This window comes from Pongo abelii, chromosome 5 (genome assembly GCF_028885655.2).
Source record: "Pongo abelii isolate AG06213 chromosome 5, NHGRI_mPonAbe1-v2.0_pri, whole genome shotgun sequence".
Lineage (NCBI taxonomy): Eukaryota > Metazoa > Chordata > Mammalia > Primates > Hominidae > Pongo > Pongo abelii.
Genome location: NC_071990.2, coordinates 99,719,697 through 99,780,644, shown reverse-complemented (window position 1 = coordinate 99,780,644; position 60,948 = coordinate 99,719,697). Strand labels below are relative to the sequence as shown.

At 42.1% G+C, this 60,948-nt stretch overlaps 1 protein-coding gene and 2 long non-coding RNA genes across 3 annotated transcripts; 1 reads left to right on the top strand and 2 right to left on the bottom strand.

The window, feature by feature from the left end:
- Positions 1 to 9,052: 9,052 nt before the first annotated feature.
- LOC129060001 (uncharacterized) lies at positions 9,053 to 12,389 on the bottom strand. The gene is made up of 2 exons (XR_008526303.2): positions 10,808 to 12,389; positions 9,053 to 10,078 (listed from the first exon to the last, which is right to left on the bottom strand). It is a non-coding gene; the product is annotated as an uncharacterized LOC129060001 (long non-coding RNA).
- On the top strand, positions 11,202 to 43,556 carry LOC134761539 (uncharacterized). The gene is made up of 3 exons (XR_010140307.1): positions 11,202 to 11,696; positions 11,983 to 12,155; positions 43,508 to 43,556. It is a non-coding gene; the product is annotated as an uncharacterized LOC134761539 (long non-coding RNA).
- On the bottom strand, positions 20,754 to 25,129 carry POU3F2 (POU class 3 homeobox 2). Its single transcript, XM_024248728.3, has one exon. The coding sequence runs from the start codon at positions 24,826 to 24,828 to the stop codon at positions 23,497 to 23,499; it is 1,332 nt and encodes a 443-aa protein (XP_024104496.1). The 5' UTR covers positions 24,829 to 25,129; the 3' UTR covers positions 20,754 to 23,496.
- Positions 43,557 to 60,948: the final 17,392 nt, after the last annotated feature.

The following is a 60,948-nucleotide window of genomic DNA, read 5'->3' as shown; positions in this document are numbered from 1 at the left end:
AAAATATGATTGGTTCTTGTGTCATTTTATTACCAGTAGACGTACCCTAAATTATCATGTAAGATTCCAGCTTTTATGTAATCATACCTAGTGGCAGGTTCATTACATTGGACCACTTCCATCATAGAAGGGGCAGCATTTTGTTCTTTCTGGAATAAACACTTTGGATATGGATTTGCCTTCCCCGCACACAATGCTTCTGCCAAAACTACCATCTGTGGACTTACGAAATGCCTTATCTGCCATGATAGTATTCCATAAAGCATTACTTCTGATCAAACAAGGCTCATGAGATTCACTGGTCTTACCATGTTCCACACCATCCTGAAGCAGCTGGCTTGATAGAGTGGTGGAATGGCCTTTTGAAGGTCAGTTACAGTGCCAGCTAGGTGGCAATACTTTGCAGGACTGGAGCAGGGTTCTCTGGGAGGCTGGGTATGCTCTGAATCAGTGTCAATATATGGTCCTGTTTCTCCCATAGCCAGGATACACAGGTCAAGGAATCAATGGGGGGAAATGGAAGTAGCACTGCTCACTTTTACCCCTAGTGACCCAATAACAAAATTTTTGGTTTCTATGACCTTATACTCTGCTGGCCTGGAGGTCTTATTTTTAAAAGGAGAACAGCTTCCGCCAGGAGGAACAACAATTATTCCATTGAACTGGAAATCAAAACTGCCACCTGGCCCTTTGAGGTTCCTTATGCCTTTGAGTCAACAGACAAAAAGGGGTGTTGTGATGTTGGCTGGGGTGATTGATCCTGATTACCAAGGGGCAACTGGACTACTAATGGAAGTAAGGAAGCGTATGTCTGGAAGACCCCTTAGGGCTGGCTCTTAGTATTACCAGGCTCTGTGATTACGGTCAATGGAAACACAAAACAACCCAATCTAGCAGTACTACTAATATCCCAGACTTCAGGAATAAAGATTTGGGCCACCCAAGCAGGTTAAGAACTATAACCAGCTGAGATGCTTGCTGAAAGCAATGGGAATATAGAATGGGTAGTGGAATAAGGTAGTTATGAATACTAGCTATGACCACATGACCAGTTACAGAAATGAGGACTGTAACTGTCATGTCTGTTTCCTCATATTGTTTTGAATATGTGTATGTGTAGCAAATATCTGTGTTTTCTTTCCCCTGTTATCTCCCTATTATGTAATATAAGATGTATTGACTTTATTATCATAGTATTTAAGTAGTGTTAACTTTATAGCATTTAGGTTATGGGATATGGAGGAGAAGAGAAAACATCATCCAAGGACTTTGCATCCTTTTCTGAGGAAAGGCTGTATTTTTGGTTGTACATAGGGTAGTTGTATCATTTTAGGTGGAAGTATGATGATATAGTTTGGATGTCTGTCTCCACCTAAATCTCATGTTGAATTGTAATCCTCAGTGCTGGAGGTGGGGCCTGGTGGGAGGTGTTTGGGTCATGGAAGCAGATCCCTCATGGCTTGGTACTGTTTTCGTGATAGTGAGTGAGTTCTCTTGAGATCTAGTCGTTTAAAAGTATGTGGCACCTCTCCTACCCCACCTCTCTCTCTCTCTCTTGCTCCTGCTTTTGCCCTGTGAAATGCCTGCTCCTGCTTTGCCTTCCATCATGAGTAAAAGCTGCCTGAGGCCTCACCAGAAGCCAAGTGATATTAGTGCCATGCTTATACAGCCTACAGAACTGTGAGCCAGTTAAACCTCTTTTCTTTTATTCAGTCTCCGGTATTTCTTTACAGCAACACAAGAACAGCCTAATACATATGACTTTGTTATTGTCTTTATATGATGATTAAGTGTGATTCAAGGAGATGCATATGGGTGCCAACTTGGCAAGGAGTGGACTTGTGATGGTTAATTTCATCTGTCAACTTGGCTGGACCATAGGATGCCCAGATAATTAGTCAAACATTATTCTGGGTGTTTCTGTGAGGGTATTTTGGATGAGAGTAACATTTAAATTGGTGGACTTTGTGTAAAGCAGATTGCCCTCCATAATGTGGGTGGGCCTCATTTAATCATTTGAAGACCTGCAGAGACCAAAAAGACTGCCCTCCCTAATGCAAGAAAGAATTTCTCCATCAGCCTGCCTTTGGACTTCACTGCGACTTTGACTCTTCCTGGTTCTACCAGACTGCCTTCACATGCAAATTGGAACACTGGCTCTCCAAACTGCTGGCCTTCAGACTGGAACTTCAGAGCATCAGCTCTCCTGGGTCTTCAGCCCACCAACCTTCTCTGAAGATTTTGTACTTGCCAGCCTTCATAATCACAGGAGCCAATTCCTATAATAAATCTCTTTCTCTGTATATACACATTCTATTGGTTCTGAATAACTAATATTCTTCCCAATAAAGCAAAAAATGCTAGTGACCTACAAATTATATACAGGAAAAGAAAGATATTTTATTAGCTGGATTCAAACACTTTACAGGTACTAAAGTCCATGACTCAGAGCTAACAGAAGTTTGCATTATATACACTTTATCTGAGAGATCTAGTCATTCATTGGATGTTAAGTGTGTAGACTTTTCTATTACCATGCTCTTGCCTACCTTATAAACGTCTACTTAATCTTTTTAATAAACACCATTTTTGTAGGACTTTTGCTTAAGAATATTTAAGTTAAATATTTTATCACTGCATTTTAAAAAACTCTGTAAGCTAATATAACACTGATAGACAAATCTACTTTCGACTCTCATTTATTACTAATAATGGTAATTTAGTTTCTTTTTTTATAAAATGTTTTTGATGCATTCAGCACTACCTAATATATGTAAGCTGAATACAAGCTAGGAAGCAAAATAAAAATTACATTAAATATCTTGCTACTGCATTCATTAAGTCAATTATATATGATCCTGGGCTACAGAAAAAAATTACAAAATTATGGAATATGTTTTGAAAATAATCTCAGAAACTTTTGTGAGATATTGAGGCTCTGTAGAACAGTTTACAAAACAAAATGCAAGAAATTATGTATAGCATTCGTAGGCTTCTTATAAGAAGAAAAGCAATTTTTGAAGTTCCTTCAAGGACAAAAGATAATGGATGTTTTTATAGTTTGCATCTGGACTAACTCTATTAGCATCATTAGTGGTAATGTATTCCAGAAGCCATTTAATGTAATTATGCAGATAATATTTTTTCATTAAGAATGTTGTGGAATTTCAAATAACATTTTTAAGATGAAATATTTTAATATTTTAAGAACAGTTTTCTCAAAAGATCTATTACCTATACAGAAAGAAATAGGAAAACTGTAGGTTAAGAGACTACTAAAAATCTTCACTTTTGTAACTCACCTACGTATTGGTACAACCAATAAGTTGCTAAGTCAAGATAGAAAGGAAAAAGTTCCTTTACTTTTATGTCTTAGCCTAGAGAAGTTTAAAATATAAGCATTATCATATTAAAAGTATGTTAATTATCATGGACATGATTCTTAATTCCTTTTTTTTTTTTTTTTTTCCCTATTCAGCCACCTTTTAACCTTTCTTGAACTCTATCCTTTCTTTGGAAAAACACCCCTCTCAGACTCTCAGGACATGTGGTTTGGGTGGGCTATTTCCTTGGTTTTAAAGATTGATAGATGATGTGGAAACTGGGCAATCAAAGCACCTCCCCACTTCCACACTCCACGCCCACGTGCTTGCATGCGCACGTGCACACACACACACACTCAAAAAGTTTTCTGGGCCTTGGGTGGCTGGGACTTCTGGTAGTACCAAATAGATGCCTAACATACTACCAAGCTTTCTAGACATCAGAATGAGTTCACATGCCAGGAAAGGAAGAGAGCCAGACTCAGTTCTGATAATCTAATTTGTCCTCATGGATAGAGCCACTGCAGAAGTTGCATGATCTAATAAATCTTCTTTGTTTGAGTTTTTCGTTTGTTAAGCCTATTTAGTTTCAGTTGTTTGCAAATGAAAGAGTCCTAATAGTCATACAGTACTATTTTTAAAAAATACATTCTTATAAGCAACTCTTTTTCCTACCCATTTCTTAAAAAGGACAATACCCCTTTGTCATTTCCAGTTGTTCCCCACATCCTACTTCTTCCTACTTCTTCCTGCTATCATCCTACTTCTTCCTGCTAAATATCACTTTCTCACATTAATAAACTGTAGAATTGTTTTCTTATATTACCCCTCCTAGGTTTGAGTTCTTTTCCAACTAAGAATTTAAATTGAGTCAGCTTGCACACCTAATATTCACCTGCCTCTGTTCTTCTAGAGGTTGGTATGAATTTATGGACTTGGATTATAAATTCCTTATGGCAATTACAAGTAAGATTGATATTTGAGTAGTTCAGGGTTCCCTACACACTTAGAAATAAGTGTCAAGCAGTATCATTTGGACTGGTTAGTTGAAAATTGTATCTAGTGTAAAGTCCTTCACTCACATTTGACATACCTCAGAGGATTGTAAGTTGGGCAGGAATGGCACCTCAAGAACCTTTAAATGTTGAGTTTTACTATGATGCAGAACAGGTAAGATTTTTTTCTTTGTGAAAATTTTCCTATAACTTGACCTCACAGTGTAAGTATGCTAAACTTAAAACAAACCCATTCTCATATCACTCTTTCAGTTATTTATTGCTGCATTGTAACCCTTCAAAATGTATGTCTTGAAGCAATAATGATTATTTCTCATGATTCTGTGGACTGTTTGGGCAATTCTTCTGTTCTCTGGAAGTGTGTATGTGTTTGTGTTGTGTTGGCACGTATTATGTACCTGAGCTCACTTGGGGCTTCATTCAGCTAGCTGATTGGCTGGGCTTAGGGTCAGCTGGGTTGTTTGCTGGGTACCTCGTTTCTCTCTTCTCTCAGCACTTCCAAGACTGTAAAAATGGAAGTTACAAGATCTCTTAAAACTTAGCTTTGCAAGCCATCTAGGGCCATTTCTAAAACTGCATTTTTTTTTATCAAAACAAGAATCAGCCCAGCTTAGTTAGGGTTGGTGATGGTGGGAATAACTTTACCACTTGATGAGAGATGTGGCAAAATCCCATTGTAGAAAGTGTGCAGGATGGAGGCTTTTGTGACCATCTTTGGAAACAATGTACCACACTTATTTTTATTTATAATTGGAGGAAAAACTATTATACCTTTTTTATTTCTGAATCCTTTTGATGCATACAGCAGAATTCTTCCTGAATCATTTGATACTCATAAAAGTATCCAAAATGAAAAATAATGTTTTTCATTCAGAAGTAAATATTTCTGAAGTGGAAATTATTAGAACATGCAGTTATTTATAAGTCACACGTATGCTGGGATATTTTCTTTTTCTTATATACACAATTGAGCTGATAATCTGTAAAACATATAAGCCTTGCTCTTATTTAAAAAGGCAAAACATAAATATTGTTATCACTATCCATTCTGTCTTTTACTTTTCTCTGTAGCGTTTCAATTTTTTGAAAACATAAATGGTTTGGAAGGGCCATACAGGCCTTTAAACCAAAGTATTGCATTATGTAAGTCTGGAAAGTGCAGCAGTATATGCAAGATGCTTGTCTTTTGCATTTGAGATATTTTTAAATGTTCTATGAAGTGTGATTTATTCAAAAGTTTTACATAATTTATATAGTTTTAAAACAAAAACTCTCAAGAATACAAATATGTGTGTGAAAATATAAAGACATTCATAGAAATGGTAAATACCAAATTCAGCATGGTGGATACCTCAGGTGAAGAAGAGAGGAAAAGGTGATCAAGCAGCTGTAACTCAGGGGAAGTAACATGTTGGCAATACTTTATTTCTTAAACTGTGTGATAGCTGTGCAGGTAATTGTTAAATTTTTCTTTATATCTTTCTATGGAAAATACTGCAAAATTATAAAGAGAATTTTATATTTTATATTTGTCATCTAATTAAGATGCCATTCAGATCTATGCTACATGAAGTTCTTTCAGAAATAAACTTTTTTATTGGTTTCTAAAATGTTGCCTCACTATAGAGATAATTCTGAAAATTTAGCCTCCCATGCAGTACCATTTCATAATAGCTTTTTCCTTTTCTTTCCGATTTGAGAGACCATGCTAATAACAGCAGAGAGGCAGGGCATCCTGCAATTTTTCCCACTCCATACATACACCTTCTAACTCAGAGCGAATAGCCTCTCTAGTCCACTTATTGCATCTGAGAGGTTATGGTACATTTTGTGAAATATACGGGGGTATATGTGGGAGTAGTATGTCTGCATCTGAAAAAATGCTAGCAAAATGACTCCGAAAACTTTAATTCCCTTAACAAATTAGAGCAAAATTTTATTCTGACAAATGTTACATAAAATAATTTCTTATTTTTTCCCAGTAGCCTAAAAATTTTATTTTTATTTTTATTTTTTATTTTTTGAGATGGAGTCTCACTCTGTTGCCCAGGCTGGAGTGCAGTGGCGCAATGTCTGCTCACTGCAAGCTCTGCCTCTTGGGTTCACGCCATTCTCCTGCCTCAACCTCCCAAGTAGCTGGGACTACAGGCATCTGCCACCACGCCCAGCTAATTTTTTGTATTTTAAGTAGAGATGGGGTTTCACTGTGTTAGCCAGGATGGTCTCGATCTCCTGACCTTGTGATCCACCCACCTAGGCCTCCCAAAGTGCTGGGATTACAGGCGTGAGCTACCGCGCCTGGCCAAAAATTTTAATTTCTAACTAACATTTTCAGGTGAAAAGTTTTTTTAAAAAAAATCTGAATGCTATGTAGGGAGCTTCCAAGAAAAAGAAATTAATGACCTCTGGTTAGGTTTAAATAAGAAGTGGAAAATAGAACTAACTTAGGTTGACTACCTATGGCATAGGGAAGAAGAAGAGAAATTATGTGGAAGTCAGTTCATGCTCTGTTTTTATTTTTCCCCTAGCTTTATTAAGGTATAATTAACAAATAAAAACTGTGTATATTTATGGTATATAACATTTTGATATATGTATATTTTATGACATGATTACATCAAGCTAATTAATATATCATCCATCGGGAGGCCAAGGTGGGCAGATCACGAGGTCAGGAGATCGAGACCATCTTGGCTAACACGGTGAAACCCCTATCTACTAAAAATACAAAAAAAAAATTAGCCGGGCGTGGTGGCGGGCGCCTGTAGTCCCAGCTACTAGGGAGGCTGAGGCAAGAGAATGGCGTGAACCCAGGAGGCGGAGCTTGTAGTGAGCCGAGATTGCGCCACTGCACTCCAGCCTGGGCGACAGAGTGAGACTCCATCTCAAAAATAAATAAAAATAAAATAAAATAAAATAAAATAAATATAAATATATATATTCCATCACTTCATATAGTTGTTTATTGAGGTGAGTATATTTAAGATCTAATCTATTAGAAATTTTCAAGAATACAATACATTGTTATTAACTATATTCATCATGATAAACAATAGATCTCTGTAACTTAGTCACCCTGTCTAACTGAAACTCTACCCTTTAACCAACATTTCCCCACCCCCACCTCCAGCCCCTGGCCATTCCTATTTTACTCTCTGTTCTATGTGTTCAAATTTTTTAGATTCCCCATGTATGTGAGATCACGTAGTATTGTCTTTTGGTGCTTTACTTATGTCACTTAACATAATGTTCTCTACATTCACCCATGTTGTCACAAATGACAGGATTTTCTTCTTTTTTAAGGCTTCATAGTATTCGTTTCTGTGTGTATGTGTGTGTGTGTGTGTTAATTATTCCTTTATCCATTCATCCATTGATGGACACTTAGATTGATTCCATATCTTGGCTATTGTAAATCATGCAGCAATGAACATGGGAGTGCAATTATCTCTTTGACATACTGATTTTATTTCCTTTGAATATATATCTAGAAGTGGAATTGCTGGATCATAGGGTAGTTCTATTCCTTTAGTTTTTTGAAGAGACTCCATACTGTTTCCCATAATAGCTGTACTAATTTAATTTCCCACCAATAATGGACAAGGGTTCTCGTTTCTTCACATCCTCTCCAAAACTTATTTTTTCTCTTTTTTATAGTAACCATTCTAATAGGTGTGAGGTGATATCTCCTTGTGGCTTTAATTTGCATTTTCTCCGATGATTAATGATGTTGAGCTTTTTTTTCATACACATGTTGACCATTTATATGTCTTCTTTTGAGAAATGTCTATTCAGGTCCTCTGACCATTAAAAAAAATAGTCTATTTGTTTTCTTGCGACTGAATTGAGCTTCTTATATAATTTGGATATTAACCCTTTATCAGAGGTATGGTTTGCCAATATTGTCTGTTCACTCTGTTGATTGTTTCGTTTGCTGTGGAAAGCTTTTTAAGTTTGATGCAATCCCATTTGTCTGTTTTTGCTTTCCTGCTTGAGTTTTATGGTCAAATCCAAGAAAATCATTCTCCAGACCAACGTCAAGGAGCTTTCACTCTATTTGTTCTTCTAGTAGTTTTACAGTTTCAGGTCTTACATTTAATTCTTTAATCTATTTTGAGTTGATTTTTGTATATAGCATGAGATACAGGTCCAATTTCATTTTTCTATGGGTAGATATACAGCTGTCCCAACATAATTTATTGAAGAGACTATCCTTTCCCCACTGTGTGTTCTTGGCACCTTTGTGAAAGATCAATTGACTGTAAATGCATGGATTTACATCTGGGCTCTCCATTCTGTTCTATTGGTCTATGTGTCTGTTTTTATGCCAGTACTACACTGTTTTGATTAGTTAAGCTTAGCAACATACTTTGAAATCAGGTAGTGTGATGCCTCTAGCTTTGTTGTTTCTGCTCAAGATTACTTTAGCTATTCAGGCTCTTTAGTGGTTCCATACAAATTTTAGAATTGTTTTTTTTCTATTTCTTTGAAAAATATCATTGGAATTTTGATAGGGATTGCATTGAATCTGTCGATCATTTGGGGTCGTATGGACATTTTAACAAATATCAATTCTTCCAATCCATGAACACAGGATATATTTCAATTTATTTGTGTCTTCAATTTCTTTCGTCAAGGTTTTATAGTTTTCACTGTACATCTTTCACCTCCTTGATTAAGTTTATTCCTAAATATTTTATTTTTTGGTTGCTATTATAAATGGGATTGATTTCTTCATTTCTTTCTCAGATTTTTTTTTGTTAGTGTATAGAAATGCTACTGATTTTTTGTATGTTGGTTTATATTCTATAACTTTATTGAATTCATGTATTGGTTCTAAAAGTTTTTTGATGTAGTCTTTGGGGTTTTCTATATGTAAGATCATGTCACATGCAGAGACAATTTTATTTCTTCCATTCCAATTTGAATCCTTTTACTTCTTTTTCTTGCTTAAATGCTCTGGCTAAAACTTACAATACTATATTGAATGAAAGTGGTGAGAGTGGGCACTTTAGTCTTGTTCTTTATCTAAGAGGAAAAGTTTTCCATTTTTCATATACTCTGTATTTAAAACCAGGCAATCTCAGTTAGTTTACACTATATTCAAGAGAATATTGACATATTTGTATTCCACTGGCCCCTATTCAAATTGCCTTCCTTTTTCCTAACTCAAATCAATACAGTATACCACTCCCATCTTTTAAAGTCTAGGAAACCTTAGAAAGGGGTTTTTGTGTTTTAGGAAGTGATATTAAATATAAACAAATGTCTTTTCCCTAAACATGACCTCTCATAGTTTTAGTTGACTGAATGTGTTAAACAAGGAAAGTTTAATGTATGTCTAAATTTCTTTAAAATAGACTCCTTTCTTTAGCTGTCTTGGAAACAAATAAACATTTGGATCAAAATATGTGACAGAAGATACATGAAAAAGAAGTGATATGTCTCAAGCAGGTCTCATTCTCCAGCCTGGCTGCCGTGTTTCTATAAAAATTTCTCCACACCATGGATGGCACCTACTACAAATGAAAAATGTGAGGCCTCTGATTCATGTACATTTTTTCTTCCTTCACATTCTTGCAGTTACAGAGGTACCATTTATTAGCATGTATTAGGTTCTTAATGAAATTTCCTGAATTGAAATTAAGTTGTTTTTACTAGGGTCAGCATTAGAGGTAGTTTCAGTAAATAGTTAAATGTTGCTGGAAAACCTGCTATCCTGGTAACTTCGTGATACTCCTGGGAGGGGGTGGGGGAGATGGAGGAAGGAAAAGAGAAATAAACTAGTAAAACTAGCACATCTAAAACTGAACACAATTTCTACAATTCTCTTTTGTTCTCATCTCTCTATGCTTGTCCATTTGCTTCCCCCAAAATGTAATCATGGTCTCACCATTCTTTGTCTTTTTTTTCCCCCTACAGCCATTCAGGCACCAATCATTTGCCTATCCTTTTCAAATTTCCCTGACTGACCACTTTGAGTCAGATCTACACCAGCCACCTCCTACCTAGTTAACCTCCCTGCTTTCATCCTTACCACTTTCCAACCTATCCGATGCACTGTGCCAACCCTCTTCCTTCCAGGAGCATTATTTCCATCGGATCTCCCCCTCTACGATGGCTCTTAATTGCCTTTTGAGTCTAATTAAAACTTCTTCCAGACCCTCTACCAATTAACTCCATACACTGTTTCCCTTAGCAGCCCTCTCATGCCAGGTGCCAGCTCCTGCTCCCCGGCCCAGCCCAGCAAACCTGCTCGCCCTCTGCCTTTTCCTGCTTCCTGCCTCACATTGTGCCAGTTGCTTCCTACCCAGAGTGCCTACTCCACTTCTCTCTTCTTTCTGCCAAATCATTCTTCCTTTTTTGTTTTTGAGATTGCTAATTCACCTCCTAACTTTGATTACTCTAAGGATACTAAAGTTCTGCATTTAGGTCTGTTCTTTTGGAAATGCGTGTGTCTTCACGTACCTGCATTATCGACACCTTGCAGGGAGCAGTGCCCAGATATCCTGGTTCAGGGACTCCGGCGCTTGGCGAGAAATCCTGTTCTTTGGGGCTAGTGGCTTGGTCTTTTCCACAACCTGGTGAAAGTTCCTCTACTGCCAAGGCCTTGGCTCATGTCAGACCTGCATTCTCCTTGGATGTCCTGGTTCCTGCCTTGACTTCCCTTTCCCGCCCGTAATGTGCGCTGCCCTGGAGGTCTCAGGCAGCCACAGCCGCCCCTCTCCCCCCGACCCCATTGCGGTGGAACACCGGAAGGGTCAGGGCCCTCCAGGCGTTCGGAAGGCAACTATCTAGGAGAGAGCGGCCGGGCGCGGGCTGGGGCCGCCTGGGGAGGGGACCATAGACTGCAGGTGGCTTCCCGGCAGAGGCCGCCTCCTCGTCTTCGTGAGGCGGCTTGGCCCGGGTCCTGAAAGGTGGGGGGCTGGCGGGGGGAGCCGCCAAGCCGAGGCCCCGGTGCTCCCCGAGGCCCCACTGCTCCCCTCTGTGTAGCGGCTTCAGACCCAGACCGCCTCTCGTCACCCCCGTGACGAGAACTCCCTGAGGACACGAAGTGTTCGTTAACTCTTGACCCCAGCACAGCCCAGGAGGCCCTGCGCTGCCCACGCGGCAAGAGGGAGGCCGGGCGGGCCCAGGCGCAGCCCTCTAGCCTCCCGCAGCAAGGCCATTCCTTCGTCCCTGCTTCGGCCATCGGAGCCTGCCCGACACACACAGGAGCCCCGGCTCCCCAGACGCCAGGCCTAGCTGGGCGTCCCAGGGGCCCTCCGCGCTCACCCAAAGGGGTGCCTGGCCTAGGCCGCTGCTTCGAGTGGCGGAGGTACCCCCACATTGCGCCGGCCGAAGGGCTCCTGGGGAGGTGAGAGGACTTTCCGAGTAGAGTGGGACCCCCTAAGCCCACTCTAAGCACCCGCTTTCACCGCAGCGCCACTCCCGGCGACTCCAGGATGTCGCGGGGCGCCTGTGGGATCCACAGCGTCCTGATTTCCAAGTCCAGGGACTGGATGTGGCCCTGGGCCACTGGGGCTGTCTAGACGGGAGGCGTGTGTGGATTCGTGATAAGCTGCGGGTGATTAGTGCTGCTGCTGTTTCTTGTGTGTGCTTGGTTTTAAGTGCATGAGCCTAGTATTCTCTTCCTAATCCAGGCTGCTATAAATGACACCACAGATGGACACTATAAACGTCAGGAGTTTCGAAGATGTTGAAGAAATGGAGTGCTTTGCAAGAGTACGGGGCTAGCCATCGCATCACAGGAGCTACAGTCGCTGCAGTCACTGATGTGTGGCGCCAGGGGCCCGACTGATCGTTTCAGCTACAGGTCAGGACCTGAATATGCTAAATACAAAATGTCTCCTGAGTGGCAGCCCCAATTTAAAGCTAAGCAGAATCGGTAGTGCCTTCCCTGGATAATGCAACTGAGATGACTGTTCCTGCATTTCTCTTCCCCCACACAAATAGACATAAGGCTATACGGTTATTTTTAAGTTAGAAAACATTTCTTAAGCCCGGCACAGTGGCTCACACCTATAATCCCAGCACTTTGGGAGGCCGAGGTGGGGGAATTGCTTGAGTTTAGGAGTTCCAGACTAGACTCTGCAACAAAGTGAGACATGGTGGCGCATGCCTATAGTCCTACTAACTGTGGAGGCTGAGATGGGAAGATCCCTTGAGCTCAGGAGTTCGAGGCTGTAGTGAGCTATGATTGCACCACCGCAATTCAGTCTGGGCTATGGAGAGAGACCCTGTCTCAAAAAACAAAACAAAACAACAAACATTTCTTATTAGTCACAACAGAGGCCTCCACTGGAGTTGGCAACAGTAGTGCTTCAGGTTGGATTTGTATTAACTTATACAATGCTTTCATATACATTATTTCATCTGAGCCTTACTTCAACCCTGTTGCAAAGTTTAAAAAGGAATATTATCCACATTCTGCACATGAGAAAACTGAGATCTGAAGATGTCAACTGACTTTCCCCCGTTGCTGGTTAGTAAGCATAGAAGGATAGACAAACACATGTGTTCTGACTGCAAATCCATTGCCCAGTTCCATTAATACTACTGGGATCTGCCTGAAGTCCATGTCCTTTCTCTTCTTCTCCTTGTCGTGTTACTTGGGATAAAGGCGGAGGGAGAAAACAACATTCATGGTGCAAATGGCCCATAGTATGGGAGGACAAATGCATTGGGCTCTGAGGGAAGCAAAGTTCAGCTCCACAGGCGGAACTGATACCTTTGGTGGGAGTTTCTAGGGGAATGTTTTCCCTAGTCTGGAAAATTCTTCCATGGATGAGTTTCTGTTCAAGTGATCCACTTTTTAAAAACCTCACTTTTGAATGGTAAAACTGAACAAACCTACTATAGAGCAAGAAGTGTCTGATGAAACCTGGGCTGGGTTAAAATAGCATTTGCTGGACTCCATTTTTGCTGATTGAAGCATTGTACCTGTTATTAACCGTGGCTTCTAATCTGGTATTCTGGTCTTAATGCCTGCCAAAAGCTGAGGCTTCTTAGAGAGACTGAAGACTTATCTGCTACAGTCTCAACATGTAGGAACTGAGGAACTGGGGAAGTGATTCTTTCTTTCTACCTTTGGGAAATTTTCTGGTATAGAACGTAGTGTCTTTTCTGGCTAAACTTTTCAAATATCTACTCAGGAATTACCTAGAACTAAATGTTTAGAAACCCTTGTAGGGGTTATATGCGTAGTCGCCTTCATAAGTGCCTAGGAGGGGTTGAGGGAAAGAATGTAGAGTGAGGAAGGAGAGGAGTAAGGGGAAGGAGAATTGGATCTGAAACAAAAACAGTTGTGCTGACTGGGAGGCTGTAAAATCAAGGGTAGTTCCGAGCCGATGCCACTGTGAGGCGCCAAAGTTCTACTCGGCTAAGGCCCGCCGCCTTCTTGGGTGCGAGGACAGAAGTCCTGGAGAACAGATGCACTGAGGGAAGAGAGCGGGGAGGAAGGAGGGAAGGGAAAGGAAAGGAGGGGTGGGGCTAGGGTGTCCTTTATTCTCCAGTTAAACTCGCCTGGGAGACTTTGTTACATAACAAGTCTGTGCGTGGGGGAAAGAAGACTTTGTTAGACGGAAAGAAGGAGGGTGTGGGGAGGGGGTGAAGCTCTTAGAAAAGAAGAAAATCTCGGAATACTGAGTTGACTTGGGAGCACAAACGGTCCTCGTGGCTTCAGAGACGCTGGGGCTTATTCTCAAACTGGAGCCATCACCTTTTTAAAAGAGGGCTAGCGAGGAGGGGAGATAGGTTTGGAAAGGGTACGTTCCCCGACCCAACAGATACAAACTATAGATACAAACCATAGACCCCAACAGATGCAAACCATAGACCCCGCCCAACCTCCCGGCCCCTGGCCCCACTCGCTACCCCCTCCCATGCCTGGGGGCTGCCGCCTCCAGGAAGCCGGGCTCTTTCTCCTCCGGGTAGCCGCGGCTCCATCTGCAGCCCCCGAGGACTCCTCAGCCGGGATAAAGGGCGGCCTCCCCCGCCTGCCAGCGCCCAGGATGCTCAGCCGTCAGCTGCGGGGAGGCGCTGATTTCATTCCGGCGCGGCTTTCGCTGCGGGCGGCGAGGGGCGGAGGGGCCGGGGCCCGCGGGGCGGGGCGGGGCGGAACGGGGGAGGGAGGCGGCGGCCGCGACCTGGGGAGGCTGAGCGCCCCGGCCCCGCCAGGATTTATTACATCCCAGCCACTGGCAAAGGTTAGGAACGCGCATTTGGAGACGGGATAATCCGAGTTTAAATATTAAAAGTAAAAGCAGAATCGGTCGAATATTTACCTAGAGACTGAGCAGATCTCCCTTCGCGAGGGGAGAGGACTGCGGAGGAGCCTGGCTCCCAGGCCCGCGGCTCCTCTACCGCTGCGCTTCCCCAGTGGCATCGCCTGGGACGGCCAGGACCCACTTCTGAAGCTTCCTCAGACTGTGGTTAAGGGGGGTGGACCGCGGATCCCCTCGCTCTCCCAAGTCTATCGGAGTCTGTGGGGCTCGGTCCAGATCTTCTGCTTTGTATATTCTCCTTTTTAAGGGCCTCCCGGACCAACACAAAAGGTGGCGGAAAGTACGTTGGATCAATAGCAAAGATTGTTATTTAGATAACGAATTAATCTCCCTGTTATAATACTTTTTATAGTGAACTTTGCACCCCTTTCATAAGAAAAAGGAATTTAAAGGGAGAAGAAAGTCTCAAACAGGATTAAGGTTTTAATTACAATTCCCTATCGAAATAGTATGTTTGATGAGCTGATCTTATCAATTAATAGTAACATTAAAGCACAAGAAACAGATTCACGGAAATATGCTTAAAGGAGCCTTTAAAAAGTAATCGCACTCGGGGAACTAGCGGGGCAGGCGGCCAGCGATGCTGCGTCCGAGCAGATTTCAGATCCCCCTCTGCTCGCACTGGTCCAGAGCGGGGCGCGCATCTGGGGCGCAGGATGGGGCGGGGGCAGCGGGCACGGCGCTGGGAGACCAGGCTACTCTGGTGGGAGGGAAATAATAAATAACAGACGCCTCTTCCAAGCCGAGGCCCACATCAAAGTTGGGGCCCCACAAGGGCCGTGCAGTTCACTGCGTTTGGGTCAGCGTTATATTCCAGGGGCAAATAAAGTAATTTGAACATGCACCAACAGTTTTCCATAAAATACGAGTTAAAAGAAGTAATAGAACTAATCACTGTCTCCTCAAATCAAGTAGAAAACATTTCAATGCACTAATTAGAGTAATTAGAATAATAAGCCTCTGCCTATATGTGGTAAGACAATGTGTACAAACAACTTTATTTAATGTATACTGGTAATCAGCGATGCGTGCCTGCTTGAATGCTTAGCGCAATAAAACTACCCTCCGTCCGCCCAAACAATCAAATACAAATTAGTTTAATGATTGTGCCTGCTGAATGTTAGAAATCTACAGGCAGAGGCGAGTAAATAGAAGCATCCTTGTTTGCGTGCGACCCCGCCCGGGCTGGCCGCGGGACCGGGTGAGTGGCCGCGGGCGGGTGCGGCGGGAGCAATCCGGAGGCTCCGCCGCGCCGGCAGAGGCCAGGCCCGGCGCCAGCACAGACCTGCGCCCCGCAGGAGCCCCTGCTGCTGCCCTTGGTCGCCTTCCCACTCCTCTCCGGCCAGCTTCCCGCCTCTGCGGCCCTGCGGTGCAGTTCTGGGCCCCGAACCCGCACATCCCCAGCTCGGCCCCACCTCCTCCGAGAGGCGAAAGGCTGCTTTAGACCTCTCCCACCGCCCGTTTGCGACGCTTTTCAGAGCTGAGTGATTTCCTCTCCCGGGGCGACTCCTTCCAGGGGCCTCGGAGGGCTAAGGGGGATTTCCGCGGGTCCTGAGAGCCCCCAGTTCGCGGAGACGGACTCTAGGCCTGCAGTACTGAGGCGCGGCCCCTCACTTTCCGGGCCCTCAGCTCTGGCTTGAGATGCCGGGGTGCCCAGAGGGTCTCCCGGGCTCCCTTTTCTAGGGGACTGACTTTCCTCTGCTGGGAACTGACTTTAGGCCCAGCAGGGGAGTGGTTTCCAGGGGGTCTAAGAATTCGTTTTCCCCGTGCTTCAGCGCTTAAAGAGTAGGTTCCTCTTCATTGGAGGCAGGGAGCTGAGGTCAGAAACACCCAGAAGTTTGATGGGTGGGAGCTGAAGGAAACCTGCCTCAGAACTTTGCTCCCCAGCTCTCAGCTGTCCCCCTTCATTCTCGCAAATACCGCCCGCCCCCCTCAAAAAAGCAGGAAAAGCCCAGATTACTGTACTTCCGTGGGCAGCTGTCCCCCTTTCCTCTCTAGTCTTCCTGCACTTGTCTCATCTCTCTCTTTCTCTTGGGGCACCATCTTCCACAGTTGCCTCTCCTATGCAGGTGCAATGTCCTGGGCCCGACTCTGCAGAGTCAAGTGGAAAAGCCGGACAGGCAAAAAGCTAGGAGACTCTCCTCCGGGCCTCGAACCCTTGTCACTCCTAGGCCCACCGCACCTCTGCCCCAGCCACGCGTGCCCCCAGAGAGGCCTTGCCAACTCCTGCGTCTAGATCCCACTTTCCCGGGGCAACGGCTATACCCAAGACATCTGGACTCCTCCTAACCGCCACCTCTAGCCTCTGCTGGGGATAAACCCACCAACCGTCCCCTTTACCCCCACCCCGCTTCCTTGGGAAGCGAGAGAGTGGAACAGCTCGACGTCCGAGCTGTTGACCCTTCCCCTAGGGGTCCGGGCTTCGAAGCCTGGGGAGCCGCAGAGAATCCCTGATTTCCAGGCAGGCACTCAGGGGCTGTTGGCAGCGTCCCGAGCGAAGGCCGGGGCTGGGAGTGCAGGGAGTGCCCCGCTCCTTTCCCTCTCTCTCCTCCCCGCGCAGCCGAGCTGGGCTGTCTGGGCCTTCGCGACAGCGGCCAGGGTACCCGAGGTGGGGGGTGCGCGGCAGGGCCAAGGCACCTCTTTTGCGACTGGGCAAGGAGCAGATATTGGTCGGCAGCACACTCGCCCGCCTTGTCCAGGCGCTGCACCAATTTTGACGCAATATTTGTTAGGGGAACAACATCAACAAAAAGTTATTAATGCCAAATAATTGTCTCCAGAATCATGTGCTGTAGAACATAAAAATTCCTCTGACGAAATGAGATTTCTTAACAGGAGGAGGAAAAGAACTCCTAACACTTTCCACATAGATTTGCCTGAACCTTGAAGCCCAGTGATTTACAATGGCTAATTTGTGTTACAAACCCACAAGAAACTTTCTTTTCCCCATCCTCCTGCCAAACTCTCTGTGGCCATATTTTTTGTTGTGTGGCCTTTTTTTTCTTCTTTCCTTTTTAAACAACAAACCCAGAGGAAACACTGGTGGGAGGAAAAATATATTACCCAAATAAAAAAGGACGCGAATTCAAATTTACTCCACAGTGAGATTTCCTATTGCCGTTGCTCGACACACAGAGAGTTAATCGTATACAATTCATAACAATCAAAATCCCCTCCATATCCCTCAGATGGGGTCCTAGTGCTCCCCTGTCTTCCTAAAATTGGTGACAACTACGTCTTTGTGGGGGATTTATTTCCTTCTTTTTTTCTAGATGACAGCTCCCCATTCTGAGAGCAGAGAGCTGTTTGCCGCCAACTAGAGACCACTCCAGAGCCTAGGCTCTTCACGCACAAACCGCATATGGAAGTCCTCCCCTCCCCAAATCCCAGACAAAGAGCTATAAAAACTCAGAAAGACGTGGAAGGAATAAACTTTAGGCTATAGATGCACTTTTACTGGTGTATTAAATAACATTTCAGACCTTTTTTTTTAAAAAAAGAAATGCAACTTAATGTTACCAACAATCAGAATTCTAGGAACAATAAAAGAGGCCAGGATTGTTTTGATGGGATATTAAATTATTTCTAAAACCTCTAACAGCTAAGTCAAGCAGAGGTGTCTTTAAGATAAATGAAGGTACTATATGATGAAGTTTATTAACTTTTCTTCTTTTAAAGGAGGGAACAAATATCCCAGTTTCCCACTGAACACCAGAAAAATGTTAAAATATTCATTGTTTCCTTATCTCCTTATCAGCCAAGCAAGGCCTTAGGAAAATGAAAAAAGCCATTTTCTGGTACCCTCATGCCTGCCTGATAAGGAGGCATTAAAATAACACAGGCCCAGTTCTGAAAACCTGGGTCAGTTAATTCCATGATTTGTTAGCTGGGTGGCAGGCCCCTGCCACTTTTGCCTTGTTTCCCATCCTGAATCAAATGGTGGGAATAGGTATCAGAAGCCCTGACTCTTTCCTATGGCCATCTGCCCCCTGTTAAAAGAATATGCATCATTGAAAAGTAAACTTTCCTAAACAGGGAAAATGTTTATATAAAACTTAGTTGTACATTCCATTTAGTTATAATATTAAGATTCATAGTACTCCAAGATGCGTCTTTTTCTTTCATTTTAAATAAACACTGTCCTTTGCCCTACTCACTGAAATATACAAGCAGACCCAAAGAATCACTTTTACCTTTGACCCTCACTTCACCAGCCTTCTTTTTCTGTACAAGTTCCATTCTTTGCCTCATTTTTAAACTTGTGTTGAAATTCAATAGAATCTAGAACAGAGTTCTACAAACTGTTTGAAAATTCAACCAAGACAAATCACAGAGACTAGTGATAGAAAGATAATTTAACCTGGCTCCCCAGCACTACTCAAGCTGCCTCCAAAGTAAGGCAAGTGAAAAGCAAATGAATGCAGCATATAAACATACATGCAGGTACCAATGCACCCAAATGCCACCCCCTCCCCCATTGCTGCTGTTGCATCTCTTTATTAGTTGCTTTTGAAAAAAGAAGAAGGTAGATGAGTGTCTTTACCAAAGCCATTTCACCAGAAATTTTGCCAACCAGTGTGTGGCCTCCACTGGCAGGAGCAGGAAGGGAAGGGGAAGAGAACAGTACTTTTGTTGCTACTATCTGAAATATAAAGGCGGTTACTTCGTGGGAACCAAGAATGTTTAGGACTGCCAAACATAATATTATTTGTGGCTATTCCCTCCATCTGACCTTCACATAACTCTTTTCCACATGATCATTTCTCCCCCATATTATTACATAAATTTTAAAAGTAACATGTTTTGAAGAAACACAGGAGGTCTTTGGGATAGCTGTATTCTGCATTGTCTTAGGAGAAAGAAAGGGTTTGTTGTGACGGCTAGCCAACATCTTAGGGGCAACTGCCCCACAAATTTCTCCCAGTGGCAGTGATGGGGTTTTCCACCTTAGTGTGTAACACATTCCCCAAACCAATGTGGCAACTACTCGAGTAGCCTTAGGATCTGAACAGAAAGCATGGGTCAAAATCATGGTGTGCACGTTTAACATGTGATGGTTTCCACTCAGCAGCCCCTGTGGCTAAGAACAAAAATGCCTTCTCAAGGTCCACTAAAATGCCCTGCAGAGGGCAGATGCTGCTTGTTTTCTGCCTGCAGTGGAGGAGAATATTGACCCAGAACTCAAATCTATACCCAGCTTAAACATTTTACCCATCAGCATGTCTGTGGTCACAAAACACTTCTTCTTTCTGTCACTTCTCGTTCAGACTACTGATAAGATCATTTGGTGGAATCTGTTTGAGACCCATGTAATATTGACTAGGAGTTAGAAAAGATGATCAGATGTAATAAGCCCAAAAACTACCTTTCAAAATGGACATTTATACTTAAACCAATGTTCCAAGGAGGGCTTTAAATACATCAGCAAACTTGTAAACTGATCCAACACTGCTTGAAATTCTCACTAACCTTAAAACGGATTTTGGTACTGTTTCATCTAAGATTGTCTGAAACAATCTGTTATTAGCATCACGGCTTGAATCTCTCCCATATGTTCTTTTTTTTTCTTTACTTGCTTTAAAGCCCATTTGTATGCCTAATGAAAAATAGACACAATTGTATAAACCATTGTAAAATTCATCTTTTTATGCAAACCAAACAGGAATAATGTATAGGATCTACCTCTAATCATTTAGTAAACACACAGTAGTATACTATCAGGGTTATTCTTTGTTAAGAGATATTTGTAAATTATTAAAAATAATAATCTACTAAATCCTGCTTTTCTGTAGATCCCAAATTATTTGAGGACCTGTGGGTAGAGATTAAAGTCCACCTAGTTCCACTGATGTTCTCCAAAACAGCACAATTGAATAAGGTACAGTTAATCTGGAAAGAAGATGCAGGCATATCTGCATATGTTTAAAGGGGACAAACATCTCTTTGTAGGACCATGAAATGGCAAACAAATTGAAGCTCAAACCCAATGACCATTTCAATTTAATGCTAAAGGCATAGTGACTGAAAGATTTGGGACTGATAGTTTTTGCAAAGAAAAGTGAATTAGACCAGTAGTCTCCATTAAAAAAAAAAAAGCCTCTGAAAGTTATGAACATGAAATCTAGCGGTATATGCATAAAATTTATTCCAAAACTTTATGAAGTATAAAGGAAGGGAAGTGTTTTACACACAACTCAACTCAGTCAATTTGTCTAGGGTTTTCCCCCCTTAAAACTTGGCACTATCTTTAAAAATAAAATAAAGATATTTCAATAATTAGAACAAACTATGAAGGTATTGTGCATTTCTGTTTTATGTAGATAATAAAATATTACTTTAACATAAATATATAAGGATCTCTGCGTTTTTATTTTCCCCACAAGCACAACCAAATGTACCAAAACAAAGTATTTTTTAAGAGACTGAACAAAAAAATTACATCCCATATAGATTTTGCTCACCTATTCATTTAAAGCTACAGAAAAACAGTTTCCAGAACCTTTTTGTTTCAAAAGAAATAAATATACATTGAGGCAGGCCACTTAAAAATGATATGAAAATATTTCCCTGGGTAGCATTAAAAAAAAGAAAAATAGACAAAGAAACATTTAAACTATTTCTGCATTTCAAAAGACAGATATTAAACATATATACATAGTGGTAAGGTTCAGTGGTAACTTTCATCTTAGTAAACCTATAAGAGTCAGAGAAGCTGTAGACACATTCTCTGAACTCCAGCTTCTGACCTTACCTACTTGGTAATAAGTATCTGAAAATTCATTTCCTCCCTTTACCAGTGGCTATTTGCCCTGCTCTGGATAGCTTCACTAAAAGCCAGTCCCCATACCTCAGGAACGAGCAGCGTGATGCACCCGAAGCAGCTCCGTGCCCATCTCCTTGTGACATTCATTGGGGGAAATGAAATACAGGCAAATAAATATGCCCATTATAAGTCACCATTTATCTTGCAAAAACATGGAAAATGAAACAATCACAGGTGTTTGAAAAGACAATATAAAGCATATTTCCTAAAACCTTAAAGACTACTGAGTGCAATGCTAATCTGATGCTGAACAATAATTTTATGGTAGTGAGACTTTCATTTTTTAAAATAAAAATTTATCTAATTCCTAACTGGAAAAAAAAAAACCAAACTTTTAAGATTAATAAAAAGTGTTTTCCCTTTTAGCGCCCTTTTGTGCTGATTTTTCTTTTAAATTTTAACTGATCACAGTTTAATGGTATTTATTTTCAATACAGTTACAAATTTTTTCACCTGCACTTTCCAGTAGAGTCTTTTGTGTTTGGGGTTAACCGTTTTCCATCAAGATAAGGTCAAAAATGCACTTAAAACTATTAACAAAGGGGAGAAAGGAAGGATTGAAAATGGCATTTTTTTTTTCACTTCATTTGCCTTCCTTAGTGAAAGAGGGGGCAGAAAGCTGTCCAAGTCAAAGTGGTATATTCTGCAATAAATTACAGGAAAAGAGGGTGTGGGACCCTAAATATGACTTGATAAACAAATGAGCTAGTGAAGACAAAACCTGTCTACTGCGTGGAGATCGTCAGTGTATGCTGTGGGTATCTGTGTGCTAAAAAACACAGTCTTATGCATACACTATTAAGTTCCTGGGTCATTTTTTTATGTAAAAAAAAAGCTATTAGAGAAACAAAGTTTAACTGCTGCTGTCAGCACAAATAATTCTTCATAATTGTTACTAAAACTGAAGGTAGAGAACTATATAGGGATATCTGAAGATATATACTTCCCTAGTTCTCTTCAAAGTGCCACTTTCTTTCTGCTGGACAACTCTGGAAATATATTTAACCTCCACATTTCCTCTGAGCTCTTTCACAATGGGCCCGCCTGATAAAATGAAGCAATCAGTCACTCACTATCGATTTTTCTTTTTTCTTCCCTCCATAACCTCCCCCAGAAACACTGCCTGAAAATGAAGTTTACTTTGTGGCTGGTAACAACAACCAATGCTTATTTTTATATTCCAAACCAGATTCTTGCCTTTGATAAAGCGGGTAGACCATGCACATTTCCTGAAAGCAGAGAATTGTCTATTTTGTATGAAGCCAATCGTTTTGCTTTGGTAAGAGGAACAAATAGATGTTACACCCTCGTAAGGGGAATGTGAAGGTAACCAAAGTTCACAAACAGTACGAACAAGGGGCAACACAAGAACATTAGAAATAGAGAGTGGCCAAGAGCTGGCCTCAACTCTCTCCGATGAATAAAGCAAAGCAAAACAAAATCCCCCAAAACGGCAATTCCCAAATTAACGGTGGGGAGAAAGAGAAAATATGTTCATGAATTTGTTCATGTAAACTTCAATTTTCTTGCAGTGCAAATTTATGTGGTTAAATTTTGCCTATATCAAAGAACGTGTGTATTTTTTCCTCTTTCCTGATGGGAATCCACAATAAATAAACACAGCAGCATGTGCCAACTCCAAGCATCAGGAAGCTGCGTTTTGTGTTTATCATGGTTTGGTGGATATTTTTTCCTTTTTGGTAATTTATTTAGTTTTGCCAGGTATTTATCTCAGTGCTTGCCATCTCTCTATCTCTCTCTCTATCACACACTCTCCTCACTCTCTCCAGGAGACACTCCACTCCATTGCCTGGTTTCTCGCCTGCAAAGGTCAAAACACATCATTACACCTGCTACCTTTAAAGGATAGTCCAGTGTCTTAGTTGCTTTCCTTTTTCCTTATTTTTTTTTCTTTTTAAGGGACGGGGAAATAATAATTAAAAATAAAAGAACAATCAGAAGTTAGAGAGGGAACAAGAGGGCCGGGAAAGGGCCAAGGACTGAAGGGGAGGGGGAGCCCCGCGCTCTGCCCCTCCCCCCGCTCGAGTTCACTGGACGGGCGTCTGCACCCCGTGGTGTGGTGGAGTGTCCCTACTCCCCCCGTACACATCCTCGGCGCCCGGCAGAGTCCCTCCGGGAGGGGTCATCCTTTTCTCTTTCTGTCTCCTGTTACAAAACCAAACTCTCACCACCTCCTTCTCCAGCTGTAAGCTGTCCGCGAGGGAGGTGATCTCCTGGGCCGAGGGCTTGGGGCATTTGAGGAAATGGCTCTCCAGAGCCCCCTTGACGCTCACCTCGATGGAAGTCCGCTTTTTCCGCTTGCGCCCTTGCGCTGCGATCTTGTCTATGCTCGTGGGGCTGCCCGAGGACGAGTCCGCCTCCTCCAACCACTTGTTCAACAAAGGCTTCAGCTTGCACATGTTCTTGAAGCTCAGCTGCAGGGCCTCAAACCTGCAGATGGTGGTCTGCGAGAACACGTTGCCATACAGGGTGCCCAGAGCCAGCCCCACGTCCGCTTGGGTAAATCCCAGTTTGATCCGCCGCTGCTTGAACTGCTTGGCGAACTGCTCCAGGTCGTCCGAGGTCGGCGTGTCCTCGTCCGAGTGCGGGTCGTGGTGCGCGCCTGGGTGGCCAGGCGGACCCTGCGGGGGCGGCGGGGGCGGCGGCTGCTGGTGCGGGTGCGAGTGCGGGTGCGGGTGGTGGTCGGCATGGTGTGGCTCGTCGTGCGCGTCCCGCAGGCCGTGGTGGTGCAGCCCGGCCGGCTGCCCGCCTGCGCCCAGCATGCCGTTCACCGTGAAGCTGGGCTGCGAGTAGAGCAAGCCGCCGTTGGACGCTCCCATGGAGGGTGGGAGGTGCGCTGCAGCCGCCGCGCTCCGCCATGCCCCGGGCCCCGGGTGGTGGTTAGCGGCGTGGTGCACCAGATGCGGCGGCCGCTGTTGCTGCTGCTGCTGCTGCTGTTGCTGCTGTTGCTGCTGCTGTTGCTGTTGCTGTTGCTGGTGCTGCTGCTGCAGGGCGCCTGGCCCGTGCAGCTCGTCGCCGCGGCCGCCCTGCTGCACCACCACCGAGGGCTTGATGTCCGGCTGGCCCAGGGGGCTGGTGGACCACGGGGAGCCGTCGCCGCCGCCCCCGCCGCCGCCCCCGCCCCCCCCGCCGCCGCCGCCGCCCCCGCCGCCGCCGCCGTGGGACAGCGCGGTGATCCACTGGTGAGCGTGGCTGAGCGGGTGTCCGTTGCTCTGCAGCGCGCCGTAGTCGCCCTGCACCAGGCTCTGCGCTTCGCGGTAGCCCCCCGCGCCCTGCTGCATGCCGCCGGGCGGCTCGGCGTGCACGATGGAGGCGCTGGAGGTGAGCAGGCTGTAGTGGTTAGACGCTGCGGTCGCCATGACTCTCGGAGCCGGACTGAGCGCTCCGGTTAAAGGAGCCGCGCATTTGACAGTTACTTTTTCGCCTCGGGCTCCCTCTCCTCGCTCGCTCTTTCTCTCTCCTCTCTCTCCCACAGCGGGCAGCTCCGACGCCCGCTCCGACGCCTTCTGTTGCTGCTCCTGCTATTACTGCTGCTGCTGCCGCCGCCGCCGCCTCCCGCCCGCCCTCGCTCTCTTTCTCCTCCTCTCCCTCCTTCTCGCTCTCGCTCACTCTCTGACTAGCTCGGCGCTCCCCCCTCTCCCTGCTCTCTCCAGCTCTCTCCCGCTCTCTTGGCAGCGCCGGCTCGCAGCGGCACGCGCCTGGGCCCCGCCCCCTCCGCCCCCTCCCATTGGCTCCGCGCCCTTTGATTTACGTGGATACCGCTAGCAACCTCCCAGGCCGGCGCCACTGATTGGCGCAGAGCTACTCCCTCCCCCTCCCCCCGGGCTCAGAGTCCTCCTAGCCCTCCTCCCCGTCCCCTTCGCCTCCCGATTCAGATTCTCTCAGTTCTCACCCCCCCGCTTCTTCCTCACCCGGGGCCTCCTCCGCCCTCTCTCGGATGGGCCCCGCCCCCCATCTGTCTCCCAGGCAGAGAAGCCGGGCAGGGGGGCGGTCCCGGAGCTCTTATCGGCCACAGACACTTGGAAGACTTGGATTGGGGTGGGGGGCGGGAGGCAGTGGTGTCCACTTTCGTTTCCCAATAGGGCTTTAAGATGGGGAAACAGAGGGGGTAAGAGAAAAGCTGGGTCGCACCGAGCCAGCGGGAGTCGGATTTTTATTCACCTAGGGACACACACACAGGGTGTATCTCTTAAACCTAGAGCCAAGAGCCAGACTTGATACCCTGTTCAACTCTCCTTGCATCCCACGGTTAGAATTTCAGTGCACAAGTGTCTCTTGCTCCAGGGTGTGCGGACACTTCTGCCCAAAGCTGTTCTCCTTCCCCTCTACACCGCGGCTAGCACAGGCTCTCTTCCTTTTAGGTTCCAGGCCCAATTGTCTCCCACTCCCTTGGGGAAAGAACCCCGAGAGAGGCAGGCTCAGCCCGCGCCGCTGCTTGTAAGTCACTCCCATTAAGGCTCGGATTGCTTGCTCTGACAGCGTAGCGGTCTGAACTGAAAACAAAACAAAACTCTAAAAGTCTCTCCGTCAGATTCACACGCCGGCGCGTGCAGTTTTTGGTTTAGAAAACTAGAAGCCTGCGTGGGCTCCGTCTTGTGCGAGGCTGCCGGAGTGCTGGCGAGGGGTGTGCGGCCTCGTGTGGGCGGCGCAGTCGCCAAAGGCAGCTCCGGGAAGCCGCGCGGAGGGGCTGCGTGCGCGATTCCTTGTGCTCCTACCGCTGGTAGCTGTAACTTTTCCGTTAGCCCCTTCGGAAGGAGGAAGAGTGTGTGAAGCAAATGGGCTGATGCCAGGGGAACTTTCCTAATCAGTAACTTCTGTGGGCGCTAGCGGGTGGGGTTAGTCTATGTCTTTGGCGCTCCCTGGCTAAGCTCCCAGCTCAGCTTTCAGCAGTGAACTCCAGAGCAAGACTATGGGACCATGCACCCGCAGCGCCGCTCTACGGAGCGCGGGCGCGTCGCGCCATCAGTTCTTTAGCCGCCCAGAGCAGGTGCCGCCTGCGAGTTTCCGAGCCTGCAAGCCCGGTAGCTAGAACTCGGGCGCGGACCCAGGCTGGAGCGGCGTGACCGCCACACAGGGCCGGGTGTGTACATGGGCGCTGTAAAGCGAATCAACAGTTACTGCCGGGAAGGGAATGACAGACCCCAGGGAACCTGGATCGCGTCCCCACCTCTCACCCCTGGCTCTATCGCTGATTTTGTCGGCGGTCGTAGGCTTGAGAGGGCAGCCAAGTCAACGCTCAGAGGGAGCATTTTGGGGCCTCTGAGCATCTGAATCCAGACAGCAGACCGGAGCGGGCCAGAAAATCCATCATGACTAACAAGGAGTCATGCTCTTTGGAGAGTGGCTGAGCTGTTTATAAATCACCACGTTGAGCACCCGCCCGGGCAAGACGCTTTGGCTGAGAATTTCCACGTGTCCTGTGTTTATGAGCGTGTGTGGGGGAGAGAAATGGATAGGGGAGGAGCGAGCCCACAGGCCGCCAGCAGGACGGACCTGCACCCCCACCACGCGCGCACCCGCGCGGCGAGGCGAGGCGAGGACACACACAGCGTGTCGCTCCGTCCCAGCGCAAGCGCGGGGCCACTCTGGCCGCGCGCCTGGGGGCTGCTAGGAATCCCATAACTTTGTCTAGCTAGGAAAAAATGAAAAAGTCCGAGCCTCAGCGCGCAGACTCAGCGACTGGTGCCCGCGGCTCCTCAACCGCGAGCCAAGGGGCTGGGTGGCAGGCAGAACCACCTTCTCCCGGCTCGGCCCTGCGTCCCCTGTGCTAGGCGCGTGATTTTCCCTGGGCCTTGGGGAGCGCACAGACAGCCCACCAGCCGCATCTTCTCCTGACATGTAGTGCCTTTCTTTTCCCGGACCTGGGAGCTCAGAGCTCCCACGGACAGAAGAATCCAGCCCTGGGGAAGGGCCGCGTTCGAGTGCTAAGCAGCTCATACTTCTCCCCCACCTTTCTGGGGCAGGTGTCTGCTTTTCTCTGGATTTAATTTCACATTTCTCGAGGCACAAGGCCTTCTGCAGCCCATAGGATGATACACTCGAGAGAAGAATGAAGTTTTCAAACATATCTTCGAGGGAACTGAGGCGGCCTGGCTCTGAATCAATTTAAAAGTTTCTCCTCCTCTTATCTTTCTCTCCACACCCCACCCCACACCCCCGCCCTCCTCCCGGCATAGGGCGCTAGTGTGAGGGGACAAGAATAGGCTGCACATGTACATCAAAACTTCCTGTCTGCGATAGGACATCACCGGCGATTAATGCTGAGATCCTTCCCGCGTTGACTTCCCAGGTCTCAACTCCACCCTCCACCCCCGTCTCATTTAGCTGGCGGCCGAGGAGCCGAAACGTTCCCAACAGGGTTTTAATATACCCAATAAATCCCCGGGAGTACACAAAGCAATAGCCTACCCGGGGCCTCAGTCTCTGCACCCCACCCCCACCCCCAAGCGCGGCCAATCACCGGGCGGGCCAGGCTGGGCGCGCACCGCGGCTCTGAGCACCACCTCCCCACGAGCTACCGCCGCCTCCCCTCCAGGCGCCCGGGGCCCGGTTGGCGCGAACGCCGGGTTCCGAGCACCCTGGGCTTCCTTGTCTGCCTCTCAGTGCGGCACCTCTTCGGGGCTCCCGAAACCTGAGCTCTCGCAGGTTTTAGGTCCAGACGGGGGCCTCTCCACCGGTTCCTCCCCAGCCCCGGGCTCTCGGGGCCCATTCTTTGGGCTGACTCTGTCAGGGCAGAGTCCGCGCGTCTGCCTGCCATTCTCCGCCCGCATAAAAGCACGTTGAAGGTGTCTCGGGCAGACACCTCCAGGTTTTGATTCAGTTTATTCCCTTTCACTGTTCAAAGCAGCTGTTCAAATACACAGGCTGCTTACGTTGACGTGGAGAGGATTTCAAACAACGCTAAAATGCTTTGAACTGACAAGGTGTCTTGATATCTCCCTCACTCCATCCAGCACAGCTTCTCGAGATCACTCGCTAGGACAATGGCTGAGCAAGCGGTTTGTGCGGGCCTCGCCGCCTCGGGGCGCGGACTGCCGGGTGTCCTAAGCCCCTTCCGCAAGGACAGGATGAAGGCACCTGTAAGGAGATGCTGGCGCCACCCCAGCTTCTTCTCCCAGGTCCGGAGGGACCTCTAGTCAGTCAGTACCCTGAGCTGGACTTGTCTGAAGAAACGGAGCCGACTCCCTCTTGCCGGCGTGCGCCGAGTGGAGGGGAAACATCCTAGAATAACAGAACTACACCAAAAAGACACCCATGTTACCTCTCACACTTTCACACTCCTCGAGATAGTGAGCCGGACCTGGGTCTTAGTAGCACCCAGTACCTTGACACAAACCTTCCAAATTTCCACCTAAGTAACAGTTATGGGGTCAGTCCATGCACTGTAACTTGAACTCTAATTTATTAACTCTTTCATCTAGTAAACACACTCACACCATATATAAAATAGCATTTATTTATTTCTATATACCAGGAGTTGGCAGAAAACCCACCATGACCACTCCCATACATTGAGCTGGAGGCACACAATTACTAAAACAGAGGTGAAATGGTATTCATTTGATCTTAATTTTTTCTTATTTATGTAGTCCCATGATAATAGAAATCAGGAAACAAAAGAAAACAGAAAGAATTTTCTGAGGAGATGGCCACTGGGGGAGTGGAGGTAGCAGCTGGTTTAAACCTAGGTAAAACTAGAAAAAGAAACTGCTGTTTCTTTTTTCATATATCCACCTTGGAGGATCATGTTTGAATGTCCCTACTCCTCCTCCTCTTTTTAAAAAGCCTTGTCTCAGTCATTCATTCCTGTGCTTCCTGCTCTTCTGCTAGACCCCAGCAGCTGTTTGATTTGGTGAGACCCCCCTCCAACTTCTGAGTGGAACTTCTTTGCTAAGGGCCTGCAGAATGTCAAAACTGAGGCTCTGGCTTCAGAGCTAGAGCTTTGAACAGCCAATCCACACAAAAAGGCAGCTGGCTGCTTTAATGAAAACTGCCATAAAGCTTCAAGAACTTTAGCCTTGGGGGATGCATTTATAAGGAACATGGAAAATACATTTCCAAGTTGCTGGTTCTTGGGAGAGACATAATAAACATTTACCCAAAAAAAAAAAAAAAAGGACAGAACTTATTATCTTTAATTATGCAGCAGCACATTTTTTTCCTGAAGAAATAAAGCTTCCAATAAATTTGTATGTTACTATCTATACCTACATTTTGCAAATTCCTAAATGTGCATCTGTCCTTATGTAATAAAAGGTCTTGAAGAATGAAAAGTTTTCTGAAAATTGAAGCTCTCCTACGTCGTATGCTTGGCAACTCTGTCCATACCTCACATACAAACAATTCTATTTTACCTTCACTACTGTGTAAACCAGTGAAATATAATGTCCTTAATTCAGTATTTGAAATCAAATTATCTGTATTTATATATACTAATATCTTTCCCTTTTTCTTCAAGTTATAAATTTTATCATTAAAACAGTCCCCCCTTTGTAGTCTGCAAGTGAATATTTTATAGACAGGGATGGCTTGAAGACATCTAACACCATGTCACCCAGATAGTCTAGCCGTTTCAAGGATTACTTTGAGTAATTTATCAAAGGAAGCCTGCTAAATCCTGAGCGGTGAATATGAGGCCTTAGGAGGGAGAAAACATAAAGGAAGCATTCCATCGGTGTGTAAGATAAATTCTGTTTGGAGGAGTTAATATAGCTTGTTTATACGAAATCTCAGAAACAACAAAAATCTCAGAAACAGAACAGGAGACAATTTGTGGCTTCTAGTTTGCTTCCCGCAATTTCACTTTCAAAGGACTAACAGTTAAATGACCTCTTAACAATGGAGCCTAAAGGTGTCTGTGTGTGTGTGTGTGCACGTGTGTGTGCGCGCACACGCACACACAGGCACGCTCGCATTTTCTCCCCCTAGCCTTAAAGCAGGTGGATGGCTGGCCACCAGTAGGGGATGACAACTCTTTGATAAATTAAAGTGATTTCAACAGAAACCTCCTTAGCTCTAAAGCATTTGGAAATGCACTGAGATGAGGCTCTTGCTAGAGCTCCTGGCTTCTCTCATCCTCTGGAGCAATTTTCGAAGAGGAAGGCAAGCTAGGGACGAGTGCACTAACATACACCTGCGCACAGAGGCGGGCTGGGGAAGTGGGAGGAGGGTGTACTCAGCTATTTCACTGAAGCCATTTCCAAGGACTAGGGCTGTTGCTCCAGCCCTGGGATAAACAGGCGTATTTGGTTGAAGTTGGACTTCAGTTGTCTTATTCTGCCTGCACACAGCACGAATGCAAATCCTTCTGAAGTGTACAAGTGCGCTTAACAATTGTGTCGTTAGTGTCCGGGAGGACGGCGGTGGGGGGGATGGGGGGGTGGGCGGGGAGGGTAGCAGGTGGTGCACGGGCGGGAGAGATGCTTTTCTGGAGAGCAGTTAACCACAGCCATAATAACTGTGGGCCAAAATCTTCTGCTAGGTCTCAGAGTTTCGAATCTGTCATTCTAGACAGCCTTTGGACATCATAAAGTTAGGGATGATTGTATTTTTAAAGACAGGTTTCCAGAATTTGGGTCCTGGGAACATAGAGCCAGACGTTGGCCGGAAGAGGAGGCAGGAAGAGGAAGCCTTAGGCAGATTGGAGCAGGGAGACCTCCTGGCTCCTCTTGTCTTTTCTGAGAGTTTTCGATGGTAATCTAGGGCAGCCGGGTCCCAGCATTAAATGCAAAATAGGAAAACAGAACACGGCCGAGTCATAGGCCTGATCATATTAACGCCTTAGGTCAGAGGGAGAGAATAATGAATAGGCACGGAGCTCAGTTCGTGGAAGGGAACTTAATTAACCTTGGGAGAGTGAAAGAAAGTCAGAGATCATGCCTAGTACTTCGGTCTGGGGTGCTTATATTAATATGTGTGTGTGTGTGTGTGTGTGTGTGGTGTGTGTTGTGAGGGGGAGAGGTGTAGTCTGCTCTATATATTTTTCTAATATATATATTTTTAACCCTGGAAAAAGCTGGAGTTACTCCTCAGGGCCATCCAAACACCCACACAATCCCCGCAGGGAACTCCCCTGCCAGAGCCCCCGAACTCGGTAGTGAGGTCCTGTGTCCTAGCCTCGGCCCGCGTGGGGTATCAGTGGGGGTAGAAAGCAAGAGCTAAGGCTTCCCAGCGCCCTGGACTGACCCCGGGAGGGACTGCTATGGAAAGGATGGAGGTGGGGGTGGCGGGGAGGGATGTTCCGTGGTCGAAGAGCGCCCAGGCAGGTCCTGGCTGGGATCCGGGGGAGGAAGACGAGGGCGAGAAGCAGGAGGCCGGGCCATTGTCCAGGGAGGGCGCATTTTTGTCCGGATGCTGCTGGTTGCTATAGCGAGGAGGGAAATCCAAACAGAAAGGCTCAGTTCGCCTCCCTCGGGCCTGGGAGCAGCCCTCCCTTCTCTTAACCAAAATAAAAGTGCCGCCTGGGGCCTGGCACCCTTTCCCTGAGAGCCGACTGCGGGCTCGAGGAGAAGGGCCCGGAGGACCGGGGCACTGAGCAAGGGAAGGGGGGCCGGCCCCGCGGGGAATGGCCAAGCAGCTTACTGCTGGAGCGGGCGGAAAGCCCCAGCTACCCTCCCCCTTTCGTCCCCCAGCCCAACTGTTTTCCTGCCCCTATTTTGTTTAGGAAAAATCCCACAACTTTCTCCAACTTATGCCTTCCCAGTGGTTGAAACCCCTTCTCCGCCTGGGCTGATGGCAGCGATTCCGCGTTGAAGGCGCGGTCCTAGCAGAGGGACCCGCACACGGCGCCGACAGTGTACAGAGGAGTGGCAATACCAGCGGCCGAACGGCCTGTTAGGGGAGTTTAAAAATCACTCAAAGGAAAACCTTACTAGAAAGAAGTGTAGTTGCAAATTTCTCACATTTAAAAGACTTTTATTTTGCAGTAGGTTTTTTTTTAAAATTCAACTTTGAAAACAGTGTGTGAAGGGAAGGTTACAATGAAGACTTTTTACCGCTTATAATTTCTCCAATAGTATAGCTCAAAAGAGTGAGGGGCAAAACAGTAATATTTAATTAATGGTGAGCTGTTAGCTTCAAGAAATTTTGAGTTTGTTCTTTTAAAAGGGCAGTTGTATAGTCTCCTCTATCTCACATAATGAGTTAAGATTTTATTTGTAGGGACAAGTTATCTATACCAGAAGGACGTGGATAGTTGGAACTTGAAAAATTGATTCTCTCTTACTCTCCTGTGACTTTGAAAGTCAGCCCCATCTCTCTTTGTTTCTTTCTGTCTGCCTTTTGCCTAGAAGCAGCATGAAAAACTAGACAGAAAAACTTTTATTTGACCTTAGGAAGCCATTTGAAAGGCACAGTCAAAGCATTTTTCTACATCCTCCATTTAAAATATATGTTTCCTTTCCAATGACAAATTCCTTTTTTAAAAAAGTTCACATAACTTTGTAAAAAGTCTCTTAATTCACAATGATATCCACATTTTAAAAAAATGCTTGAAAGAAATCATGTTAATGAAGAGAACATTTGCAGTAATTTGGAGGTAATTATCAGAATCACTACATACTCGCAGAAGCTTGAACAATACGTGTTCAGAGAAAAGCAAAACACATTATTTTAATAGTCTGATATGCAAACTATGGACCGTTCAATTATGTGGCTTAATAATGCATACATGATGTGATCTTGTTATTGGGAAGGGTAGGTTTGTGGTGAGTCACTCCTAAGACCAACAGTGCTCTCACATCCAGTAAAATCCATTGCCATGCATCAGGGGCCCATGCCAAACTACATTTAAGAGAATAAAATTTAATGACTGAGAATTTGAGCGTTAAATTAACGTTAATTATATGACCTGCATGCTGGAAAGATTAAATTTCTTACGTCCTAATTAGATAATGTCTCCTCATACAGCAAACAATTTCTATTTTCATTTCCAGGTTTCAGGAATACAATGCAAAGTGCTGACAGGCAGTAGTTGAGGATTTTCCTTCTCTGAAGTCAGAGTTTGGAGGTGTCTACCCACCATCTCCACTGTTTTCCTTTCTTTCCTTGACTGCATCAAAATAGGAGGTCATATAAAAGAATTAAGCTCGTTCTCCACCTTGCACTAACAATGATAATTGGAGAGCAGGGAGTTGGTGGGCGGTCCCCAGGTAGACCTGGAGCATTACAGGGACATTTTACAGCTGCCCCAAACAAGCCTAGGTAACCAGTCAACGTCTCAGTCCAGGAAAATTAAGCGGCAAGACACCTGCAAGTAATGCCCAACCAAAACGCACCACACATTCGTTTCTAGTAGAAACGCCTAAGCTAGAAATGCAAGGACGAAACTTGATCCAAAGAGTGTTTGGAACAGAAAAATTGTTTTCTTGGGGGGCATGAGGGACACACAACAAAAAGCCAAGACAACAGCACTCATTTCCTTCGTGAAGAGGTTTACTACAGGTTTGTCAGCCATTTCCTCAACAGTGCCCTGACATTTAGAAATCTCACAATACGCTGGCCACAGGCGCCCACGCCGACGCGGCCAGCTCAGCGTCTGCCTGACTCTGTCTGGGATGAACACAGGGCAGGCCTCGACCAAAAGTGGGGAGTGAAAGAGTTTGGAGGGGATGTCTCCTCAACTTGACAACCTTTTGCTGATGGAGAGGGAGCAGGGAAAAGGGAGGAGTAGGAGGGAGCAGTACCTCCTCCCACCAGGATAGGTGGTCGGTGGTGGCACGTTCCTTCTCCCAGTTCCTAAGTTGCCACTTGGGGTACCCGAGCTCCGAAGAAAGCTGCCAAATGGACTCGATTTGGAAACTGCGCAAAGACTTACATTCTTGAGATTAGGATTCAGAGTTTCCTCCTAGATACACAGTGTGGCCCCAGTCCTCTCACATTGCCCGCGCTGCCTCCCTCTTCCTCCTAGCCTCACCTTTCCTAGGGAGAGCAAATGCGAGGACCTTTCGGACAGCTGCCCTGAACTTTGGGCAGGACCAGCGGACCAAGATTAAAACCTCAAAGCGGGCGATTCTAAGTCACTCAGAATAGAGTTTTCACGTGTCAGTGTTTCAATTCAGCCACTTTCAGGCTTCTGGAGAAAAGGGCAGGCGTGCGTGAGCGCGAGTCGACGCGGTCGTAAATAGTGACTTACAAGGCAGGGGAAGGGGAGTCTTAGCAAAGTTAGCAGATAGGCAGAGGCGGGGTGAGGGGTGGCTTCCGAGGGCAGGTTTTCCATTCCTTGGGGCAGTCCGCAGGAGGAGGGAGTGTCGCCCCGGGGGGAATGCGGGGCGCGCGGGGAAGGTGGTGGGAAGGGGTTCGGGACGGGGAGACACTGTCCGAGGCTCCTGGCCGGGCGGCTCCTCCCTCTGCCGACTCGCCCCTGGTCCTCTGCTGTCTGCCCCACAGCAAGAGCCAGCACCGCGCGGCCACCGCGCACTGCGGAAAGCACGCTCTGACTTGGCAGTTACTTCGCGAACTCCAAGATCAAGTGGAATCCGATCTCTGGGTTGGAGTGGACCTGAAAATTAGTCCGCCCCGTATTTGAGGCTGGAAAATTCCCGCCGCAGTTCCCTGCAGAGCCTCGAGCCTTGGGATTGTGGGGATGGGGAGGCGGGGCGGGGCTCCGAGGCCCGGAGAGGCGCCTGCACCCAGTCCTGCGAGAGCCAGGGGCTTCTGGAAAGACTGGCGACATTTGAAACTTGGCGCGCGCTCTCTCCCTCCCACGCTCCCTCTCCACTTTGAAGGGCTTCCGAGGGGAGGGCCTAAGGATTCAGGGTAATAAAGGTGGAGGAGAGTGAAAACGACTAGAAAACAGTCCTGCCTTCCCGAACAATACATAAACCTCTCCTAAGAAGGCTCTATTTTGGCAAGGGAAACGCCTCTCCTGGCAGGTCCACAGAATCAGAACATCTCAGCTCTTGTGGCAGGAACTTTGCAGCCCCACTATTTGGGCAGAGAGAAGCCTCCGCTCGCTTCCCACAGCTCCATCCCCCACTCTCCGCAGCGCTGTTTGAAGTGTTTCTGCTTTTCGCAGACCTGCCCCCTATCAACCCCCGCGTCCCTGAGAGCTTGCCTTTGCTCCAAATGGTTACTCCTTTTAGAAAGTGGAAAATCAATACTAGTTTAGCCTCTTCCGTGAGATGATGCACTGTCGAAACTCACAGGGAGGGAACCCGCGCCATCTGACTCTTGGGCGGACCAAAGCAATGCCCCTGCCCCTGGATAATTTACATAGAAATTTACAATGAATAATGTTCTTGGGCGCTCCTGAAAACATACTGTGGCTAGTGGCATTATTATAAGCCCCAGGACACACTTCTTACGTATTCTCTAGTCGTGGTTGAAGTTTGGTTAAATGATTGATCAGAAGTTTGCACCGTGGGTGTTTATTCTTCCTGTTTTCTTAAACCGCGTCTTGGATGGTTTCCTGTCAGTTTTCAGATGCCATTTGCAGCACAAACAGATTTCATATGCCTACTGCAGATTGTCTTCAAAGTTCTAGTTTAAAGAGCATTATGTAAGCCTCTCTCTATTTACATAAGAGCTTTAACTCAAACCTCTCAGAAAACCATTTATTACCAATGGAAACCTGTCCAGGGGAGCAGCATAACCGACCTGTATCTTTAGGACACTTTCAAAAACAGCAGTAGTTTATTCTTTCTGGGGGTTGGGGGAGGGGGGAGTAGATGTAACAAAGAATTGGAATACTTGCATTTTTATTCAGCTTGGTTTTGTATCATTTGAGTATTATTCTTAAGCTTAATTTAGTCAGTGGGAACTTTTATAGGATCCACTTTTTTAATTGTGTGGTCAGCACTTATCTAGACCACAGAGATGGCCCTGTCTCCCTTCCTCAAGTTGAATCCTAAATGTGAGAACAAATGTCTTTTAGTTAGTAGAATCAATTAAGTATAATTTTTACTAAAACTACTAAAAGGATTCCTGAATAAAGCTCATTGTAAGCCAAAGTCAAGCAATAAAAAAATACATATAATAAAGTTTCCTATAAACTTTTTTTTTTAACCACTTTTACTCTCTTCCCATTCCCCTCCCCATAAATAACCACTTTTATTTGTTTAAATGGGTATCTATCTCTCTTCCTTCTTTTGTTCCTTCATTCTTTCTTTCCATATTCTTACTAAACTTTATATATATATATATATAGTAGGAATATTTTATACATACATAGTAGGAATATTATATATATAGTAGGAATATTATATATATATATATATATATATAAAATAGGAAAGGGGCCTGGAGAGATAGCAAACTTAGTTATAAGGAGTTCAAAATTGTGATAGTTTAAGGAAGGCCAATATCTTGCCGCATATCACATGGGACACTAGTTTTCAGGTATTGTTCTATCTGTTATTGCATTAGCTGAAAAATAAGTCACTTAGACATTGGCACTTAAATGTCATTAGAAAAGATCAACAAGAGTCTTGCAGACTTCTTTGCTTAATTGTTAGGCCATTAAAAGCTGGAAATACTTCAAGAGAATTCCTAGAGTCTAAGGTTCTTCCTAATGACAGTCTTACATTTAAATGACCTACCGTTTCCTTGCAGACTCAAGGCCGATGCCATTCTTTAGCCATGTCTCCAACAAGGAACTTCTTTTGTTGAGAAAAGGGACTAGATTTCCAAACATCCTCTCATAGGTTGCCTGTTCTAAGATATAATTAAATGGTGGTACGGGTAGTGTTGTTATAAAGAGAAATTGCAAATTAGACACATTGTGCCTGGAGTGCACCACCACCCTCCAGCCCTTTCCTCACTCTTCCTATCAACCTGACCACACAGGTTCCAGACCTGCCCTTTGGGACATTTCAACCCATACAGATTCCTTCCTCTGAGGGACTCTTTACTATTGCCTTACCTGTTATCATCAACCAGATAAGGTAATAAGGTAATCAATATGAGGTGTTAAGAGATGATAAATGCTAAGAGACATTTGCCTTTTCCAAAAAAAGCTTGGAGGGTCCGTGCTATAGGTCCAAAACAATGTATCTCAGTAGTGTAACTGGAATTTAGACTGTAGTTGGCAGATGGAAAAGATATTTTAGGCTGGAGGAATTTGCGGCATTCCTAAAATATAGCCACATGGCCATGAGTCACCTTCTTTGTCCTCTCTTAAAGACCAACTCTACCTCTGTGAGCTACTCAGATATGAAATTTCTACTGTAAAAATAATGTAATTGAATTTTTATTAGTAATTGTGCAGTGTTGGAAAAGTTTTAATGGGATTGGTGTTGTATTGAATAATTTACTTCTTCTAGTAATAGGTTGAACTGATCCCATTCTGGGGAGAATGATCCATGACTGGCCAATGAAAGTATTGCACATTGTAGTGATTGGTTTAGGAAGGGCACATGACCTAAGCAGACCAATCAAGGCAACTCAACATTAGCCTCATAACTTTGGCCAGAATAGTGAGGGAAGGGAAAACTAGTTAAAGCTCTGGTTATCTTATTATACTAAGGTATATAAAGTATAAGCCTTCATCTTCTAGGAGCTCCTGTTGTGAAGACAATGTGCTTGAGGAAAACCATTGCAGAGAAAAGCAAAAGACAGAGAAAGATAAGATATAACTGAACCACTGGATTCATCTGTGCTTAAAGTGTATTCTTGGACTTTTAATTTTTTATTTATTATTATTATTATTTTTTAAGACAGATTCTGTCTCTGTTGCCCAGGCTGGAGTGCAGTGGCATGGTCTTGGCTCACTGCAACCTCCTCCTGAGCTCAAGCGATCCTCCCATGTCAGCCTTCTGAGTAGCTGGGACCACAGGCATGTGCCACCATGCCTGCCTAATTTTATTTTTTTTGGATTTTTTTGTAAAGAGAGTTTCACCATGTTGCCTAGGCTAGTCTTGAACTCCTGAGCTCAAGTGATCTGCCTGCCTCCACTCCCAAAGTGCTGGGATTACAGGCAAGAGCCACCATGTCGGCATGGATTAGGGTTATTAATACTTTAAAGTTTGGAGGAGGAGCCCCAAGGAGCTAGCACTCACCTCTGAAGAGGGAGTGCTACTCAGCTAGTGCTAGTAATGCCAGGTGAGAAAAATGGTCTTGAAGAGTTGAGGTTGAAACCTCAGGAGGCATTGCCAGCTGTTGCTGGTGTTTCTGAGGGGGGCAGGGTATGATGAGGCTGCTTCTGGGAGTGCCAAATAGAGTTGGAGACAGAAAGACATTGCTGCTGCCAGGATAAAGTATCATTGCTCTGGTGACACTGACAGGAAGAGCAAGCAAATAAAAAGGAACAAGTCCCCCTCTGCCCTCTCCCTGTCTTCCAGTTTCTCTCTACACACTCTTTCTGACAGATTTAACAGGTTCAGCTAACAAAGTAATCTGAAGAATTCCAGGCCTAGTTTCACAAGGCAAGATCTAGAAGGGGGAAATTTAGAGCTGAAGGACAATAGCTTAATAATATGCTTGTACACATATCAGAAAAAACCTTTTGTCCAATAACAACTTTGTGCTTCTGTTTAGTAAAATGCAACTATCCTTCAGAAGATGGTCTCACTCTCTAGCCTCCCTCCCCAAGAGGAGACTCAAGTTTTCCATAGGTGTTGTTTTCATACATGGACAATTAGTCACCTAAATAATGAATCGTCAATTTTACCACCACCAACACTCCTTATACAACACAATAGAGAGAAAAAAAGAATTAGAAGTATATGTGATAAGCAAGGAAGAAAATATCTGTAGCTGCTACTGCCCATGTTTCTCGAATTGGTCACAAGACTATAGTTAATTTTCATAACCTTCTTTGTCTACTAACTGGTCTATATTACTTTGGCTTTCAGCCATCATTTCAGCCAGTTCTTTACCTGGCAAAAGCCCCATACTTCCATTATGAGGAGTTTTAATCCTCAGTTATTCTGTCTTTTTTTGATTTCTTTAGTATTCTTTTAACTTTTAGTCTTATAAATGAAAATTCTGAGAGGCATCCCAGTGAGTCCTCTGGTTTTTCCTCTACCTGTATTATATAGCTGTAGCCAAATTCTCCTTGCTAATCAGGATCAACCACCACAGTCATTAGAGTAATCCCCTTCTTTGCCTATTGGCTCAGTGGCATGAAGATCCTAAAATAGACAGGTGACAGTCTCAACTTTCAGTTCAATGGAACAATTGTTATGTCTGCTTGTAGAAGTTTTCCTTCTGTGGGAATTAGAACCTCTAAACCAGAAGAGCACCAACTTGTGAGGAATGGAAAGCAAAACTTGTGCTACTGGGTTACCAGATGGAACAGTGACACTGACTACTAGACTCCTGCATTCTGACCATGGGAGAAACAGCACCATATGTTGGCCACTGATTCAAAGCATATGATGGCATTTTATAAGACATAGCCCCAAACTTTTAGGATATTCTTAACTGGAATGATAATGATTCTTCATAGATCATTTCATCATTTTGTCAGTCCAGTGCATAAGTGATGGGATACTGTGATATGACCAGTGAATTCCATGGACATAAATTCATTATTATACTTCTTTTTTTGCTGTGTTAAGGTTTTTGGTCAAAGGTAATATTGTGTGGAATTAAACAATGTTGCACAGAATATAGTGACTTAATATTGTGTGGAATTAAACGATGTTGCACAGAATATAGTGACTTAGACTTTCTATAAGTCCATGATGGTGGTGCTGTTGGAAGCAGTGAGAAAAGAGAAGGAAAACCCATTTCTAGACTACCTGTACATTACAGTTAGAACTAATTGTTGTTGTATACATAAGGCAAGGTATCCAGTGTAATCAATATACCACAAAGTAGCTGGCTGCTATTCCCAGGGAATGGTGTCATTTGGGGACTTAGCACTGTTCTCTGTAGTTTATGCATTCTGCAATGGCAGCCAAAGATCAGCCTTGATGAAGAGAAGCCCATGCTGTTGAACCAATGCATAGCTTCCACCCCTGCTATCATGACTGTATTGCACATTCATTCAGCAAGCACCCGAGTGGCTAGGGAAGAGGCTGCCTGGTATCTACAAAACATCTCATTTTTTAAATTCGATCTTGATTATTGAGAACCTTATCTGCAGTGGATGACTTTGGGTGAACATATGTCTTTGCACTCCATGTGGAATCTATTCACAAATATCTTCTTCAGTATTTCTTGCCATTTGTGTTCTGATCTTGTTCTTAACCATCAAACCTAACCAGTGGTTATTAGCCACTGCCTATGAATCAGTGTAGATTTGTATTTCTGGCTATATCCAGTCCTGAGAAAGGAGGTGATACACTTTGGATGTTTGTCCCCTTCAAACTTCATGTTGAAATGTGATCCCTAATGGTAGAGGTAGTGCCTAATGGGAGGTGTATGGATCATGGGAGTGGATCCCTCATGAATAGCTTGGCGCCCTTCCTATGGTAATGAGTGAATTCTCATTCTATTAGTTATCATGAGATCTGATTGTTAAAAAGTCTGGCACCTCCCCACTCTCTCTTGCTTCCTCTCCTTGTCTTGCGCCCTCTCCCTTTGCCTTCCACCATGATTGTAAACTTCCTGAGGCTTCACCAGAAACTGAGCAAATGTTAGTGCCATGATTGTACAGGCTGCAGAATCATGAGCCTAGTAAACCTCTTTTCTTTATAAATTATCCAGCCTCAAACATTCCTTTATAGCAATGCAAAACAGACTAACACAGGGGGCAACCAAATGTACTCTTCTAATTTCTTTCTTCTAGAAGGATTTCCCTTCCCCACTGTCTTTCAGGGACACTCCTGATTAGGGCTATAATGTTGCAGGTATCTACTTCTAATAAATGGTCCACGTCTATTCAGGATTTCCCTGTATTTAAATCAAAGTCAACTGATTAGAAACCTTAATTATATCAGCAAAACCCATTTACCTTTGCCTTATAACATAATCATGGAACTGATACCCCATCACATTCAGAGGTCCCATCCACAGTGTAAGGGAGGTTAATTATACAATAATGTGGATCAGTGGAGGTCACCCTACCATATTATCATCCCATTTTTAATAACATTTTCACTCAACATTATGTCTTTCATATCCATCTATTCTTTTTAATATTTATATCTATTGTACTGAATCTAGTTGCCACATGGTTCCTCATTACAAACATCCACCACAGTTTACTTTTCTTCTCTCAGTTATGAACACTCAGCTTCTATTAATAACTTGTTGCCACTACAAATAATTCTACAGTAAACAGATTATTGTATGTTCCTTTCTGAACATATGTAATAGTTTTCTCTCTATATATATTCAGATATCCAGGGGAAATTTTGTGTTTTTTTGCATTGTAAGGTGTTCAAATACTTAATTTGACTGAATAGTGTGCCAAATTGTTTACTCAAATGGGTACACCAGTCTACATTTACACCAGCAGTGTATGATGATCCCTCTATCCCAGGGAGACAATGTGATTTATTGTTCAACTGGGGGTGCGTTTGACAATAAAATCAGGTGCTAAGAATTATGCTGAACAACAAGTGTAAACCAGGACTGTCTCAGACAAATTGGCATGTATGGCTACCTTGCTGTATCCCCACATCCTTGCCAAATTGTTGCTGTCCATTTATCTAACTCCTTTTAGGCAAATAGGTATGAAGTTGTATCTCCGTTATTTTATTCTATTTTTCTCTCATTATGTTTGAGAATCCTTTTGTATGCTTTCTAGGCTGTGGCATTTTATTTTCTTTAAATTACCTGCTTATATTTATTCTCCATTTTTCTTTGGTTGAGATTGCTAAAGACTTTTTTTACATTCTAGAAATTAGTAATTATCAATTGTAAACATTGGTGATATAATCACCCTTTCTACTTCTGTTAACATTATCCAAGATATCCTTTATTGAACAGAAATCTTTAATCTTAATGTAATCACATGCATCAGTGTGATAGATACAGTGATGTGTGGTTCAAATCCCTCTTCAAAGAGAGATTTGTTACCTTGGCTACTGAAGGAGCTATTTGCAGACAGATGTTAATTCTCAGCCACGAATTGTCTCAGCTGGATGCCCAGTTCTATTCTATTAGTCTATATGTTGATCCTTATGCCAGCACCATACTATCTTGATTACTGTAGCTTTGTACTGTAAGTTTTAAAATTGGGAAGTGTGAGTTCCCCAACATTGTTCTTTTCAAGATTGTTTTGGATATTCTTTGTTCCTTGCAATTCCAAATGCATTTTAGAATCAGTTTGACCATTTCTAAAAATAATGCAGTCAAAATTTTGATAGAAATTTAATTGAATCTACCTATCAATTTGGGAAGTATTGCCATCTTCACAATATTGTCTCCCTATCCATGAACATGGGATATCTTTTCACTTATTTAGGTTTTCTTTAATTTCTTTCAACATGTTTTATAGTTTTCAGTGGACAAATCTTGCACTTTGGTTAAGTTATTTCTAAATACTTTACTGTTTTTGGTGCTATTGTAAATTAAATTGTTTTCTTAATTTCATTTTCAGATGGTATATAGAAATGCAACTGATTTTTATATGCAATTATGTACCACATAATAATGTTTAGTTCAATGTTGGACTGCATATACAATGATGGTCCCAGAAGATTATAATAGAGCTGAAAAATTTCTATTGCCTGGTGATGCCATAACCATTGTAATGTCATAGTGCAATCCATTACCTTTTCTATGTTTAGATATGATACACAAATACTTACAATTGCGTTACATTTGCCTACACTATTCAGTAGAGTAATATGCTGTACAGGTTTGTAGAGTAGGAGCAATAAGCTACACCATCTAGACTAGATGTGTAGTAGGCTATATCATCTAGGTTTGTAAAGTACACTCTATGATGTTCACACAATGAGAAATCATCTAATGATGCATTTCTCAGGGTGTATCCCTATCATTAAGTAACCATGACTGTAATTTATTTTGTATGATCTTGTATCCTGCAATTTTGCTAAACTCATTTATTAGCCCTACAGTTTTTTTGGTAGATTTATTATGGTTTGTACATATAAAATCATGTCATCTGTGAACAGAGATAATTTTATTTGCTCCATTCCAATATGGATAGTTTTGATAGTTTTTTTTCTTTTTTTTTCCTAGTTGCTGTGAGTAGTAACTCCAGTACAATGTTGAACAGAAGTGGTGAGAGTGAGTATCCTTGCCTCATTCTTGATCTTTGGGGACAAATTTCAGTCTTTCATCACTAAATATGATGTTAGATGTGTGTTTTTAATAGATGTTCTTTATCAGATTGAGAAAATTCCCTTCTATTTTTTTTCTGTTTAATGTTTTTATCTGAAATGGTGTTGGATACTGTCAAATGATTTTTTAAAATGTTTATTGAAGTAATCATGTAATTTTTTTTCCTTTATTCTATTATTGTGGTGCATCAGTTGATGTTCACATGTTGAAGTAACCTTGCATTCTTGGGGTAAATCCAAGTTGGTCATGGTATATAATCCTTTTTATGTATTGCTGAATTTGGATTGCTAGTATTTGCTCAGGATTTTCACATCTATATTCATAACATATATTGCTTTGTAGTTTCTTTTCTTGTGATATCTTTGTCTGGCTTTGGTATCAGGACAATAGTGACTTCATGAAATGAGTTAAAATGTATTTCCCACTCTTCTACCTTTTGGATGCATTTGAGAAGGGTTTATGTTCATTTTTCTTTAAATATTTGGTACAATTCACCAGAGAGTTTTTCCCATTGTTTATGAAGTTCACTTTGCATGGTTTCAGGTTAGTCATTTTTACATTCTCTCACTGCTGTGCAAAGTACATACTGCATGTGTGTGTATGTGTGTTTTACGATTTTTAAGAGTAGACCCTGCACAAGGCATATATTCAGTTCTCAGTATATACATATCAGAATAACTTTGAATCTATCCTTATAGCTGACCCAGTAAGATCTGCTCATCTAGTAACCTTGCTAAGTTCAATTGGGCCATCAGTCTTGCCATCCTAGGCATCCACATAATGATATTACTGCGTAATGGGATGTCAAAATTCCAGTAGGTGAAACCAGTGACTCTCTAAGGAAAATAAATCAATGTATTGTATACATGTAGCTACCTGTAAAATCATCATCATTCAAATATTTGGCTGTCTTTATGTTTTGACCTTTATTTTATATTTTGCTTTCATACCAATTGGTACTGGGTCACATACAGAACTTCTTGGAAACATTTCCTTTTAAATATCATAATAATTCCATCAAAACATTTAATGAGTATGAATTTACCAATATGTGTAAATAAATAATAAGAAAATAAATAAATATATACACATGCACCTTTTAAGCTATTTGCTATGCTGAAGAAATAATTTTGCTGAATAAATCAGTAAACATTTCACCAATGGGCGTCTCTGGCTTTGTCTTGCAGAGTTCAGGAACATTGCAGCATTACTTAGACCAGGGGAGCAAGCAAATCTTATCTAATTCACACTGCATGGGGAATATAAGAACTAGCATGCACTGAAACTGGAAACAGACATTACTGGCTACACAAAACTGTTTATAAGAAATGGCCATCCAGTAAATAATGCATTGCTGACATTAGTGTCTCTGAGCTATGAGAGGGCCTTCCTTGGGTGATATCCTCAACTCTTCCAGGAGAGTCCAAGAAAGTCCAGATAAAAGCCAAAAAAAATGGAAACATACAAGCAAAATCTATTTTTTCATAAAGAACATTTTTAATTTAATTAACCAATAAAATTATTTTCTCCTTTCTTCATGTTATTTTATTTCAACAAAAAATTGAACTCTTAATATATACCAAGCAATGCAAAGGTGCATAAGACACTGTGAGAGGAGATGGGTATAGAAAACAAATAAGACCCTATGGTTCTCATTCTCTTTGAGTTTACAACCTACTGGGGGAAGATGGATAGGTAAGTATTACAATGTTCTGTGTGACATCTTTCACTCAATCACTCACGGAATTTACTCATTTATTTTATTTAACATGCTTCCTGTGTCCTGGATACTGTGCTAAGCCTCTAAAGCGGGAGTTCTCCTAGACCTTGCTCACACTGAAATTACCTGGAAGCTTTTAAGTTTCTCACTCTCAAAGATAATGATTTAAATGGTTTGAGAGTAACTTAGGTACTGGGAGTTTGAAACTCTCTCAAGGTGATTCTAATGTGCAGCCAAGGTTGAGAACTGCTTTTTTTTTTTTTTTTGAGACGGAGTCTCACTCTGTCACCCAGGCTGGAGTGCAGTGGTGCAATCTCGGCTCACTGCAACCTCCGCCTCCCAGGTTCATGAGATTCTCCTGTCTCAGCCTTCCAAGTAGCTGAGACTACAAGTGCCCACCACCACGCCCGGCTAATTTTTTGTATTTTTAGTAGAGACAGGGTTTCACCGTGTTAGCCGGGATGGTCTCGAACCCCTGATGTTGTGATCCACCTGCCTCCGCCTCCCAAAGTACTGGGATTACAGGTGTGAGCCACTGCGCCTGGCCGAGAACTGCTTTAAAGAGATCAAGACTCTTTCTTTCTCCAGGAAACTCATAATCTCATAGGAGGAACAGACAAGTAGCCAGATGATTATAATCCAGTGTGAAAAGCCGTTTGAAGGAAAAACTGTTCCAAATGTAATTATATACATATTGGGGATATTAAACATTTCTTCTGTGGAAAAAAAAAAAAAAGAAAAGCCTTAAGGATAGAGGAGAGTATGGGGAGCACGGTCCTTCTTCCCATTTTACAGATGAAGAACATGAGGATCTCAAATTTCAACAGATTTTCCCAACAGCACAGATTGAGTAGGTGATGGAGCCATGATACAAACCTAGATTAGTCAGACTTGACTTATCTAAGCCACTGCACTATGCCTCCCAATAGAACAAAAAAGAAAAAATAAAAACCAAGACTATTTATTTTAATTATTTTATAAGGAAATTCAGTGTTCTTGTATTTTTAAATATAGAAAACTACTCACATGACTTTCTAAATATTTGCATGTGAAGAACTATAACAGCAATAAATAAAAAAACAAAAGTGCTTTTATGATTCCCTGTTCTCAAAATATTTACTGAGATAGATATTTCTCATATAAGGAAATTCTGCATAGGCTATATTTTTATATCATGATTCCTGTATCTATTAGAATGTCCACCTAACACAATTGGGCAATGTTTATTATTCTTATGAAAATATAGTGAATATAATAATATATTATTATTTGTGAATATAATTTGGGATAATTTGGGATAATAGTGAATATAATTTGGGAATTTAGGGTAGAGGCCTCTTTGATAATCTGACCCACAATGAGTAAGCTTTGAAATATATACCACTATGTAATTTGGACATCTCTCAGGCCTTTTCAAAACCGCCATTCTAGTTTTAGGCTTTTTTGCTTTTTCAGAGATTTCACAGCATCCTCTTACTTTTTAAGCAGGAAACTGTAAATATCTGAATGCAAAGTTTCTCTTTAAATTATTCTATTTTAGTTTTTATTTTTTATGGTTTTTCTTTAGGAAAACTTTTGACTGTGGAAAAACATCTCAGCTCATCATAAAAAGGGTATATGCAGGCAAAAAGCAGAAGAACTTTTCTACATTTTGTACTGATGTTTTATACATCAGTGAGGCTGTGCATGGCATGTCCAAATTGAAAAGACTGAAGTAGCATCTCTGCGATGTCCATCTGGAGGTTTCCTGAGTAAGGATTATTAGCCAAACTCTAGAAGAAACCCTGGCCCTTGCCAAAACAAGGCTGGAGCTGCAGCTGACAAAAAGAAGTTTGAAATAAAGCAGAATTTTATTATTTTAACTAGATTTCAGTAGCAATCTAGTTAAAACAAAAAATTTTAGGTGGGATTCAACTTCTAAAAGTGAATTTTAAAAAGAGAAAAAACCTCAGTGATGCAAATACTTCATGGGAGAATAAATATTTACAAGTGTCATTGAGATATTTAATAGTTATAATATATTAGAATGCCTTTGATTCGGAGATTTCAGAATGTCTGGAACTTAAAAATACCACAGTGATTCACATTATGCATATCTGTAGGGGTTCTTTTAATGTCTTGTAGCTGTTTCATTTTTATCCAGGATTTTCTATTGAGGTTCTATTGAGCTCATTGTACGAAAAGGTCCTATAAAGTTCAAGACAAATTTTCTCTTGTAGATCTCATTTTATAAGAGTAATAAGAAATAGTTACTGCTTTTGGTCATTATGTATAATACGAATTTTAGTTATTTCTATCCATGGATTTATATATGTAAACCAGCTTCTTTCTGGGCCACACCAAAGAAGCAGGTGTCCTTCTTTTTTTGGTATCTCAAAGAGACTGGGCCCTGCATAAAATTTAACATGGGTAACTCAGCATGAAATACCCCACTCTGGGCATTTGATTCTCAGGAAGCAGTTTATGGAGGTTGAAAAGGGCTATTCCAAAATATAAGGTTATATATGTGATATAGAACTTGTCTTATATGCAAATTATGTGTTTTTATTGGGATATTGTATTGTTATGTTACTATTGTGTATGGCTGTCTGTAGCAGAAAAGATTCAAATAATGATTCCCCACGCCAAACCCACTATATTAACAATAAAAATGTCCTGTTATCCTATATACCAAGAAATTCTGAGATAGGGTAGCTCCAGCATTGTTAATTTGTTGGCTCATTGACTCATTCAGAACTCAGGTTCATTGCATTGTGTTTTTCTCCGCTATCTCTTGTTTTGTCCTTGGCTGGTTTTCCTCAGGGTTACAAAAATGGCTGCTAGGGTCCCAGGAATAACATGCAGATACTATAATGTCCAATAGTAGGAGAAGGGTCATTCATCCCACATGTCTCTTTATTTGGATATTAACTTTTTCTGAAGTCTCCAGCAGACTATGTCTATAGATTGGAACTGAGTGATATGTTCATGCCTAAACCAGTTGCTAGCAAAGAAAACAGGATCATCCTAATTGTATTCCTAATCAGGATTTACCTTGAATCATATAGGGAAGATGGACAGTTGAGTTAAATTGAGATCACTTCTGGTAAGGAGGAAGGGTGGTTGCTTGTTGGACAAAAACGAATGACTCTCTGTGAAGAATAAAGAAAGTGATGGAGAGAGAGTGAGAGAGAAAAAAATAGTTCACGAAAATCAAGCTCAGAGATGATTCTCTATGGGAACAGATGGGACTTACAGCTATAGGAAGCAGGTGGCAACAGAGGAGATGGACTTTATTTTTAGCCACCCTAAGTGGGCCTCTATGCACATCAGGTCAGGACTGTGGGTAAAACAGAAGGGGCCTTTGGAAGCCTCCTTGTACTGGTCATTGAGTTATTGTCAATTTTGTTTTTTCTTTTTAAAAACAAATTAAGATGATTTTTACAATGAAAGCTTACAAGCTGTGAGTGCAGTGTTTAAGTAACTTGCTTAGGTTAGCATGATAAATTGGATTCTTCCCTTTCCCCAAAGAGCCTGGAAACAGAAAGGGGAGTGGTCTGGAGTGCATGTCCAATTTTCCCCATCAGCCATCCATTCATCCATCCATCCATTCATTCCTTCACAAATACTTATTGAGCACCTATGTGCCAGGCATCATTTTAAGCTCTATAGTTAACCCTGAATTAAGTATGGAAAGTCTTTGTTCGCATGGAATTTAAAGTCAGTGGGAACAGACAATAAACAAACAACCAAATAAATGTATAAAGAACAGATGGTTATAAGTTCTATGAAGAAAAATAAAGCAATGTAAAGTAGAGGTGTAGTGAGTTTGGTATTTTATATGATGTGCTCAGGGAAGGTCTTATTAAAAGAGTATTTAATTGGAGACCTGAAGAAGGGAGTGGTCATGAGAATATCTAAGGGTAGAATGCTCCAGATAAAGGGAAAAATATAAAGATCCTGAAGTGGAAGGTTGCTTGGAGGCTAAGAAGGACGGTGTGATTGGAGCAGAGAGGAAGAAGAGAAGTAACAGGAGATGAGCTCAAAGAAGTAACAGGAGCCAGATCATACAGGGCATTGTAGGCCAGTGGTTCTCAGAGTGTGGTCCCCAGACTCACAGCATCAACATAACCTGGAAACTTGTTAGAAATGCAAATGTTGGGCCCCATCCAGGCTTTCTTGAATCAGAGCATCTGGGTGGAGTCTAGAAATCTGTTTTAATAAGTCTCTAGAAAGTTTGAGAACCAGTGTTGTAGGCTATTGTAAAGATTTTGGATTTTATTCTGAGTGGAATGGGGTTATATTGGAGGGTTTTGAGCAAAAAACCCATAATCAGATTTTCATTTAAAAATGATCACTCTGGCTGCTTTGTTAAAAATAAACTATAGAGAAACAAAAGAAAGAAGCAAATAAATCAGTTGCAGATTACTATAATAGTCTGAGCAAGAAGTGATGGTGACTTGGGCTAGAATGGTGGTGACAAGTGGTTGAATTCTGCATGTATTTTGAAGGGAGAGTCAACAGGAATTGCTGATGGATCATATGTAAAATAAGAGTTAGCAGGTATATAAGTATAACTCCAAAGTTTTTAGCCTGAGCAACTGGAAGGATGGAATTGCTCCTTATTGAGATGTGGAAACTGTAGGGGAAGATAGTTTAAGGGCTAAAATCAGGAGTGCATTTTGGTCATGTTAAATTTTGAAATGGCTATGCCAAGCAGGCAGTTCAGGGGAGTGGTTTGGGCTGGAGATAAAAACTTGGGAGTCGTCAGGGCATATGTGATATTTAAAACCATGGCCTGGATGAGATCATCTAGAGGATGAGTATAGATGGAGAAGATGCCCTAGAGCTGAGATCTGAATATTTAGAGGCTGGAGGAGGTGAGGAACTAGCAAAGGAGACTGAGAAGGAGTAAACAGTCAGATTGGAGAAGAAAGGAGAAATGGTGCCCTGGAAACCAAATTCAGATTCAAGAAAAAGAGAGTGAGGCATTTGCCTTGGGTACAAAATTTAACAGGGGAACCAAGAAACTCAGTAATCAAGATAATCGATATCGTAATATAACATTAAACAATACAAATTATTAAAAAATCTATGATAAAATGTAGGGAATTATCTCTTATGAATCTCTTAAAACTTGGAGGATATCAGCCTGGAGTTGTCATTTTCATAAATTTTTTTTTTTTTTTTTTTTTTTAGTTTTTTTATTCCTGAAAGTAAGTGGCTATTAGGATCATTTGTCATGGGAAAAAGAGCTATTTGATTTTTTTAGTTTAGTCAGATTAGCAAATGTCATAATTAAAATATAGTCAAATTAAATGTTTTATATTATATGTTAGCTAAATAAATATACACTGACTAAATTTTTCACATTTCAGAGAATGATCTTAGTGACAGGTAAACCCAACCAGAGTGTGTGCCTTGGATGCTCTTTTTTCTTCCTCATATTCTGCTATTATCATAGAAACCCTGCTATAAGAATGGGCTGAGGAAGTGCAGCCAAAGTGAGTCAGGGCCAGCCTGCCCATGGGGGCCTAGGCATTTCAAAGAAGTTGGAAGAAAGGAGCAAAATCTTAGGGCTATGCTAGACGACAATGCGGGGGATACACAGTGCTGAGGAACCTACAGAAGTGTCGCAGGGCTAGACTAGTACAGACACAAAAGTTCCACTTGGGAAGGGTCACAAACTGCTAGCCTGGGTTTCAAAGTGCCAGAATATAATTTTTTTTTTTTTGGAAACCACTAAGATGTCCATCTTTAAGGGAAACTATTCAAATCTCTGGTCTCTTAGAGATGATTCATCTCTAAGTCATTTTATACTTTTGAAATTTGTCAGTGATATAATGGGAGCAAAGTTTTTCCTGAGAGAAGACATAGGCTGTTTGTTTCTTGCAAAGGAAGTGAAAAATGAGGAAACCATCTGGCATTTGCTCAAAATATCTAGATAATTGAGGCCAAAGTATCTTTAAGCTTAATTTTACATCAATGAACATCCTTTATGCCCCTTCCACGTTTGCTATGTAGAAAATATCTTAAGGAAACAGTCTAAAATTTACTAACAAGAATTTTGAAATACAATGGTCATTAAGACTATTGGATGGTGTTCTCCATTATCCCTAGCTATTCTGCTGTCCTTGAATTTAATATATGTGTATATATATACATATTAATTAAAGAGTTGTGCTTTAAGAATGTTTATAGATTAAAAACTCCTGCTTTTATTAAAAATTTCATAGCATTGATCAGATATTTTCCACAGGTGATGTGATCTCTCTGCTATCTCTCAAAATTTGCATTTCAAAGCTGATTGATGGACTTTGTGAGATGAAGTTGATGTCCTTTCTGTATAACAGAGATGTAGGATGAATCTCTGCTGAAGAAAGATTATTTACTCCCGAGGTTATTTCAAAAATTTAGTTTTTCATTTCTAAATTGGAATCATATGTTTTCTACCACATTTGAAAGCTCTGTTATTAAAGCTCACATTTCTTGGGAAAAAGGATTTAAAAGACGTTTAATAGCTAGGATTCTTCTTCTCCATAAGTGTATATAGTATTGTTTAATTATTCATTAAGAAATATGATTATTTGATGATATTTTTCATGAAGTCAAGGGATGCATACTACCTTTCATTCCTAGTTTTAGTCTGGGTATAGATCACTTTTTGTTTTACTGAGAATAAATTAAAAAGATTTGGGAAACATTGTAACTTCCTAAAGAAAAATGTTTATTTATGAGAAAATAATATTAACAGTCAAGCAAATTTGAAATCACTGCATCAAAAATGTGCCAGTATATTATAGCTGGGTTCTATAATTCTTGTTATTGGCTAGTGTGTAAAGTTTGCTGTCACTTTTGCATCAAAATTTTCTTTAATTACGTCATCCTAAATGATATGGAAATATTATATGTCATGTCTTCTATTTATTTAAAAAAACTTTATAGAGACAGTCTTGCTATGTTGCCCAGGCTGGGTTCCAGCAATCCTTGCCTCAGCCTCCTGAGTAGCTGGGATTATAGGTGCATGACACCTCACCTGGCTGTCATGTCTTTTAAAATTTAGAATTGGATGATTCAATGAGGGCCTAGATTTGAAGCAAGCAATTTTACCCAGAGCAGTACAAATACAGAATTTTATGGTTTTGCTGGGAAATATATAATAATAATTATATGACAGGAACTTAGTTTTTGACTTTTTATTTTATATTTTAAAAATATATTCCCACTCCTCCTCCTCCTCCAATTTCTCCTCCTTTTTGGCTATACGTTCAACTTGATTTTGAATAGAAATGGTAGAAACCACTATAGTTAATTAGCAAAACTGGAGATGAGCAGTGGTTTTCCTTAGTTGAAGAATTAACATGACTCCTAATTTATATTTCTCTTCCTTAAGCCATTCCTTAACTAGCCACCAACTGAAAATAACTGTGGGTTATTTTGAATGAAATTTTCTTATTTTTTCTATGTCTTAAAAAACCTGATTTAGAAAGACCAGGTTTACCTTTCTACTTTAAATAACTAAAATGGGCCGGGCATGGTGGCTCATGCCTGTAATCCTAACGTTTTGGGAGGCTGAGGCAGGCAGACCACGAGGTCAGGAGTTCAAGACCAGCATGAACAACATGGTGAAACCCTGTCTCTCCTAAAAATACAAAAAGCAGCCAGGTGTGGTGGCACGCGCCTATAATCCCAGCTACTCAGGAGGCTGAGGCAGGAGAATTGCTTGAATCTGAGTGGAGATGGAGCCATTGCACTCCCTCCAGCCTGGGTGACAGAGCGAGACTCCATCTCAAAAAACAAAAACAAAAACAAAAAAACAAACAGACAAAAAAAACAACCTATAAAACTGGGGGAAAAATGAAAAGAATTTTCAAGACATTGACATCAGGCAATGAAGGACAATGATTGCCGAGAGATGGGAAACTAAAGAGGTGGGTTCTACGACTGCCTCAGCTGACTGCCCAGAAAGAGTTTCAGGGCCACTGCACAGGGCAGGAGGATCCAAGTGGATTTTGGGAGTCTATCCGAATTCTATACTCAGAGAAAATATTTTTTAAAAACAATGGAAAGATTAGGAAATCAGATATGTGAGGCCTGGAAGCATTTATTCCTAGTAGAACTATACTGTAAGAAATACTCATGGAAGTCTTTCAGGCAGAAGGAAGGTGATAATAGATGAAAATCTGGATTTATAGAAAAAATAAATGCTACAGGATCAGTAACTATGTAGACAAATATATTTCAATCTCTTTAAGAGATAATTAACCATTTAAGGCAAAATAATAATGTGTTTTGTGGTTTATGACATAAGCAGAAGTAAAACATCTAAGAATAATAGAAAAAAGGGCAAGGAAAAGAGAAATAAAAGCATGTTGTTATAAGGTTTTCATACTCTCCATGAAGTGGTATAAATGTTATTCAAAGGTATACTGTGATAAGTTACAGTACAAACCATAATGCAATCACTAAACAACACAGCAAAAGGCCTTATCTAGCAAATCAACAAAAGAGATAGAGGAAATCATGAAAACTACTCAATTAATCCAAAGGCAATCGGACAATGAGGCAAATGGGAGCAAAGAACAGATGGGACAAACAGCAAGCAAATAGCAAATGGGAGACTTAAACCAAATATTTCTTATTACACTAAATATAAATGATCTCAATATTCAATTTAAAAGGCAGATATTGTCAGATTAGATAAAGCAAGACCCTACTTGTATAGAAGAAACACAAAGTATAAAGTCAAAAATACATTACAAGTGAAACTAATGATCAGGCAAATGCAAATTAAAACCACAGTGTGATACCACCTTACTCCTGCAAGAATGGCCATAATAAAAAAATAAAAAAATAGTAGATGTTGGTGTGGATGTGGTGAACAGGAAATACTTCTACACTGCTGGTGGGAATGGAAACTAGTGCAACCACTATGGAAAACAGTGTGGAGATTCCTTAAAGAGCTAAAAGTATAACTATGATTTGATCCAGCAATCCCACTACTGGGTATCTACCCAGAGGAAAAGAAGTCATTATGCAAAAAAGATACTTTCATATGCATGTTTATAGCAGCACAATTTGCAATTGCAAAAACATGGAACCAACCCAAATGCCCATCAATCAACGAGTGGATAAAGAAGCTATGGTGTCTCCCTCTCTCTATATATGTGATGGAATACTACTCAGTCATAAAAAGGAATGAATTAATGGCATTTGCAGCAACCTGGATGAGATTGGGGACTGTTATTCTAACTGAAGTAACTCAGGGATGGAAAACCAAACCTCATGTTCTCACTCATAAGTGGGAGCTAAGATATGAGGATGCAAAGGCATAAAAATGATGCAATGGACTTTGAGGACTCACGGGGAAAGGAAGGAAAGTGGGTGAGGGATAATAGACTACAAACAGGATGCAGTGTATACTGCTCAGGTGATGAGTGTACAAAAATCTCACAAATCACCACTAAAGAACTTATTCATGTAACCAACACCACCTGTTCCCCAATAACCTATGGAAATTAAAAAATATATATTTTATATATATATATACACACATTACAAGTGAAAGGATGGGAAAAGATATACAATGCTAATTAAACAAAACTTGGAGTAATTATATTAAAATCAGACAAAGTACCATTAAGAGAGACAAATCACCTGGAAGAGAAATAGCGTATTCATTCCTTTATGTGAGTCCAAAATAAAAATATTATAAAGACTAAATTTGTCCTGATCTCACTCAGCAATGTCATTCTTTAATAACAGTTTTTAAAACTGTAGATATAGCATGTTGCTCTACGTATATCTTTCCATTAAAATGCTCTCTTTTCAGGGCTGAAAGAAAGAGACAGAGATAGGGAGAGAGAGGGAGAGCGAGAAGAGTTTGCATCAAAGCAAGCACAAAAACATAGAATGAATTCTGGCTATCCAGGTGATTTGACTGAGAAGAATAGACAGGGACAGTTTTCCTTCTTTTCTCGTGAGGACCCCCTCCTCTTTTCATTTTTTTTCTCCTTGGAGTTCTACAAATGCTGTGAGCTTCCTCCCAAGCATGTGTAGGTAACCTCATTTCACTTGATGGTAAGTTCACATTTTCAATTGCTTAGGCTAAGAGCCTTCGTATCATCCTTGAATCTTCTTTCACACGCCTAATCTTATTGTATGTCCTGTTCATTCCTTCTTTAAAATATACCTAGAATACGGCATCTTATCACTTTCATTCCAACCACGTGGTTTGAGCCACTATCCTTTCCCCAATCACTGCAATGATCTTTTATATGGATTCCCTGCTTTTGCCCTTGCCCCTCGGTAATATGCTTTACCCCTTTAATGTCAAATCATGTCCTCTTCTCTTCCACATGCCTCCTCCCCCACCCCCTGATTCTCTCTTCTTTGTAAAATCTGATATCCTTATAATGGCCCATAAAACCCAGAATAATCTCATCCCCCATTTGTCCTCTGCCATCCTCTTCTACTCTTCCCTTTGTTCACTCTGCCCTGATCACTGGCCTCAGTTTTGTTCCTCCAATGCACCCTGATGCTAACCTCTTTAGGGCTTTACTGACTATTTGCTCTGCCTGGAGCACTTCCCTCCCAGATATCCTCATAGCTAACTCTTTCACCTCATTCAGATATCTATTAAATGTTAACCTCTTAATGAGGTCTATTTGAAACCCTCCCTCCTCATTCCCAACTCTGCTTACTCTATTGTATACAGTAGCATTTATTTCCTTCTAACCTACTGTCTAATTTACTTATTTATTATGTTTATTATTTATTATCAGTCTCTCCACACTGGTATAGAAGGTCTGAAAGCTGAGATTTTTGTCTGTTTGGTTCACTGATGCATTCCAAGACCCTAGAACAGTGCCTAGTGCAAAGTAACTCAATATTTATTAATGATTGAATGGCCATTCTCAGGAAAGAATAAAGGACATTGTCAGAAAAAATCTAGCACGTTTCATCTTTTCTATCAAACTGTCTTCTACAGTGCCACATGAATCTTAATTTATATGATCAGTTGGCAAACATCTAAAGATGGCACTTTGGCAGATGAAAGAGTGACCAAAGATTTTGACTATACCTAAAATTGTTTTATTTTTGTTATATGTCTAAGGTAGAAGGATTCTATTGTTTCTATTTGAATGTAATTCTTGTACAGCTCAGTTAAATGGCTAATGCATTTTTAGGTTGTTTGGTCTAAGGGGGTGAAGTTTTATCTGCCTATTGTCAATTGTCAATCATGGGGGAAGGAATTATATCACTTAAAACAAAAAGTTTCTCTGGGTTTTTGAGTTCTTGAGAATCACTCTTAGCATTTAGCAGAAAGTCTGCAGGTGTGTAACTGGTAGTTCCTTTGTAGAGAGTTTTAAAATGGCACCTCTCACATGAAGAGAGATTTTGAACAAGAAAATAAGCTGCTGAAGCACTGATGTACTTGAGAGTGGTTTCACTGGACACATACGCATGTGTGCACACACATGCATCCTGGTGTGAAAAGATATCTCACTCCCACTATCATACTCTCCACTCAGGACAGTTGTAGAACAGGATGACAAGACAAGTAAAGCTGAGATCAAAGTCAGCCATGGTAGGAGATGACCATTCTCTTTTAGGCTTTGAGTTTTGTTTAAAGGAGAGAGAGTTTCTTCAATATCTTCCTCAGCTCTGGTTGACATTTGTAGTTTGAATTTGCTATGCATTTACCTTGTAATCTGTGTAACGTGCTATGTTTGAAGTAACCAAGAGTTATAATTGCATTGTCTTGCTCTTTATTGCAGTTCATCTCCCTGTTTGATGTGGTGGCTGTATTATCCTTTGAGCTTATCAAGGACTGGAGCCATATGCTCCATTTCTTTCATAGTCTCCCATTACAATAGTGTTACTTGCAAATGACCTAGGCTGTAGCAGCAGCAAACACAGTAGCAGGACTAACCACATCAACTGCCATTTATTAATCATCTGCTGTGTAACAGGAAATACACTAGATGCTTTACAAACTTGTAAAAATATGTTGTTTTGTTATCTTTTATTTCCTATTGTTTTCTCAGACCTCAGGACAATTTATCTGGAGGAGACATATTTGCTTTTTACCTTCCATATTCAATACAGAGAATGGACAGGGCCAGGAATAGGGGTGACAAGGACAAGAGTGTAGAATGTGTAGAGTCACTACCAGCTAATCCGCAAATAGAAAATAGATTTAGTCTGTGGCCCGAGAAAGAGAGCAATAAGCTGTGAGTTTGGCTGACGGAATTTCACAGGAAGCCCTTTGGCTAGTGTAGCTAAAAGATGAGGGATGGATGCTAAGCCTTCCCAAATAACTTCTGATAATCAACTGTGTATTCGTAGTTCAATGAGTTGTGAAAATGATTTTGAACCCTTTAATAATTTGTATTTTTTGCATGTCTCTTTCTCTATCGGGGTAAAAGTCAAAGCAAAACTTACCAATTTTCTATTGGTTCTTTTCTCTAGAGATTGTTTTCTTTTCTTTCCACTGTTGTATTTTAAATTTTATCCCCACAAACTCCAGGACACAGTCAGAGTTTTTTACTGAAATTTGGCTGCATTACATCATTGTTGACGCTTGGAGAACAAACATTTTGTGACACAGATTTTCACTGCCATGTTATTTGCAAATAGTAATGAGAAAGTAGCATTTTTTTTTTTTAATGAAAACCAGACCATTCCCAATCTCCTACTTTGTTTTTGGATTTGAAATGACAATTGGCTTCTCATTAACTTTATAGTCACAGATTCCCACCCATCTTCATTGTCATTGCTTTGGCTGAGTTCTTCATACTCTACTATCTGGATCAATCATTAACTCATTTATTCAACACTTACTCTCATTTATTCAACATTTACTTAGAGTATTTACTTTGGTCTATATTCTGTCCCCAGGACTTGACAAAAAATAAATCAGAAATGTATTTTATCTTCAAGGAGCACTCCCATCCTTATGAGGAGGACGTAGATATATCTATGAGGTCCAATAGGAAATCAAATATTATACTGGATATCTTTTTCTTTTTCTTTTCTTTTGTTTGTTTTTTTTTTTGGTAGAGGTTCTGGGGAGGTTACTCTGGGTATCTTAAAGAGAATTTAATATCAGGAACTGATTGCACAGGTGTTAGAAGGCTGGAAAATCACAGAGAGACTAAGGTACCCCAGAGAGAAAGTATTAATAACTATAGAAAACACCTATCACCTGAAAAGTGAGAGAACACAAGGGAGGAGATTAGGGTTACCAGACCCCAGAAGCTCAAAGAAGGGCCCTGTAAAACTGCCATTCATATCTATGAGGCTCATGAAGAGGCTGCTATCACCAAGAGAAGATGGAATCAGCTGCTCCTCTGGGAAGGAACAGCAAGCAAGTGGAAGGGATCAAGTGGCATCTCTCTCTCCTGCTTTCCCGTCTCCTAGTCGTCTTATTGACAGAATCTAACATGGAGGCAGTGATGAAGGAATCTGGGAAATGTAGTTGCCTCAGTCCCAGCTGCATCATCACAGAGAAGAGTTGAGAAGGGTAGAGAAAAAAATCTAAATAACGCATAGCATTTAAACAAAAACTGAAATTGAAATAAGGTGTGAATAGGTAGGTCAGCTGATTGAAATATACGGTGGTGATCATGAGGATCCTGGAGGAGACTGTCAGGTCCTACCTTGGGGAGAATTAGCAATACTTACCTCACAACAGGGGTGGTGCTGGAAGTGAGCCTTGAAAGACAACACAACACAACACCTATTTAGGCATTCATTAGGCAGAAGGCCGAGCCAGCACCAAGGCTTGAACCAAAAGTCAGGTGTTTGGGGGGTTTTGCCAAATGATTCAGAACGACTCAAGATTAGGGTTTGGGAAGCGAAAGTAAAGGGGGCACAGCCAAGGATTCATACATTTAGCCAATATTTGTTAAAAACTTACCATGTCCCATGTAGTATGCTGCACACTAATTTACATCACAGGAGAAGGTAGACAAGACTCCTGCCATATGAAATTTACACACCCATACCTGAAACAAGCAACCATCACATACACAGAAAAAGAAAAAGAACTACAAAATGCAGCAAAGGCAATAAATGGGGTGCTCTGATGGAGAATAAATGAGGACCACCTAATTTAGTCCAGTTAGTCTGAGAAGGTCTATTTAAGTTGATACTTGAAGGATGAAAAAGAACTTGAAGTGCCTAGGAAAGATTAGTGAGTATTAAGCTAGTCCTTAAAGCCAATAGAAGGCCAGGGTAACTGGAGAATACACACACACACACACACCCCCCCCCACACACACAGACTCATACATATACTTTTTTTGTTCTTTGCAAAAGAGAAAAAAATACATATCTCATTAGCTAGAGCCAGAGAATGCCTCAGCTACAAGGACCTCTGTCTAGGTCAAGCTAAACATCAGAAAAGGGATGGGAGAGATAGGAAGGACCTGGTCACGGATGACTCTATGTGCATTGTCAGGATGGGAATCTGTTCCATGGCAATGAAAAGCCCTGGCACAGGTTTAAACTGAGCCATGTTGACATCTGTTTTTTTGTGTTAGAAGAATTACATTGGTGATGATGTGGAAATTTTGCTACAGGTGGGTATTAAAGACAATTTTAAATAATTGAAAGATGCCAATATATGCTATATATATATGTGTATATATATATATAGCATAAATAACATCACATCTGCTTGATTGGTGGTCAAATCATTTGAAAGCCATTGCATTATAGTTTGAACAGAATATTGGTTTTATTTTTCCCCCCAAACAAGGTTTGATAGATGAAGTAGGGTAGGTGACCAAAAATATGATAAGACACAAATAAAATACTCTATTTAAACCTTACTTTCATTGGTTAAAATAGTTACATGTACTATTTGATAAGTACAGACAATATATGTAATAGAACTAAGGCGTTGAGCTTAATAATGAAGACTACAGTCTTGAATCAGTCTTCTTACTTCAGTGTAGAACATTGCCAGTATCCTTGTGTCTACCTGTGTATTTCCTGCCCAAATCCACTTTTCTGAAAGGTCACTCCTAAATTGAATTTTGCATTAATCTCCTTGCTTCAAAAATTGGTTTCACCACACGTGTGTCTCTACAGAATATACTGTTTTGTATTTCTTGTATTTAAACTTATTAAAATGACATTATACTTTATGTAGTCTTTTTTTTTAAAACTTATTTTAGGTTCTAGGGTACATGTGCAGGCTTGCTATATAGGTAAATTGTATGCTGCAGGGGTTTGGTGTACAAATTATTTTGTCACTCAGGTAATAAGTATAGCACCCAATAGGCAGTTTTTTGATACTCACCCTTCTCCCACCCTCCACCCTCAGTAGGCTCCGGTGTTTGTTGTTTCCTTCTTTATGTCCATATGTACTCAGTGTTTAGCTTCCACTGAGACGTGAGAACATGCAGTATTTTATGTAGTCCTCTGTGACTTGCCTTTTTTTCCTTTTCAATATTGTGGTGTCTAAGATTGATCTCTATGGTTGTGCATTTTCTTTTTTAAAACGGTGTTTTTTTGTTGATACATAATAGATGTACATAATTTCAGAATATATATGATAATACATTCATATAATTTGTATTCAAATTGCTAATTTTTTTTTTTTTTTGAGACAGAGTCTTGCTCTGTC

Excerpts from the sequence above, each read along its gene's own strand:
- POU3F2 (XM_024248728.3), bottom strand. The coding sequence starts at position 24,828 with ATGGCGACCGCAGCGTCTAACCACTACAGCCTGCTCACCTCCAGCGCC.